The 72,089-nt window shown below is 41.8% G+C and overlaps 1 protein-coding gene across 2 annotated transcripts; it reads right to left on the bottom strand.

Annotated features, from left to right (window-relative positions):
• Positions 1-27,149: 27,149 nt before the first annotated feature.
• Positions 27,150-52,451, bottom strand: CLDN18 (claudin 18). 2 transcript variants are annotated; one of them, XM_036851240.1, is made up of 5 exons: positions 42,585-42,955; positions 32,010-32,174; positions 31,273-31,390; positions 29,145-29,255; positions 27,150-28,142 (listed from the first exon to the last, which is right to left on the bottom strand). In XM_036851240.1, the coding sequence occupies exons 1-5, from the start codon at positions 42,802-42,804 to the stop codon at positions 27,971-27,973; spliced, it is 786 nt and encodes a 261-aa protein (XP_036707135.1). In that variant the 5' UTR covers positions 42,805-42,955; the 3' UTR covers positions 27,150-27,970. The 2 variants fall into 2 exon arrangements, with proteins under 2 accessions (XP_036707135.1, XP_036707136.1); XM_036851241.1 differs by lacking the exon at positions 42,585-42,955 and adding an exon at positions 52,232-52,451 and having other exon boundaries at positions 27,971-28,142.
• Between the last annotated feature and the right edge of the window lie 19,638 nt (positions 52,452-72,089).

The raw sequence follows: 72,089 nt of genomic DNA, 5'->3' as shown, positions 1-72,089 counted from the left end.
CTCAAGTTTTCAAACCTTTAGTGTGCTTATTTTTCTTTTTTAAAATTTATTTTTATTCCATTTGAGGAGGCTCTTAGGGGACTAACAAATATGAGTTGAAGGGGACAAAAGTCTCCACTCATGACCAGGTTCTCCTGTCCTCAGGTTTGAATGCACTTTCCCAAGCATGTTTCTGCCCAGCTCTTTCCCACAAACCTTCCTCCTCTACCTCAGAAAGATGCACTCCTGCCCAGGGAACCTCTCGGGTGTACAGGGCCCTGAGCAAATATTTTTCATAAAGCTGTCTATGAAAACTATTTGATTAAGGCAAAGAAATTGCAGTTAATTTAAATTTTAAATTAATTTTAAAGAATTTAAAATCCATGGGCATGGGCTCGTGTGACATAGTGATTTATTGCTGGCAATATAGAAAAATAGGTGGAGAAGAGGTACTTATGGATTTGTTTATTGTCCAGTTGCTGCATGTGAAGACTCTCTGTAGTGTTCTGGCACCATCTCATCCTGTTCAGGTCCAGGAAACATTCTTCATGTTCTTTATTGTCAAATGCACCATTCCTGGCTAATTTCATACTCCTCATTATGAGGAAAAGGTAGCAATGCTGTTATTGCTCCCATTGCTGTGGCTGTTTGTGTTGAAACAGTATAGATCTGCTCATTCCCGCAGTTCCCTGATATCAGCTATTTAGTGATGGTGATATCACTGCTTATGATGCTGCCTCTGCATCAGGCCACCTGTGAATACTGGCTTCCAATGACTCTCTCAAATGTTGCCTGCTTCGTGGTTGAGGAGCACAAAAACAAATCTTACCCAGAGTATACAGGAAAATGAGAATGATACATCTCTGGTCTTGTTACCTTTACCATTTGGAATTTTTTAACCTGAAGGTAGACCACATCTTCTTTTTTAAAAAAAAATAATTAATTTATTTTTGGCTGCGTTGGGTCTTCGTTGCAGTGCGCGGGCTTCTCATTGCGGTGGCTTCTCTTGTTGTGGAGCACGGGCTCTAGGCACGTGGGCTTCAGTAGTTGTGGCACACAGGCTCAGTAGTTGTGGTGCATGGGCTTCATTGCTCTGTGGCATGTGGGATCTTCCCGGACCAGGGCTCGAACCCGTGTCCCCTGCATTGGCAAGCAGGTTCTTAACCACTGGGCCACCAAGGAAGTCCCTAGACCACATCTTCTGACCACGTCTTCTCTTGAAATTTTTAGGCTTTAATCACTGCCTTCATAGGATGTGATCTCTTTCAACATAGACACACCTTTGCCTGCAGGGAGGATGGACGAGGGGCCTGTGAGGGGAGTGAGAAAAGCGAGGCACATACCTTGTATGAGGCATGTCCTTCTGTCCTCTACCGTGGGGGAAGACTGAGCAGGAGAGCCCAGTGTCGCCACATGGATTAGGAGCAAGCGAGGACATCAATTAAAGCGCCCCCTGGTGTTGCAGAGCGGCAATCTCAAGAGGCCTCAGGGGATGTAGGTGATACCATCCCCAGAGGACCGCTGGGCATGTGGCATGGAGCCTGTGAGGGCTTGGGAGACCTCCCTGGGCGCCAGCAACTGGGGACACATAGGATAAGTGACACCTGCTGCTGTCCGATGTTGTAGATCTGAGGCAGCACTGAGCATAGAACATGGGGGAGGGGGGAGGGTTGACACACGGGCCCTGAACTTATTCTGTGGAATATGTGAGTGTCACCCCAACTCAGTATGTTAAGACCATTTTAGGGGCCCAATCTTGCATGATCTCACAGAGAAATACTGTACTAAGTAGGAAGGGTGAGCTGCTGGCCTGGCTGCTGTCTGGAAACTGGGGACACGTAGGCACATGTTCCAGAGCTCCTTTGGGCATCCGACCAACCCCACATCCAGGGTACAGAGTCAGCACTGAGAAGGGGAGAAACAGGGATGGAGTTCTCTGTGTCCTGGTCTGGGCTTGAGGTGTCTTCTCAGACGACACTGCTGGCCCCAGCCGGTTCCAGGCCCTGAGGGGTGCTTAGAAAATGTCCAGGAAGGCACTTGAAGGAGCAGGGCCCCATGAGGCCTGGGCCGCTTGCCTGTTCAGGCCTAAGCCATGTATCGCTCCTGCGCACCTCTTCACGACGGTGACCACATCCACATTTGCGCTTGTAGTGTCAGCCCTAGGCCCCTGCACACTGGACACAGGAAGGAAGCTAGGTTGTGCTGAGTTCTCGTTTGGTGGATGAGGATGGACCTCTAATTTAAATCTTCTATTTGGTATAATCACTTCTTTTACCATTTGATCTGTACTGTTGTGAAAACAAGCAACTATTTTGTTCTTGACTTACAGCCTGAACCCATAATGAGGAAAGGATGTTTCTTCCAGCTGCAGAGGTCTGCCCTGACCTTGGCCTCACAGGGCTCCATTACTGGATGGAGGAGCTTTTCTTTCTTGCTTCAACTGGCAATCTTCCATTAAATGTTTGTTCTTTGCTCACCTGAGGGAGGTCTCTTGCCTTGGATAAGCTCTTTCAAATCTGGAGGTACCCTCTAGTGATTATGAATGTCTGTGTAATGATGTTTTGGGGGCTGTTGTGGTCATTATTGTTTTGTCTTTTGCCAATTATTCCTGTGACAAAGCATATATATATGTTTTATATATACATAGGTTTGGGTGTGTTTCATAGTACAGTAGGTGCTGGATTCCTAATTTAACAGAAGAGGAAATGAATGTTCTGAGTGACCTGACCAGACCAGAGTCCACAGCAAGGATCTATACCCTGGGATCCACACCCTGGAATCGCATATTGGGACTGTCGACTGAAGAAAAGTGCAAACCTAAAAGCTGTGAGTTTTATGTTTTATTCGAGGACCTTACTGAGGACTAAAGCCTGGGAAGGCAGCCTCTCAGATAGCTCTGAGGAACGGTTCCAAAGAGGTAAGGGAGGAGCCAGGTTATATAGGAGTTTTTGCTGAAAAAATAAAAAAGCAGAGACAAACCAAACATGGGGTCGAACATCAAAAGATTACTGCTAATCACAAAAGACAGACGACTCAAGTTAATGATTTTAGTGCTTTTTTATGTATGGGAAGATGCAAGAATCTGGGCTCATTGAAATTATTCCTTAGATTTGCATCTTAACTATCTAGGGCCAGTACCCTGTTTTCCTTCATCCAGAATTCCCCTCATAGAGTACTGACGGGGGTGGCTACAGTGGCCGATGACTGGATGGTGGGCAGCCTTTGTTGTTTACTGGAATGACAGACAACAGTGTTTTATAGGCACTGGGATAGCATCCTGAGATCCACACCCGGGATCACACTTTGGTAAGCCTGGCTGGCTTCTCATGCTTCTTAAGCCCACAAGCAAGTGGTGTTGCCACAAGGTTCTCCAAACCCCCGGGAAACTAAGGCACATCTTCCTGGGTTATCAATTTTATTTAAATATGTGAGGGGATAAAGCTTAAGCATTTTAACTGGCAAATAATTTTAACCCTTAAAACATTACAACAAATACAGATGTATTACAGAGCAGAACGTGACGTGCACAAGAGTCCCTGTCTGGAGCTCTGATTGGGTCTGGGCCCTCCAGGCCTCCTGGACAAGTTTCCCAAAGCTGAACTTCTCTTGTTTTTTTTTTTTAATGTTTAAAAAAATATTTTTGAGATATGATTCATATAACATAAACATCACAACTTTAAAGTGTACAAGTCAGTAGTTTTTAGTATATTCACAATGTGGCGCAGCATCTCCACTATTACCCTCTTTTTGAGGGGTTCTTTCATGAAACAGTTTGGGATGCCACCTGCCTGCCTCTCTTCCTCCAGAGAAGAATTCACAGCATCAGTGACAGGAGGTAGGGAAAAATTCTTATTTGTGAGGGTGGCTTTTGGTGTCACGGGGATGCATTTTCAGTTCCTATCAAGTCCTTCCACCCAGTCAATCCTCTCTATTTGGGAGGCAGCCTGTTCCTTGAGTATTCATGCTGTGCTGTGGATGGATTATCACTAGAAGAATCAAGGATGAAATCTTCCTGCCATAGAAATGACCAAATCACAAAGGACTAAACAGCTTAGAAACTGTGAAGACTCCTGAGAGAATAGTAGGGGCTGGACTTGCTTTAATCAGGTTTCAATGCAGAGACAGGTGTCCTGTCAATTCCCTCATTCAGGGACACATTTGTGGTGACATTAACAAAGTCAGCATTCCCTGGAGACCCACAAAAGCCTGATCCAATGTGAGTTTGTGTCTTTCTGTAAAGATTTGCGGTGAGACTCCAAGCAGTTTAGATAATGGCCTTCTTCTCACTGAAGATGCCCATGGCTATTCCATGGGGCCAGATCCACAGTCATGTTGTTTTTCACTTTTCACGCAAATTCACAAGCAGGCTTGAACTATGGTGGGTTCTCTTGGCATTCCTGCCCAGTGTCTGCCCTGAATGAGGACTTGATTTTGCCTCTGATTTGGGATTTTCTCTTCTTACAGACTTTCTGGAGATTCTTGAGACAAACATATGCCTTCTCAAAGCCATATAGCAAATTCCTGTTAACTTAGGTCCTAGATTTCATACCCACTGCAAATTCTGAGAACTTGGGGTGTAGGAAAATGGCTCCTGCCTCTTTGAGAAATGGTAATTTGCATAGCTGTGAATAATAATAATTATTCTTTATAGACTAGTACCATGTGCTAGATGCTTTACACGTATTATTTTTAATCCTCACAACAACCTTGCAAGGTACGTGTTAGCCCGTGTTGACTGAGCTGCTGAGGCTGAGAGAGGTTAGTAACTGGCCTACTTTCGTACAGCTTGCTAGGAAATTCTCTGGCTCCAAATTTCCCAGGACCCCTCTTCCCCCTTTCCTTTAAGCCTTACTTCTCATTTGGTCCCTTGTCTTGGTGCATTGAAACACAATGGGCTTTGAGTCTGTTGACTGAAAAAAAGTGCACAACCTAAAAGTTGAGAATTATGTTTTATTCGTTAGCTTTACTGAGGACTTAAGCCCTGGAGACAGGCTCTCAGATAGCTCTGAGGGACAGATCTGAAGAGGTAAGGGAGGAGCCGGGATATACAGAAATTCAAACAAAAAACCCAGGTAGATGAGCATCAAAAGATTACCACTAAAGAAAACCAGACATCTTAGGTTAATAAATTTAGCACTTTTCTATGTATGGGAAGATGCAAGAATCTGGGCTCATTTAAATCATTCCTTTGATAGACACCTCAGCTATCTAGGGCCAGTAATCCTGTTTTTCTCCATCCTGAATCCCCGTAGGGTGCACATTCGGGGACTGCAGCGGCTGATGGATTGGTCGTCCCAACATCCTTTGTTTACTGATATGGCAGGTGACATTTTTTGTCCACAAGTCAGACAGACATGATTCAAATGCCAGCTCCTCTAATCACTAGAAGAATGACTGGACCAGTCATGTTACCTCTCTGAGTCTCAGTTTCCTCAGCTCTAATTGTGATAATAATGCTTTGGGAGGTTGCTGGTTGCTATGGAAATGAAATGAGCTGAAGCACTTCCAAGTCCCTGGCATGGTATTGGCACATTACATAGCACAGCAGAATCTCAACAAGTGGCACTTTCTTTTCCTTCTTTATTCATCTTTGTGTCTACCATGGCACCTGGTACAGAGTAGGTACTCAAGAAATATTTGAGGAAGTAAATTCAAAGCATTCTCCATGACCTTGTTTCACAGGGACGTTGTGAAGTTGGACCCTCTCCAAAAGCTCCCTGAAAGAACAAAAGCAGTTTTGAAGCATGTCAAAGCTACTCATGGTTAAAATCTTTAGGATGAAGCAGGAAGACAAGAAAAATCATAAAAATAACAATAATACTAAAATTCTGAAGTAAAATTCGCTAGGTTGGAGTGCTGTTGATCTTCAAGAAATAGCAAGTTGAGGCGTGTCAAGTTGTGGATTGGCAAGGGACAATAAAAGTGATGAGAATGGCTCTTGGTCTTGGAGGATTATTAACAGTGCCTGAATTGGTTGGAGACAGTGCACTTTTGTAAGTGTATCCTTGTTTAAGAGCATAAAGAATAAAATATAAGATTTTTGAATGCGTGATGTGGGGTGTTGGAGGGAGTGCACCTTCCCTGTTATGCAGGGAGCCGTTGGCTGAGGTCTCGGAAGGGATTTGGGAGGGTGAGAGTGTGACGTGGGACCTGCTTGTCCCCAGCCACTTGCATGACAGACACTGCTCACTGACCATGGCAGTCTCTCATGCCTGAGTCCTTCACAGCACAGTCAGTTGGAATCAGTCTAGACTTTTAAGATCCAATGATTGTTGTCCCTGGCTCCAAAGAGGGAGATGTTTGTGCCCATTTGGTACAAAGATTCAAAGACCCCTCTTCCCTCCAAGGAAGCATCATTCTAGTCTCCTGACACAGCTAGGTCATGGCACCAAAGCTACTAGAACCTCTCAGGATGGCATTAAGATTTTAGTGAAGTGCAGTAGTTCCCTGTTATCCATGGGGGATACATTCCAAGACCTCCAGTGGATGCCTGAACCCGCAGAGAGTACCTAACCCTATATATACTATATTTTTTCCTATACATACATACTTATGATAAAATTTAATGTATAAATTAGATGCAGTAAGAGATTGTTGTTAAATAATAACTAATAACCAAATAGAACAATTATAACAGTATACTAATAAAAGTGGATTTATCATGCACTGTGGCAGTAACTTCTGCAGTTTAAGGTATGATAGCAAAACTAGCACAAATTTCTTTTTCCTTCTTCACAATTTCACAGATAGGAAAGTCATTCTAACCATAAGTCTAACCATAAATATGCAACTTCAGCATATTTTTTTCTTTCCTTATGTCAAGAACTTTCACCTTTTCACTTAAAGGAAGAGCTTTAAGGCTTCTCCTTGGCATATCTGAGTTGCCTGCAACACTACTCTTCCCACTGGGGCCATTATTAAATAAAACAAGGGTTACTTGAACACAAACACTGTGATAACATGACAGTGGATCTGATAACCAAGATGGCTACTAAGTGACTAATAGGTGGCGTATGCTGGACAAGAGAATGATTCACTTCCTGGATGAGACAGAGTAGGATGGAGTGGGGCGGAGTGGGATGGTATGAGATTTCATCACACTACACAGAATGGTGCATAATTTAAAACTTATGACTTTATTTCTGGAATTTTCCATTTAATAATTTTGGACCATGGTTGACCGGTGGTAACTGAAACCACAGAAAGCAAAACGGCAGATAAGGAAGGACTACTGTAGCCATTAATATGTTTTGCTTCTTTTTGCAGTGCATTTGCCCTAGAACTCAGACACAAGTCTATGCACACTAGATTAGAGGACAATCAAAATTACACACTGCATCCAGAATCATCCCTACTCATGCTTGAAGTAAACCTGTTCTTTGTCATTTTTCTTCTCTTGAGATGGGATTTTCTAGGACATACTTCATTCCTTATGCTCCTCAAGTCTACCAAACCCACTTGGCACAGTGGATATTTCTGTGGGAGCTGTACCCACTCAAGGTCTCTGATGGAAGCCTGGCATGGGTGTCCATGTTTCTTTTAATTAAGATACATTGGCTTTAAGTAGTAGTAAATCCCAACTGAAATTTGGTTATGCAATAAAGAAGCTAACTATCATACATTACAAAGAGTTCAGAGATGGAATGTCTGCAAATGAGGAGCAAAATTAGAGTTCTGTTTCCACTTTCCCTAGGCTTCTCTTCTGCTCTCCTTCATCTTCAGGCTGGTAGCAACCTGGCTTCAATGTTTCCAGTCATCACATATAATCATGGTTATGCTAGATGGAGGAAGAATGTGTGTGTGTGTGTGTGAGTGTGTGTGTGTGTATTTGGGGGATGGGTCTGTAGGTTTTGCTGTCTTCTCATTAGGAAGTGAAGAAATCTTTTCTTAGAATCCTCCAACAGACTTTCCTTTACAAATCACTAGTTAAAACCGGATCATATTCTCCATTCTCTAAACCAATCCCTGGGAAGGGGAATGAGCCACTATGATTGACTTAGGCCAATCAAAATATATCCTTTGAGCTGGGGAAAGGGCCATAGGATGGAGGGTGGATATACTTCTTTAGCAAGAAAAAGTGATGGTAATAGGACGGATGTTGAGTAGCCAAGGCTACTACAGGGACAGAACTGATTGGATCAGAGGTGCACCCTTCACAGAGGATGACAAAATTTTCATTGGTTAGTGGTCAGTCAGATTTTCTCTCGTGAGAAGAATTTAAACTAAGAGAAACATAGGTTCTGCTTAGATTGTAGTAGATACTTTAACTAAAAGTTCATGCAGAGTTGGATCTGGGTGGGGCAACCATTTTTAGTTGAGGAGTAAGCAGCTGGCAGAGAGGCCCCAAATCATACAGTGGGTTTTCTGCTCCTTGCATACAAAAAGACTTGACCAGGATATCCATATATGCTTGAATCCCAGGTTGAGCACAATGTAGATTTAGCTGGTCCCTCTGCCTACCTAGAATGTGTTATCTTTGTACTTCTCAAACTAATGAAGTAATTTTGGTGGGTAAAAAGCACTAAAGCTAAGATGATGCTTGCTTTTCAAGGCCCACCTGTTCTTAAGTGTCTGGATATAATCCTCAGTAGTATTGGCTTGGCAATACCCACCTGATAGAGTCAACAAGACCTCTAGTTCCTCAGACCTGACCCTTTTCCACTGGGAGAATTCTGTGTGGCTCACACAGTCACATTGTGTTTCCTGAGCACAATGACAGCTGGAATGGCCAGTATCTTCTATGCTGGTCCCTGGAAAGACTTCATCTTGCCCTTACTTTGGAATGATAGTTTAGCTGGTTGTAAAATTCTAGCTTGACAACTGTTTTTCCTCTGAACTTTGAAGATATGATTACAAAGTCTTCTGGCATTTTTTGGTACTGATGTCAGTCTCATTGCCGTGGATTTATAATAAATAATTTTTTCTTTACTTATTTTAAGATGTTCTTCTTATTCCTAATATTCTGCATTTTCATGACTATGTCCCTAAGTATAGCTTAATTCTCCTCAGGAAGCAGTGTGCTTTTCATACCAGAGAATATGTCTTTCTCCAGCTCTAGAGACATTTCCTCTCCTCCAGGTTGACTAATCTTGTCTCTTGGATCCATGTTAAGTGAATGTTAAAGCTCCTCATCTTGTGTGTCATGTATCTAAAATCTTTTTTAGGCATTACATCTCTTTCTCTTCTTGTTCTGAGTCATTTCCTTTACTCATTCTTCTGAGATACCATGCTATATCTAGTCCATTATTTAACCTGACTATGATTCTTACATCAATGACTATATTTTAAATTTCCAGCATTTCTATTTGGTTCATTTTAAAATACCACCTGTTCGTTTTTCCCAATTCTTTTTTTTGGGGACACATTTAAAGTGTCCTTATTTTACAGCCTCATATTTTTCTATTAGCTGTAGATCTTGATTTTTGATTTCTCTTGGTTTTCAAATCTGGTGACTTTCTCATCATGATTTATTTCCTCACATGCTTTATAATTTTTGATAGTGAGCTTAATTTTAGTGAAAGATGTTTTAGTGAGGGAAGCTTGTGTATGCTGGGATGTGGATGCATCCATATGGAGTACCTGCTCTGGGACCTTATAGTTTCAGTTATTTCAGGCTATTATCTTCCTTCCTTCCTTCCTTTTTCTTTCTTTTTTTTCTTTCTTTCTTTTTTCTTTCTTTCTTTCTTTCTTTCTTTCTTTCTCTCTCTCTCTTTCTCTTTCTTTCTTTCTTCCTCTCTCTCTCCATTCCTCCCTTCCTCCTTCCCTCCCTCCCTTCCTTCCTTCCTTCCTTTCAAAATTTTAAAAATATTTTGCTACATGGTTTATAAATATTTTATTTTAATGGCAAATTTTCTACATGTTTGTGTAAAATAGATATTCAGTACATGTTTGTTCAATAAGTGAATGCAAGTGAATCTTGAAAGTATATTAAATACATGAAACCCATTTGGGGAAGAAAAAATTAAGTGCCAATTCTCCTGTTCATAGAAAGAAGAGCTAGCTTCCATTTAGGAAAGAGAATGTTAAAGTGTTGCACATCCTCTCCAAGTGTAGGTGCCCCATGTTTAGCCTATTTTTGGAGTTTCCATTCCATTGCAACATGAAATCAGGGTAGAGCAGGAGAACCAGAGGGCAGCCAGCTATTGGGTTTCACAATAGTATCTTTACACTCTTTGTCTCATCCTCCTCTGTGAACCATACTCCTCAGTGACTGCTCTGCGGTTAAACTGTCAGCAGCAGGGGCTATAATAATTCCCTTGAGGGTGTCTAACATAAGGACTGCTGCTTCAGAAAGCCTTTTCTTCCACATTCAGGAGAGAAATATGCTTAAAGGGAGAGGAGAGCTGAACTATTTGCCATCAATTATGATGAGTAATTGACACTTGTAATCCTTTTTAAAAAAAGTTTCTAGGTGATTAAAAGCAGAGTGAATTTAGTTTCATTTCTTTTAAAATCTTATTGCCCTACAACTTTCATATATACACATAATTCTCCCACCATCACCCTAGAGTGAAGAAATTATGTTAGCAGATATTTTCAATCAATCAACTCAATGTACTAGGCATAAAATTACATTTTTTTGGCTGTTATTCTTCTAGGAGTCCAGAAGCCTCCCATTCCTTAGCACATTCTGGTTGAGAACCAAGGACTATGAAATTGACTTTGTTCTTACTGATACACATTTCATCCATAAGCACAAAACAAAGAAACCCATGTGTTGCTCAAAATATTCAGTGTTAACACACAAAAAAGAGAGATCAAAACACAAGAAGAGATGTCTAACAGACCAATAGCTTGGTGATGTGTATAAAATGAAAACAGATTTTTAAAAAGCTGACACTATCTCCTAATATGAGACAAGACATGCAGAGACTAGCCATTGATTTGTTCTTTGTCTTCTATACTGCCTTTGTTTATCACCTAAAGACCTACGCAGTGATACCTTTGAGATATGGGGATTGTGAGGAAATTCTCATCCTGGAAGCTTCCACCTCTGTATCAAATGTGTAAAGTAACAATTTCGAAAATATTCTTTCAATTAAGTTTTCAAAGTTAAGAATTTCCTGGTTTAGTATCGGATTTAAAGACTGCCAAGGTTTGCCTATTACTATTACTTATTCAGTGCTCTTGTGTTTCCTCTTTGTACATCAGCAGATATATTTTTCTTTTTTTTTTTAACATCTTTATTGGAGTATAATTTCTTTACAATGGTGTGTTAGTTTCTGCTTTATAACAAAGTGAATCAGTTATACATATACATATGTTCCCATATCTCTTCCCTCTTGTGTTTCCCTCCCTCCCACCCTCCCTATCCCACCCCTCTAGGTGGTCACAAAGCACCGAGCTGATCTCCCTGTGCTATGCGGCTGCTTCCCACTAGCTATCTATTTTACGTTTGGTAGTGTATATATGTCCATGCCACTCTCTCACTTTGTCACAGCTTACCCTTCCTCCTCCCCATATCCTCAAGTCCATTCTCTAGTAGGTCTGTGTCTTTATTCCCGTCTTACCCCTAGGTCCTTCATGACCTTTTTTTTTTTTTTTTTCTCAGATTCCATATATATGAGTTATTTGTAGTGAGGTGGTTGGACCTAGAGTCTGTCATACAGAGTGAAGTAAGTCAGAAAGAGAAATATCCTTCTTAATGTGGCTCTATTGCTACTCCCAGCCATGTGGGGGAGCGTGGGAACACTGACAGCTGCCCAGAAACGCTGTGGTGGTGGAAGGATGGATGTAGTGCACTGATTGTCTCAAATTCTCAGGCTTTGAGCCTTGCATTATATCTAGTGATATACAATGTCCTATTTAATAAGATTTGTTTCTAGTGCTCTTCATTTCTTCCTGAAGATCCTAGTTTCCATCTGGTATCATTTCCCTGCAGTCTGAAGAACTTTCTCTAGCAGTTTTTGTAGTGTAGATCTGTTGGCAATGCATTCTCATGATTTCCTTTTATCAGAAAACTATATTTTGCCTTCACTCACTTTTAATTATTATTAAAAGATAATTGAGCTGAATATATCATTTTAGCTGGACAGTTTTTTCTTCCAGCACCTTAATTATATCATACCACCGTCTTCTGGCCTCCATTGTTTCTTTTTGATATTGTCCTACATGTCGCTGTTCTTTTTCTCTGTCCTTAGGTAATTTCTACAGATCTATCTTCAAGTTAACTGATGGTTTCCTGTCATCTCCATTTTGATTATAAGTTCATACATTTTTTGTTACAGAAATTATATTTTCAGTTTTAGAATTTCATTTGAAAACAGTTTCTATTTCTGCTGATATTTCTTATCTTTCCATTCATTATGAGCATATTTTCTTTTATGTATTTGAGCATAGTTACAATAGCCACTTTAAAATCCTTGTCTGTTACTTCCAGCATCTAGGTTATCTTGAAGTCAGTCTCCATTGATTGCCTTTTCTATTAAAAATGGGTCATGTCATGTGCATGTAAAATAATTTGGATTCTATTCTGGATGTTGTAAATGTTATGTTCTAGAGACATTGGATTTTACTATATTCTTCCAGAGTATTGATTTGTTTGTTTGTTTGAGTTGACAATTAACTTGCTTGTATTTGAACTGCAAACTCTGTTTCCTGGGGGGCATCTCAAATCTCCATTCAGTTTTTTACCTAAGGCAGCTGTTTTTAGTCAGCCCTGCACGTGTAGAGTTTACTCAGAGATTTGGGGAAAATATTACATACAAAATTTAGACCTTACACCTCTGGGTGTCTTTCTTCCAGTATTCTCCCCTCACGTTATAGTGGCTGTAGTTGCCCTGACTCTTTTCTCTGATTCTTCAGTCTATAAAGACTATAGATTAAAAAAAAAACAAAATTAATTTATTTTTGGCTGTGTTGGGTCTTCGTTTCTGTGCGAAGGCTTTCTCTAGTTGCGGCAAGCGGGGACCACTCTTCATCGCGGTGCGCGGGCCTCTCACTATCGCCGCCTCTCTTGTTGCGGAGCACAGGCTCCAGACGTGCAGGCTCAGTAGCCGTGGCTCACAGGCCTAGTTGCTCCGCGGCATGTGGGATCTTCCCAGACCAGGGCTCAAACCCGTGTCCCCACATTGGCAGGCAGATTCTCAACCACTGCGCCACCAGGGAAGCCCCAAGACTATAGATTTTCTAATAGAGTTTTAGCTGCTTTTTGCTTCCTAACTCTGTTCTTCCCTTGGGCTAGAAGCCACAAAAACCTGCTTTGTGTGAGTTTTCTTTCTTCCAAGTGTAAACTACCCTCCAGAATATGCCTGACTTTGTTCACTCTCTAGTGGCTTCAGGTCGTTGCTTTTTCCATTGTTTACAGCGTTTATATTTGTTATCTGCAGGAGGATCAGTCTGGAAGGAGCTCTCTAAGCCATACTGGAAGCTCCTCCAGACGACTTTTGGTAATAATTTTTGTGCCAGGCAAAAACCCCAAGCCAAGAAAAACGTGGAGAAGCACAGATTGTAGACATGAAGTTCTGTATACAACATAGAATGTGGGTTCATTTTTCTCACAGGTGATTTCTTTTCCATCTTTGGTCCACAATCAGTGGCACGTATCTCTTCTGTGTTTTTGAGCCAGTGAGGGCAGTATTCCCCTTTATGCAGTGAGCTCAGTTCAAATACGAAATGTGTGGGGGCTGAGACTTTCCAAAGGAGGTTAAAATACAAACCCCATGATGTATGTCTAGTGGAAACCCCCCTGGGAGCCATCAACTCCCACTCATCACTCTGCCTTTGAGTTCTTTTTTCATTTCCAGCACAGTTTGGCTAAAGAGTAACAAAATATTTTTGTTTAATTTTATACAGCATACCTATGTGTTTGAACTGGGTGTGGGGGTGAGCTTCCTGTGTCAGCTCAGCTTGCCTCATTGACTGAGAGGCAAGGGTTATAACTCCAGCTGACACAAGCATCAGTTTGCTTAGCTACCTCTGTCTGAGCTGGGGAGAGGCTCTCATCCAAGTGGAACTTCACCCACCCAGTTCTAGCCTCCTCTGCCCAAAACTTGGCATAAGCTCCTAGGGGCTGGTGAACAATGCCAACCTGTGTCTGACTTAAAAACGTTCTATACCAGATATGCTGAACCACTGTTCCAGGACCACATCGGGACATCTTGCCTCTCTCCTGCCTCAGAGTGACTTTCCTCTCTCCATGTATAACCCCTCCCTTTATAACTTTGGAGACAGACTTTGTCCTCTCTTGTTGCTAAAGCCTTAACCTTGTGTGCCAGGAACTAAGTGTCAGTCTCATAGACATCTGCAATCTTTCTCCCAGATCCTCCTGCAAACAGATCTCCCTCGTGGTAGATGTTCTGTTGTGTGAGAATTCCTCAATGGATATATAGGCTCCACTCAGCTCCACTTCTCCTGCCCTCTCCTCTCCCATCCTGGTCCCTTCATTTCCCCTAGGGTCCTACTTTCTTCTATATACACACAAAAAGTGGTGATTTTTTTCCTTTCAAAATTGTCTGAAATTTTACTTCCCTAAAGGACTTGCTGTGGGATTGGCACACTTGCTGCAGCAAAAAGGTTAAAAGAAGGAATTTAATATGCTCCTTTCCCATTCCCTCTGGTGGGTGGGTGGAGTATTCACCTGGGATGGACCCTAGTAGGGAGAGGGCTGAGGGTGAGGGGGCTCAAGTTCCTGCTCTTAGCCTGGGGAAGGGAAAGAGAGGGAGAGCCCACTGGTGACATAGGCAAGCATGTCCTACTCGGTTTTTTTTCACAGCAGCCTCAGTGATAGCTTTACCTCTCTCTTGTCCTTTCTTCCTTCCCCTCCTCCATTTCTTTTTAACAGCAAAAGAGGAACCAAAAGGAGAGTGTATTAGAGAGAGAACCATTACTTTAAACATAATTAATTCTAGGGCTTTCTTTCTTTCTTTTTTTTTTTTAATGCTATTCTTGTCTGCTTACATTCTTTTTTTTAATGTATGTATGTATGTATGTATGTATGGCTGTGTTGGGTCTTCGTTTCTGTGCAAGGGCTTTCTCTAGTTGTGGCAAGTGGGGGCCACTCTTCATCGCGGTGCGCGGGCCTCTCATTGCCAAGCACAGGCTCCAGACGCGCAGGCTCAGTAATTGTGGCTCACGGGCCGAGTTGCTCCGCGGCATGTGGGATCTTCCCAGACCAGGGCTCGAACCCGCATCCCCTGCATTGGCAGGCAGATTCTCAACCACTGCGCCACCAGGGAAGCCCAATTCTAGGGCTTTCTTACAGCAGGGTTTCTCAAATTTTAACAAGCATAAGAATCACCTGAGGATCTTATTAAAATGCAGATTCTGATTCAGTATGTCTGGGATTGGCATCAAGAGTCTGCATTTCTAACAAGCTCCCAGGTAATACTGTTATGGAACCAAACTTGGGTCTGCTTGCCATGTAAATGTCCCATTTACTTCCCATGTCCCATGCTCAGTAAAGTCAGTGTACTGACTCCAGCTTGTGGCGAAGGAAAGTGCAGTGTTTATTGCAGGGCGCCAAGCCAGAAGTCCAGGGCAGCTAGTGCTCAAATCACCTGAACTCCCTGATGGGTTCAGCAAAGCATTTTAAAAGGCCAGGTGAGGGAGGGGAGTCCCAGGGTATGTGATCAGTTTGTGCACAATTCTCTGATTGAGTGATTGATGGTGAGGTAACAGGGCAGGGTCACAGGAGTTAACATTATCAATCCTTAGGTACCAGTAGGTCAGGGGGCTATGTGCTCATGGCCATCAAGTAGTTAACTTTTTCCGTTCGGTGGTGGTTTTAGCATCTGTAAAACAACTCAGATACGTGCGTCAGATACTACTATCTAGGTACTTCAGAGAAGAGCTAAAGCTAAAGGATATGGGGGAGGGGTCTTTCCTGGGAAGGTCTTAGAGGGTCCTGCTCAGTTACAATAGCAAAACTGCTGGTCCATGGACCATACTTTGAGTATTAAGGTATTACAGTTCAGACGTATAGCCAGGTGCTAACATCAAGGGGAGGGAGCCTGGGGGCTGGGCCAGGATGTGATGTGGGATTTTTGCTGTAGTTCCTGGTCTCTGCCGCAGTGGGGGCAATACCAATGGAGGCATAGAAGGACTGAGAGGGCATGAAATTGTAAGTTTGGGGGCTCTCTCTTGGCAATGAAACTGTACTTTTACATACTTCATAAATCTGTCTTTACCTGGGTGTGATTTCAAAGGGGGAAAAGTCCACACTGAGAAGGAGAAATATCTATGTGACTATTATGTGCTATGAAATTTTTTTGCTCATGTTTTCACACATTTGGGCCAGCCTTGAGAAGCAGTACAGTTGCATCAGTTAGGAATACATCCAACTTCTAGTAACAGAAAATCCAGTGACAGTGGGGTTTATTGGTTTCACATGATGGGAAGTCTGAACCATTGGGTAGTGGGATGTTGTCTCAGACCTCATCTTCTATATGCCTCCAGAACTTTGTTCTCAACTCTGGCTGAATGACCTGGGGAATTAAAAAAAAATCATGTTGTCCAGAGCACAGCCCAGACCAATTAAATCAGAATGTCCAGGGTCAGGACCCAGGCATCAGTATTTACAAAAATCTCACCACATGAATCTAATGGGTGAGAACCTCCACTCCTGGCCTTGCTGCTGCACAGCTTTCTCCAACACTTTGCATCATGTTCTTAACAACTCTCAGCTGCTGGCATTGGTTCAGTACCGGACAGTGTTGCAGCCAGCATGTCTGTGAGTCTCTTGGCCTATCCAGCTTGGTTCCCAGACGCTTGATGCACCCTCAGTCACTACATTCTAGACAAGAAGGAGGAGGAAGGGGGAAAGGCAGGGCTCAGACTGCCACTCACATCTTATTGGCTAGAATTGTGTCAGGTGTCTTCTGTTAAGACAGAGGTGGCTGGAAAAGTGACTACTTCACATTTTCCAGCCTCTGTAGTAGAAGTAGACAAGAGCAATGTGGGGTTGGGAATAGCTATGAGGTAAGAGATAGGTATTGGGTTTTTTAAAGAGTTGATTGTTATTGCAAACATAAAAATTACATGCCCGTTATAGAAAACCTGGAAAAAATGGAACAGAAGAAAATATACTTACCCTGGTCTCAGCACTTCAAGACAAGAACTGTCAATAGTTTGATGCATTTCCTTCCAGATTCTTACATGTTTTCCCTATGATTAAATTATATTGCATTTACAATGATGAATTTTACCTTTTCTTGTAACATGAAAGGATGAGAATTTCTCCATATGTTACGATGATTTCTTAAACATCATTTTATCGTCTGCATTATATTTCACTGTGCTACTGCATCATAGTTTAACTTTTTCCTTGCTGTTAAGATTAAGGTTTTTGTTTTCCCTTTTCCAGTTTTACAGAATTAAAAACAATGCTGCACTGAACTTCTTCGTGCCCAAAGTCTTCCCCCCGCTTTGTTCCTACCTATCTATCTATCTATCAATCAATCATCTATCATCTATTTTGGTGGGAGAGAGGAGGAGGCAAAGAAAAAAAAATTTGGTTTCTACTTCAAAGAACTTCCCCAAAGAGTGGGATTCATTTACATTATACATCCTCATGGATAAACACTGTTCTCCTGGTCTTCATGACAGTTTGAACTCAAGGTAATGTGTGTCATGTTTTTCTGAAGTCCAGTGTATTCATTTGGACCTATGTGGGGTGTTTCTTGTGTTCTTGATCTCATATGAAAGGAGGGGGAAGGGTAAGCTGGGATGAAGTGAGACAGTGGCATGGACATATATACACTACCAAATGTAAAATAGATAGCTAGTGGGAAGCAGCCGCATAGCACAGGGAGATCAGCTCGGTGCTTTGTGATCACCTAGAGGGGTGGGATAGGGAGGGTGGGAGGGAGACACAAGAGGGAGGAGGTATGGGGATATATGTTTATGTATAGCTGATTCACTTTGTTATACAGCAGAAACTAACACACTATTGTAAAGCAGGTATACGCCAATAAAGATGTTAAACAAAACAAAACAAAACAAAACAAAACAAAAAACCAGAAAGATACATGTACCCCTATGTTGATAGCAGCACTGTTCACAATAACCAAAACATGGAAACAACCTAAGTGTCCATCGACAGATGAATGGATAAAGATGTGGTACATATATACAATGGAATACTACTCAGTCATAAAAAAGAACAAAATAAAGCCATTTGCAGCAACATGGATGCCACATGTTGGAGATGATCATACTAAGTGAAGTAAGTCAGAGAGAGACAAATATCATATGATACCACTTATATGTGGAAACTAAAATAAGGCACAAATGCACCTATCTACAAAACAGAAGCAGACTCATAGACATAGAGAACAGACTTGTGGTTGCCTAGGGGGAGAGGGGAGGGAGAAGGAGGGACTGGGAGTTTGGGGTTGGTAGATGCAAACTATTACACTTAGAATGGATAAACAATAAGATCCTAATGTATAGCACAGGGAACTATATTCAATAACCAGTGATAAACCATAATGGAAAAGAATATAAAAAAGAACGTGTATGTATGTATAACTGAGTCACTTTGCTGTACAGCAGAGATTGGCACAGCATTGTAAATCAACTATACTTCAATAAAAAACAATTAAAAAGAAAAGAAAGAAAGGTATTGACATTTTGGCTTCAAGAACAAATTAAAAAATCATAAATACAACTTGTGTTTGATTTGGGTCTGGGCTGATTACCAAGCAACCATTCAGCAACAATGGTCTCAAATATTTAAACACCCTGTGAAACTGCAACTAATTTAGCAACTGTTGATTTGAAGAACTGTGCAACCAACAAGGGAATGAGGGGAGAATTTTAAGTCTGGATGCCAAGTTCAGAGCAAAATATTAATAGTCTCTTGCTCACATCTGCCATATCTGTAAATATAATAGAGGGAGAGGATAATAAGAATCATATGAATAATGTTAAATAAAAAGTGCAAATAAAGCAGGAAATTTTTTCCATTAAATTTGCCACCTATTCAAGTTCAATAAAATGGTTGTAAGGAAAATAACAATTTAAGGCAGAAGGCTAGTTACATTGTTGCTATTCAACTTCTTAAGGGCGGAAGAATGAATACCTATCAACTCCCCTGCTTTAAACTTACTTATTTGCCTTAAAACATGTTATTTTGTAACTTGAACATCTATGTTATGCCTTGAAAAGTCCAAGAAGAAAGTAAAATCATACTGAAAGCCAGCAACTGCATCAATACATCTAGATAGATGTTTGCTGGTGGTTTTTGGTAACAAACCCTTTTTTCCTCACATTGCACAGACACTCTTTTTATAGGCACAGCCCTGGCAGTAATGAGAATGCGGGTTGGTACACGGAAATGTTACAAATTCTGCAAGTGGAGAACTTATTCTCTCCATAGGAGCTGAATTTTGCTTTTTTTAGAAGGTAAAGTTTTATTTTTGTTCAGCTTTCTCCCACCAATTTCACTAGCATTTCTTGCACATGGAAAGACATATATCTGGTGTGATAATACTATCAAAAGTACTACCAAGTACCTTCAGCTGATGGTTCTCTTAGCCACAGAACAAGCTTTTTTAAGAGTCAGGATGATTTCCTTTGGGCAGATTCCAGGAAGGGACCACTGGGTCACAGAGAATGAACCCAGTAGTGACTTGGAGTATGTTGCCAGAGAGGCCAGGAGGGTCATTCCAATGCCAGCTCTCCAGTGAACCCTTCACTGGCTTCTCTCTGCCCCGTTGGCTGTGCCCCTTTGCAGATGGATGGGGCTGGTCTGTCTGCACAAGGGCTAGTGGTGGGAGGGTTCTGCCAGCCCTCAGGAGAAGACACAGTCACATACACCCACCCATTCTGATGCCCCACCCCCATCCCTCAAAATGCTTGTTGGACATTTTTCTTTCTCTCATTCTCTCTTAATTATGACTTAACTCCTAAGACTTGGGCAAACACTCCCAGTACCATAAGGGGGGCTAGCTGGGTGGCCTATGCCCTATTATTTTATTTTATTCACCCTTCAGCCAGACTCCATCCTCCTTACCAGAGCCATTGCCATGGCAACTGTCCTCCTTTGGGCAATAAGTATGGGCGGCAAAGTCCTACATGATTAATATGTTTGATATTTTACCTTTCAAAAAATTCTTTGGGGAAATTCAAGTTGGATTGTTGAACAAAATAAATAAGCTTTTTATTGTCAACAAGGGCTAAGGGTGGCAGCTTTGATAACAGGAAAAGCCTGGACTGGTCACAAACCTGAGACCAGAGTGAGCAGGTCACATCCAGCTCCAATTCAGACAAGAAAGGAATGGAAAAACTCTCGCTTGATGGAAACTGACTCAGAACCCAGTGTGTTGGGGAGCTCTAACATAAGATTAGTGTTGAGGCGAAATGTGCCTCAGCCCAAACCCAATCTCGGTGATCTTTGGGTGGCTTTTGGCTGTCACCACTGGAGGGATCAGGGATTTCACCTGCAGAGAGTGCCCTTTGGGGGCCCTGGGCCTTCCCTGACCCTCTGGCATCACACCACAGGTCTCCTCAGCCTTAAAAATGCGCCCATGTCACACAGCACACTGAGAGTTTTGCAGAGGCTGAATGTGTCAGCTCAGAGGGAACAGCTAGCCTGATGTCCTCCTCCAACCCCACCATCTTCTGTCCACCATTTACAATAGATTTGCTCTTTTTTGACATTTTGTTTAAAATTAGAGAATTAAAGATTGAAATTTTACAGTATGTTGTTTTAAGTATTATGCTTCTTGGCTTCATAGGCAAATACTTTTTCCTTTAAAGTAGACTTAGTCCTCTCTCCCTCCCTCTCTCCCTTCCTTCCTTCCTTCCCTCCTTTGTCTGTATTTATGTATGTATTTTGCCTTAGTGGGATTCACTCTGGCATAGTGGAAAGAGAGTGAGGTGTGGAGCCAGACAAACCTTGGCTGGAGTCCATGCTTTCCTATTAGCTATGTAGCTTTGGCATAGGGTGACCAGATGTCCTAATTTGCTGAGGACTGAGGGGTTTCCTGGAAGACAAGACTTTCAGTGCTAAACTCAGGACAGTCCTGGACAAACCAGGACAGTTGATCACCTTACTTAGGCAAGACACTTAACCTCTCTGAGCCTTGGTGTCTTCATATGTGAAATGAGGATAATGATACTTGTCTCTTGAGTTATTTTGAGGATTGGAGCTGGTGTACAAAAAGGGCCTGAAGCTATGTCTGAGATCTACTAGATCTCAGTAGATGATACTGATAGTAGTATTAATATTAGTAATTTTCTATATATTTTTTAAGGCTCGAAGAGATCTTTCATCATCATTCAGTTCTGCCATCAATGCTTTTCTCTTAATTTCTAATGTCTGTTCAGGAAAGGGGAGTTTAGTTTGTTTTCTTCAGTTTTATGTAAGCCTAGGTTTCTAAAACTTCACTTTCCCAATTAAAAAAAGGCTACTAAATTTTGCATAACATCTCTGAGTGGAGTCTAAGGGTAACACACCAACTGAGATTCAGATTATCTTTTAGAAACCCTGAGAAAGTCACTGAGGCCCCTAAAGTCTTCCTCTTTAGATACAAGACATATGGCTTTTACCAAGCCCTTTCTTTCCCAGATGCAGGTCTGATGTGTGTCAGGTATTGAAGGCTTGGGAACTGATAGTCTGCTCTGGATACTTCCCTACACAGGAGAGTGGAGGTCCAGGCCACCTGCCAACATTAGATCACCTGCCCCACAGCAAGCTTGTCCTTGCTCTTTTGAGTTGGCCCTTTTGTCCAGAAAAAGGCGTTGGGAACCAGGGAGGCCAATGGGGTGGAAACGTGTGGCCTTGGGGAGAAAGAAAGAGGTTAAACCTGCGTGTGGACTCCAACACTTGTTCTAGCTCCCCCTGACTCTTTTCTGGTCCTTGCCCACTATCAGGGTGTTGGTCTCTGTCTCCCATCTTCAAGTTTGAGTAGAGGTGATGAAATGGAGAAATGAATGCCAAAGTGTCTCCAAAGGGGAAAAACTAAAACAACTCAGTAGAGGTCCAGTTTCTGGGCTCGTAAGCATTTTATTTTATTGGTTCAGAATAAACAGAGAGCTCTATTCAGCCAGGACTTATCAGCTTCCTCCCTCCAAGCTGTCTGAGATGGTCTGGTCTCCAGGTAACAGGCTGCACCTGCCCTTGTGGACTTCCTGCTTGGATGTTATTATTATTTTTAAATTGTGGTAAAAAAAACCCCACATAACATAAAATTTACCATATTAACTATTTTTAAGTGTATAGTTAAGTATATTCATATTGTTGTGCCATTTCTGGATGTTATTTTCAAGTTTTTGATCCTCCATAAGTTCTTAGTTTTGTTTTTTTCCTCTGGATAGGAAATGAAGATATTCTCATTGAAGAAAATTTGGAAAGTACTGATAAGTATAAATAAAGAAAAGAATCATTATATCACTATAAAAACAACCACTTTAAAATATTTTGGAATATATTTCTTTCCAGGGCATTTTTCAATGCACTATTTAAAAGAATTAATATTTTTAAAAATCTTAAGAATTTAATGGCTGTGTATTAATTTACATGTATAAACTATTATTTATTTAAGTCTTCCTCTAGCTGGATTTTAGGATGATGCAGTTTCACTATTCCAAACAATTGATATATATCTTTGGGCATAAATATTTATGATTATTTCCTTAGAGGATGTGAAAAAAAGAGAATTGCTGGATTAAAGAACAAATATTTTTAGCCTTTTTCATATTAGGTTTTACATTATCTTTACATTTCCTCCCAAAATCTAAGTTAAAAGATAAGACAAAATATGATATTTTCTATAGAAGGGACTTGTACATTCCTCATCTCCAGGCAGGTCCCAACTCTCCCTGGAAGGTTCTCCAAGTAAGAAATCTCTGATTTCTTTTAGCAATCCTATAGTAGGGGTGGCTAAGGGTTTTCATCTTATTTGATCATTAGGTAGTAGCTGCCTTTAGTACTGAGTATTGTGGTGGTATACATACTGAAAACCATAACTGTTAGACCCTTTTTTCTGTATCTAAATTAAATACTTTTGCTCCAGAATAGGATTTGAATACTTTTGAAGAACTTTAGTGACATTTTGTCTCCATGATATAGTGTCTTACACTAAATACTAAACCCAAAGGAAACTCTGTTTATCCCTACTCCTAATTCCTCTTTTACTCATTTCGTATTAATTTGGGCTATTCTGAAGAAAATAATCCCTTTCCTTCCTCAGGGTGGATTGGGAAGGATGATAAATCAGCCTGACTTCAGCTGGACGAATGGAATAGTTCAAAAGCAGCTCTGAGGTGTATGCAAATGCCTGAGAACTGAAAAATCAAAGAAACTGTGGATGCTGCTGAGGACCCAGAGATACAGCTGACTGAGTCTGTGTGAGTATCGGTGAGTGTATGTTTGCGAGTGTGTGGTTCCTGACAAGTATCTGGGAGCTTTGGGCCACTCAGACTGGTCACAGGATGGAGGTTGATGAGGAGAGATCAGGGTTGTTGGGGGATTAGAGATAAAGTATGTAAAGCACTAAATGCAGTACTGATGATCCCAAGGACTCAATAGGGAAACAAAATAATGAAAACATGTTGGTGAATCATTGTGATTGATCCTTGAAGGTCACATAACTGGTTGGCCATGGAGTTGGGACCAGAAGTTCAGGTTTCCCCAAAGACTGGATTCCAAGTCCAGTGCTCTCTCCAATGAAATGCTCCAACTCTGAGATGCCAGGCACTTTGGCAAAAATTGTGGTCATTGCAGTGGTTGACCCTGTATAATATCTGTGGAGGCAGGATGGGGCTGAATATTACCCGAGAAAAAAGGTAAAAGAATTGGGCATCCCATGGAAACATTGATTAACCCTCTTTCTTTTGGACCTCAACATGAATGACAGCAAAACACTAGCCCACTCCTTGGGATTCCCCAGGGATTTTTATGGAGAACAGTGATGAGTCACATTTTGAGCTTGTACATTATGACTTGCACATACTGTCTTTGCACAGAGTCTTCAAAATGTCCTTAACCTTAGTTTTCTACTATCCAGTGTGGTAATTCCACTTGTTTAAAATTGAATGTGAAGGCTGTTTTTTTTTTTGCCATTTTTAGGTTGTAATTATCAGTTTCCTGTGAGAACCAAAGAAGTCTCCCAGATCTTCCCTCTCTGTACTGTAAATACTGTGCTATTTGGTAAATGGTCAGAGAGGTTCAGAGGTTGTGCCTCTGAAGTTTTTCTTGGAGTTCAGTTTCAACCAAAGGGGTAAAAAAAATAAAATCAAGGCAAAGCAATGAGGGCATGATTGCTAAGGACTCTGGGTCCTTAGGATATAGTCTTTGTGGTATATGACAAATCTCCACTTTTTTTTTAAAAGATTTATTTATTATTTGTTTATTTTATTTATTTTTGGCCGCGTCGGGTCTTAGTTGTGGCGCACGGGCTTCTTTCTAATTGTGGCACAGGATTTTCTCTTCTCTACTTGTGGCCCGCTGGCTCCAGGGCACGTGGGCTCTGTAGTTTGCAGCACGCGGGCTGTCGTCCAGGCACGCGAGCTCAGTAGTTGTGGCGCGTGGGCTTAGTTGCCCCGCGGCATGTGGGATCTTACTTCCCTGACCAGGGATCGAACCCACGTCCCCTGCATTGTAAGGCGGATTCTTTACCACTGTGCCACCAGGGAAGTCCCCATCTCCACGTTTTGACTGTGGGACCCAGGCTTGGCCAAGCTAAATACCACTGCTCTGGCTATAGGAAGAGATGATGGATGGATACCTGGATAGGAATAGATTCATGACTCAAATAGTCCAATGAGTTTTATCAGGATTTTTTTCTCCTACAGATATCAGGAAAGAGATACCTCCTTTTCGGCAAGTTTCCCTAGCTGAAAGATGGCCTCTGCCTGGAAATATGAGCAGTCATCAGTGCTAGCCTGTGGGAACAACCTGCCTGAGAAGCACACCAACTGAGAGGAAAGCAGAACTGAGATGTGAGCAGAAAAAGGTAGAGTCTTGAGCATATTCCTTGATCCTTCTGTGCCTGAAACCAATCCTGGCCTCATATGCTAGCTACACAAGCCAAGGCCCTGTTTGTCTTAAAGGTGTGCAAGTCAGGCGTTTTCACTTAAATCGATCCTTTACTCACATAATTCCATTAGCCTTGTTATCCCTATTCTGTAGATAAGGAAACTGAGATTCTGAAAGGTTAAGTGTTTTGTTCAAGCTAACACAGCTGGGAAATGGTGCGGCCTGGCTTTGAGATTGGGATGTTCTGCTTCTATAGCTCATGCTGTTTCCGTAGCCTGATGCAGCCTCAGTGAGTATGGCTAATCGAGCTGGTCAAGCCAGACCTTGATGTCCTCAAGGGGACAGGCATTGACTCTCTTGTTTTACTAGCTCACGGGCTTACCAATGACGTTAGACACCTCAGGCTGGCACACTCAGGGTCAGACAGGCTAACCTTGGTTTCTGGATCCCACGCTGCATGCCTGGCAGCTCTGGGAATCCCTTTTTATTCAGGCTTCCCAAGTTGCAGAAACTACTAACTGGACTGGATCAGACCTGGCTGGCCTCCAGGCAGCCAGGCTGCTGCTGAGAAGACAGAGATTCTGCAAACAGAAACACCCCAGGGAGATGTACTCAGCTTTGAGGTGCTGAGACTCCCACCTCCAACATTCTGAAGCTAAGGAAAAAAGACCAGAAGCTGTTCGAATGTGAGATAACAGTATCTTTAATATTTAAGTAACAAAACATGTCGGTCAATACTCAGTGCATATACAATAAGACAGAGGAGCAACAAAACAAATTTACAAAGCACACTCTAACTACACGGAGGCTTTCAAACAATTAAGTGTTGGATAGAGAATGTGCTAATTAAAAACCCAGCTGAGCCACACCTCAGGGCCTCAGACCTGACTAGGGACTTGGTGGTGGTGCGGGGGAGAGTTCACTGTGCCCATGGCCTTCAACTCAAACCCTGAGAACCCTGAACAATCTCCATGTCCTACATTGCTCAGCTCTCTCTCTCCCAACCTCCAATTTGTGTGTGTGTGTGCATGCACTTGCTGACATTTTTTAATTTTTAATTTTTTTTTTTTTTTTACAGTAGGTCCTTGTTGGTTATCTCTTTTAAACATAGCAGTGTGTACATGTCAATCCCAAACTTCCAATCTGTCCCTCCCTCTTACCCTTGCCCACTGGTGACCATAAGTTCATTCTCTAAGTCTGTGAGTCTGTTTCTGTTTTGTAAATAAGTTCATTTGTATCATTATTTTTTTAGATTCTGCATATAAGCGATATCATATGATATTTGTCTTTCTCTGTCTGACTTATTTCACTTAGTATGATAGTCCATCCTGATTTTATCTGTTCATCCTTTACCCCATCTTAGACAATGATTTTCATGAGCGCTCTTATGTGGTTTGGCCTAAAACCATTGCTGTCTCATTGAGAAGTGTCTCTGGGTTTACTGTTTGGGTTCTTGGTGAACACAATTCCTCTCTGTTGAATGGGCCATGATCTGGTCTTCCCCCGGATGTAGTCTTTACAGCCTGAAGACCCCTATGAATATTCACCCATCTCCTTGGAGGCCACTTTCATATGCACTATTGGCCTGAGGACTCCTTTCCTCCAAAGAATAATCCAATGGTCAGATTCCCCAGTGCCAGTGCTGTTCCCTGACTAGGTAGTTTTGAGAGATTGGCTTTACCTCAGTTTCCTGGGGGGGAGCCTATTCTGGCTCTGGTGCTGGGATGGGATTCTGGTGGCCTGGAAGAAGGAGGTTAGGCTTTTGGCAGTAATGATGCAAACACAGGGAAGGCGTGTGGCTGCAGAGAGTTCTTGAACATCCAACGGTCCAACCACTCAAGATGAATTTAGTGAAGGGACCAGCTCTCAGGGTCACAAAGCTGACCACAGTGCCAAGTAAGTGCTACCCTCAACTCTTAGTGGCCTGCAGCCGTGGAAGTGTGGACACCTGTCACTTGGAAATATTACATTCAGGCTCATCACTTTTTAAAAAAAGAACCAGTTTCAACTCACTTCCTAGGACCTGCTGTGTTCCATTATTTGGTTTTTACATGGATTACACTGATTCTATCATCTATAATCAGAGCCCAGGACACCTCAAAGGGAAAGAAGTAGGATCAGTGAGCATTTCATGAAATTTGGACTTATATGTGATTTTACAAAGTACATTACAACATCAGAGCAATTATTTTTTCATTTTCTTCTATTCATGTGCAGGGGTGAGGCTAATTCACAGAGACAGTGTATAATTTCACTAATACATTGTTTATTCTAAGTATATTTAGAATACCAAATATATTTAGATTACCAAAAAAAAAAAAAAAAGAGGAAAAAGAAAAAAATTCTTTTCTCATTCCTCTAGGGACGGTTTCTGGCCTGTGACAGAAAGAGGACCTGCAGTGGGGATTCCAGCTAGAATTAGCAGATGTTAGCAGAAGTGGAAAAGGTTGGTTTCCTCAAACTGAAATCACTTTGGTCCAAGTAATGTTCAAGATCATGGTGGAAGAAAACTCAGATAATGAGCTGCAGATATGATAAATATTTTTCCCTACCAACTCTCCTTCAATCAGTGTTTATTAGTAGCCAAGTTAGGGCGGGGGTGGGGGGAAGGGGCAAAAATCAAATAGCAGAAAATGATGTCTTTTGATTGACTCTTTTTTTCCTTTCAGAATTGTTCTGGGGGATGAGTTGGGAAATAGATCATCAATGGGCCATTGGCTAGAAGGAGGAGGGAGAGTCTGCCTAAATTACCTAAGTGACTGATAGGAATTCAAACCACATTCTATCATCAGATTTAAAAGGTTATGTTAAAAAAAAAGAAATAAGAGGATTGGAAAATGTGGGCTATAGCCTCTAATGCACATCTGATAACTCAGCTGTTTTGTGATGGAACATTTAGAGACAGAGAACGGTGGCCAAGACCATCTGGCCTCACCACAGGTGAAACCAAGGCTTTCTAACTTCCAACTGTGAGTCAAAAGCAGTGGGAAATCAAGGTAAAAATTCCTTGTTTTTGGGTGAGCTCTAGTTGGGGGATTTCTTCTGCTCCTGCCGAGGTGTCTTGGAGGGCTACACGTAGTCGTACTTGGAAGGATGAGATTGTCCCTCATCTTCTGTGCGGGCACCCCCATCGTATATCTTCTTGGTTTTGGTGTTGGACTCAAAGCCAGTGCTGGCTTTGAAGCCTCCAGGCCTGTAGGCAACATTGTGGCCCGAGGTGTGATAAGAGACGGCTTTGTAGCTGAAAGCAAAAGAAACATTCTATGACCATAGATGTATTTGGTAGGAGGATAAACTACTCATTTTCCCTAGGATGTCTGACTTTTAGCACTGAAAGTCCAGTGTCCCAGGAAACCCTTAGTCCTGGGCAAACTGAGACAGTTGCTTCCCTGGGCTTTGGGACACTGGCTTTTCAGCCTCTGTGGTGGAGCAGAATTTCTTGCTTTGTATTAGAGCTGGGGGGTTAGTGACTAGAGAGTTCCCTCTGTTCATCAGTTAAGATGAAGCTGAACCAGAAATGATGTCCAGGGGAACATGGTTATGCCAAAGAATCATAGAATTTCTGAGCTGGGAGGTATTTACATGCAACCCATCTCCCCTAATCTGCTTAGTACGTGATGAGGTAACAGAGGCTCAGAGAGGGCAAATGACGGGCTAGAGGTCACGGGACTGGTGAGCAGGAGAGCCTGACTGGGATCCAGGTCTCCCAACCCCAGGCCCAGTTACAGAGGTACAACAGGTATTCTCAACAGCAGTGCTACTAACATTTTGGAACGGATACTTCTTTGTTGTAGGGGCCTGTCCTGTGCTTTGTAGGATATTTAACAGCATCCCTGGCCTATACCCACCAGATTCCAGTATCACCCAACCCTTCCACCCCAAAGCTGTAACAATCAAGAGTCTTCAGATGTCGCCCAATATCTCCTGGGGACCAGGGCAGGGGTGGGTGGGGGGTGGAAGGTGGGTAAGATTGCTCCCAGCTGAGAACCATTGAGTTACAGAATACTGGAGTTGGGGGGAAACCTAGAGGGCTGGGTTTTTCCTCGAATAGCATCATTTCTTAATCTGCTCAGGCTGAAATAGGCCTGTTCTGTTCTTTAGGTCTCCTCATAAAAGATAAGGTTCATGATCCTTCTGTCAGTAGAGGTCTTCCATGTACCTATACTGATCATTCTGCCTGCAAATGATGTGTTAAAATGGACTCGGATAAAACATCTGATTGCGTTGGGATGGGGAGACTCACTTGGTTTCCTCGGGCGCCAGGCCCCGGCAAGCGATGCACATGAGCACACCCCCAATTAGCGTGAGGCCTCCAGCGACCCAGCCAACAAACAGAGCCGCACCAAAGGTGTACCTGGGTGGGGAGACAGTGGCTGTGAATGTGGTTGACTCAACTCCCCGGGCTCTACCCAGTGAACCTGACCATGCCCATCCTCTCTGTCCCCACTTTTGGATTCCACATCTATCCCAGCCCGTCCCTGAACACAGCCCTTTGGGTCGCAGTCAATTGCATCAGGTGTCCTGGGGAACAGAATTGGGACTGAAGTTACTCAGCAAAACAGCTGTGGGATTCTTAGGCCCCTAGCATCACTCAGGCATAGAATTAATTGTAAACTTCTAATTTCAGAGAAACATCTCAGGAAATCCCCCTCCCTCCCTATTGGCAAAGGGAAGTGTCTTGAAGGTTTGGTAAGAGAAGTTTGAGACATTATGGGATCAGTCTCAAGTTATTATTTCAGAAGGAATTTTGGTCTCTTGGGTTCTTACTGTGGGCCAAGAAGCCTTTATCTTCTCTAACTCAAGTAACCCTGGTAACCGTCCATGCCGGTAAGAGCATTATCTTTAGAAAGAACTAATGTGAAGAGACCAGTCATTCTTTCATTCATTTCTTCACTCATTTGTTCAACAAGTATTTATTGAGCTCTTACTATGTGCCTGGCACTGCCTGGCACTGGGACAGAGGGGTGAACAGAACGGACACAGACCCCACCCTCAGGGTGCTTCTGTTATTGCAGTCCGCCAAGGCTGGTGCTCTTCCCCTTGGAGGGTTGCCTCCAGTGGGACTCAATTACATCAAAACAGGATTTTCTGAGAACAAAATTTCTGAAGTTGCCTGCCCAAGGGACACGGGAATGTTCTAAGGAGACGGTGTAAGAGAGTGATGGCGGGCATTAGCGCTGGGTGCCAGGTGGGTGGGTGACTCCTCGGGCAGGGGCAGTGACATTAGGCACCCAGATACTGCGGCCAAGGTGGGCTCTTCAAAATAGGGTGACCAACCATCCTGATATGCCCGTGACAGAGAAGTTTCCCAGGATCTGGGACTGTCAGTGCTAAAACTGGGAAAATCCCAGGAAAACCAGGACGAGTTGACCAGTATGCTTCTAAGTTGCCCTTGTAGTCAAGAGACCATGGGAGGACGGTAAAGGAGGATGAGGGCGGCTTATGGGGATCACATTTTTTCCTATTCTTGAAATAAAGCAGGAGCATGGATGGCGAGTGGAGTTCCAGGGAGCCAGAGAGTAATGGATTTATCACGTGCTCATGCTCATCTGTCTCCCATGATGGTGTTGCTAGAGAAATACCAAGTGTATCCGCTCCAGAGATGACGGGTCACTTAGGTATAATATTTACATTGCTCTCCCAGAACAAGATCTTCCTCCTTCAGGAATTTGCTGCTGCTTCTTGCTATGAAATACATCCCTTTGAAGTGGCTAAATGAATATAGGTATTGGAATTACTCTTCCATCTTTGAAAAGTTCTACTCTGCTTCCGACACCAAATTACAGTGAGGTTTCATCTCCCTCCACTAGACCGTGACCTCCGTGAGAACGAGGACCTTGTCGTTATCCCCAGACCTCAGAAGAGTTCCTGGCCCACAGCAGGTGTTCGATACATTTGTAGAATGAATGAATTAATGAATGTGAGAAAGAGCAGCCGTACAAGGAAGAAACATTACTTTTCTCATCTGTACCGCACCTCCCTCATTTCGATTCCAGCTTTTCCCTGTCCCTAGCTGGGTTCCCGTTATGGACTGGAGACGCGGGGGTGATGCCCATTTACATGCTTGGGTTAACAGTGCCTGTTTCGTTGCCACCACAATGGGGCCTGTGTAAGAGTGTTAGATAAATACTGTGAACTGTCGCTATATTTCAATGCAAATGTCAGATCAGCCTCAAGTCATATCACCAAGGATATTTCACTGAAATGAAGTTTATGAATTTACAGATCATTGTTGATTTATGATATGGCATGGTTGCCTCTGATAAATTTTTGCTATTTCAGGCGCTGACAGTCACATTAGGCATACGTGTTTAATCGGATTTTTACAACAATGTTCACCACGGAATACTGAGACTAGATTAGGAGGTTACCTGGTCTGGACGGTCTGCACCATCCCACCCATGCTGGTGTACATGTTAGCTGTGGACATCCAGAAGTTAGTAACGAGCATGTTGGCAAACACAGACACTCCAGCGATTGCACAGAGACCTGTGGGCAAGAACAAGAAAACTCTGGAGTCAGCTTTAAATGGATCACATTGTTTGTGAGGCAATGTATGTTTAAACGAGTTTAGAGGAGGAGGCTGCAGTATATTCCATTCCTATAACAGGATGGTCAATCCAAGCATCGATTATTAAATTCCCACTATGAGTCAGACCCTGTGCTATGTGCCTACCCTCTCTTATCTCTCTAGTTGAGGAAGGATGTGTACGTGCGCAGAAAGAGATTTTCCATCTTGGGACCAGGTATCAGTAGTACAAATATTTTGGGCCTGGTCCTTTGATGATGTCAAGGGCTTTTCCCTTAAAATCATTTTCTAAAGTCTCACCAAAATAATGCCTTTAGGGATTGAGTCACATGTCTACCTAGAGTTGAGAATCTCTCATAATGAGGTGAAGGTGGCAGCTAAGAGGGACATCAGCACTCATGATAATTCTGTAGAGTGTAAGTGAGCCTTAATCTCAGATCTTGAATCCCAGTGTGTAAAGCTCTGATCCATATTCAAACCATGCTCACTAGGGAGAAGCCCTGTCCTCTGCCAGAATGATTTTGCTTTGACATTCCTGGATGCGCATTTGAGAGAGGGAACCCCAGGCTCCTTGTTTACCTGAGATGATGAACATGATCCCCGAGGTAAGTGTCATTTTGGCTTTGGCAGAGTCATCCATGTTGCCAATGCGGATGCACTTTAGGGCGAAGATGGCCACCAGGAGGCCGATGACACTCAGGACGATGCCCACAATCATCAGGGCTCGCACTGCCTGCAGCATGGCTGCGGGTCGAGGGGCAAGACACAAGCAGACAAGTAAGACCACCTCAACGTTATTGATTAGGCTCTGGTTTAATACAACAAAACAACTACAACCAACCAGCACCAAACCGCTGAGAAACGGCAAGTCCATAAACTGTGAACCTTATCATCATCAGGGGATATGAAATTGTGAAAAATACAAAACCATCGCTTACACTCCCCTGACTGATGAAAGACATGCATGCAGAAGTCTATAGAATGAGAAAATTATGAACTGTTGGAGCTGGGAGGGCCAAGGGAATTTAGCTATTTCATGTCCTCATTTTAAAGCTTGATAACCTGGGGTCCAAGAAGGGGAAGTGGCTTGACTAAGGTGCCATTAAAAATTATTGATAGAGCTTATAGTAAAACTGTGTTGCTCTGACTTCTAACCCAAACATCTTTCTTCTCTAGTCTTTCCATAGGAACGCAATGCTTCATAGGGTTGTGTCCACTTCCAGAAAGCTCAATACTCATTTACAGCCTATAATGAAGCAAGGTCACTAGGTAGTATACCAGGGGCACTGTATTGTTGCCTCCTCCCAAAGGGACTACTAAGGTCATGGTGAGCTGTAGGTTTGGGGTCTACATAAAAAGATGATTATATCAATTATATCAATCTCAGGCCTTTCAGCACAACCACAGTTTATCAGCAGTTCCCTTTCCAGGAATCAATGGAAGCTGTACGTCCTGCTGGGACTCTCCTGCAGTGACCTCCCCTCCAGATATTTCCAAAGAGGTTTCTAGTGCAACCTTACTGTGCAGTGACTCATCCCAACAGTTTTTTACTGAGCCTGCATGACTAGGCATGGGGATGACAGTGAGTAACAGGTCAGATATGGTCTCTGCCCTCACGGAGCTTATGCCAAAGTGGGGAAAGAAAGTCATTAAACATGTCCACCACAAGCGTAATTAATTTTACAAAAGGAAGATAAATTAGTTCTTGTGTCTTCCAGAGGGAAAGGCCACTAGCGTGGGTAGTTCTGGTAAAGCAGAACTGAAGAACCATGTGAAGCAAAGCAGAGAGCTCTGTCCTATCCTAGTTGTCATAGCCAACTGCTACTTTTAATTGAAAGCTATTAGGGACTTTTCAACATTAAGAGATTGAAGCCATATAAAAACTCCCTTGCAATGTAGGTAATATTATTATCTCTATTTTATAATTGAAGAAATTGAGACTCAGAGGTTAAATAAGCTGCCCAAAGACACATATCAAAGGAAAGGCAGAGCTGGGGGTCAAACCTGGAACTGTTTCAAAATGGTTATTTTCCCATCACAATACATTGCTCTGAGGTACTTTATCCTTGAAAAACAGGTAGAGTTCTGGCTGCCAGCAAGGTATAGGGATCTGTAAGCTCCTAACAGAATGTATCCTTCAAACTTGGAGACTAGACCATAAAATGTCATCCTCTGAAATGGATGCTAAGAATGTATAAAGGAATATTCTCCAAAAGTCATCTCAGGGAATTGCCTGTCCCAGGAGATTATTTATAAATGTGACTCTCAAGACAAGGGAGCCCTGGGAGGAATTCTCTCCAATCTCTTCGGGAAGATTTCATCTCAAATATGGCCAATATCAGGGGAGCTGCCTGCTTATTCACTCTAACGTGTATATCATAAAGCAATTTGTCATGATGGAAGAATTGGAAATCAATGAAAGATATTGAAAACAGGAGAGGTAGATCATGCACAATTCATTAAAGAGCCTTCTGCAGTGTCTGAGGAATGGAGGCCCCGGCAACTTTCTCATCAGGTAGCGAGACAATGGTAACCAGCTACTCTAGTTCTGTGCCATTGACTTCCATTCACTTAATTCTGATTCTCTTCTCCCTAAAGAAACTTCTGCTTTTAACTTTGCTTCCCTGCTGGGAAGAGATTTCTATAAGCATCCATCGTCAGTCTTGGTCCTATTAACCACTATATTCTGGGGGTAAATGTGTTGGTGTATGGTGTGGATCAATCTTCCAGGATCTGACCATTCATTCCTGGAAGAATTGATGAACATTAGTGTCTTGGGCCTGCAGTTTCCTGATGCTAGAGCCACGGTGGCCCCAGTAAGGTGAAAAGAACTCATGAGGGCTTAAGAGTGGCCTCTGGATCCACTCCTTAATATAAGAGGGCTCTAGTGTGTCGCCTCTGTTTTCCAAAGCCTTGTCCAATGGCTATGTTGACCCCACTCATACTGGGAACAAACACCCCATCCATTCTCTCATTAACAAATGCAAGCATGTGACATCTACTTGTGTATTTATTTATACCTTTGTGTATTCATCCAGCACATGTTGGTATACTCTCATAGTCAAACGTTAACAGATTCATGCGCTCATCCATGAATTCATTCATTCATTCATTCATTCATCCATCATGTATTCTTAAGCTCAAATTCTCTGCAAAGCCCTTTGCCAGATGCTGTAGGAAGAATAAAATTTCATGAGAAATAATCTCTGTCTTCAAGCAGCTTACAACCTGGAAAGATTATATTTTCACTGGAAATCCTGAACCTCAAATTTCTTTTCACCTTGGGAGTACTTTGGCTAAGAAATCATAATAGAACCCCTTTCTGACAGTCACTCATGGTGTGGTTCTAGCTCTCTTTCACACACACAATTAAATTCTAAGGCTGTGGTTCAGGACAGCTATGGAGAGGAAATTTGTGGGGCAGCCCCAGACTTCAGGAAATACCCTGAGGGCACTTCTATTTTTGCATGTTGCTACCAGAAAACTGGACTTATGAGAGGCGGAAGGGACTTTGACTTTCCTTCTGTCTTGTCCTCATGGGCCTCTTATGAACTTCAAATCTACTCAGGAACCTGTTAAAGGTTTTAAAAACTGCTCTTGTTCTGATATTTTAAGCCTTAAGCCATTCAGAGAACAAAATCTTTTATCCCTTTTGAGAAGCACCTGGCAAGGCATCTGGTTAAAACAACCAAAACCCAATCAACCAACCAACCAACCAGCCAACCAACCAACCAATCAACCAATCAACCAGCCAAATAAACAATATTAACCAAGTAGGATAAAAAATATCCCTTCCTCATTCTATGAAAAATTTTACTTATCCTGGACTGTTGGCAAGGATGGGGTCATTGAATCTCTTTAATTGAGTGGTTCTACTATTTGTCCCTGGAAACATACCACATATGTGCTGTGGTTGTGGCTGAAGTATGTGGTCTTCCCTGACATTGTTGGATTAGAAGGGATGATGATGCCAGCTGGTGGGAGGTAAAAGCACCGGGCTTGCCTGATGTGCAGAGCAGCTGCTGCTGTGTGTGCCACAGGATTCCTTGGGTACTGAAGCCCTAGCCAGCCTGTCTTTGCCTTTGCAAAGACAGCCTTTGCCTCAGGCTCTCAGATGCCCTCTTGCCTTTGCTGGGTCAGGTTTGCATGACAAGACCTCATTCTTTACTGCTCTCTCTTGATCTCTGGATTTCTGATGAACACTGGTACCTGCTTTGAACCAGGGGTCCACCCTGACCCTGAGCTCCTTTTTATTTTTTAGAATCTCCTTCTAGGGTTAGGGTTAGCTTACCACTTTCTTTTAGCCTGTGGTTGGGCAAAGACACAACACTGTCTTATATCTTGTGGGGCCACTGTCAGAGCCACAACTCTTGACCTGGATGGATGAACCAAGATCTTCCTTGCTTTGGAGACCCCTTGTGGGTGTTCTTCTGAGGGTGGGAGCTGTGATGGGGACAGCTGCCAGGAAGCAAGGGGAAATGTTCTTCACTACTCATTGCTAGAACTCCCCTATGTCTAGTAATGACCATGGAGATGCATGGTGGTGACCCAAACTTCCTTTCCATTTGGAAAATTCTACCACCTGGAATACTAATCCGTCTCCAAGGATAAGTCACCAGAGGAATTACTTCCAAAGGAGGTAGATTTCTCTTTTAGCCTCTCTGTCTCTCTCTTTTTTTTTTTAAACATCTTTATTGGAGTATAATTGTCTCTTATTTGATATTCTGAGCAAGAGGCATAGGCTTATCAGCTGATAACAGGTGAGTCAACGGGTTCTATAGACTGATTCCCTGCACCAAAGGTGTGACTACAGCATTCTTTCCAACGAACAAAGACGTATTATCAGATATGAAGGGTGGGCAGGATTCAGGGCTGACAGAAGCAAACAGAAAAATGGGAACTCAGTGTCCCCCACCCCCACCCCACACCATTGCAATATATCTTATTCCCCCAAAGTAGCTATGAACTGACAGGCAAGGCGTGGTTCCCAATCCTGGCTGTACCTTAGCCTCTCCTGGGGAAACTTTTAAAGAAATGTTAATGTTTTGCCCTGATCCCTAGGGATTTTCACTTAATTGTTCAGTGACATAAAATTGCAAGGAATGATCTGAGAAAACAGCCCTCAAGAGGGCTTAGGAGGAGGTGCTCAGAATGGGGAGTTGAGAGGAAAGAGTTCCCAGTGGCTGACATCACTAAGCTGGCTAGGGGGTGTGGGTGGGGCTGATGAGACCGCAAGTCACAAAGTGCCAAAGACTGGACACGGGGCCTTTGTTGGGGTGGGGACGGGGAGGACCCACACCTTCAGGCACAGCTTGGCTTCAGATTGAAGGCTGGAATGGCTGGTGGCGGAGCCCAAAGGAGGGGATCCCAGAGGAGGGAAGTCTGAGGCCAGACCTCAGACCTTCAGAACAGAGTAGGAAGGCCTCGATTCTCCAGAGATTCCAGGGAACCGATATGGAGGTCCTGTGTATCTCATGAAATCCTGCAGACTTCATGATACCAGGTGAGTGTCATTAGGCAAGTCTTTTAACCTCACGGAAACCAAGTCTCCTCAACTCTGGAGTGGGATAGAGATATTTCTTGAAAAGAAATGTTGTGAGGATCAGATGCTGCTTGGCCCCAACATGGAACTAAGCCAGCCTCAGTAAGTTTTAGTTTCTTCCCCTTCCCTAAAAAGAAGTTATCTCTCCATAGAGAACAAACTAGTGGTTACCAGTGGGGAGTGGGGGAGGGGCAATATAGGGGTGTGGGAGTGGGAGATACAAACTATTGGGTGTAATCTAGGCTACAAGGATGTATTGAACAACACGGGGAATGTAACCAACATTTGGTAATAGCCGTAACTGGAAAGTAAGCTTTAAAAATTGTATAAAAATTAATTAAAAAAAATAAAACAATTTGAAAAAAAGCAGTTATCTCTCTCCAACCGGACATGGCTTTGGTTTGTGCTAACCGTGTACAAACCTGAATCCTCTCACATGGCGATAAAATATGGTGAGGATTTGAAAGCCATGGGTGAGAGAGTGTGAAGGGAAGGAGTGGAAGAAGACTTGAGAAGTGGGGGAAGAGAAAGGCCTGGACCAAGGTAGGGGGGAAGATCAGGAAAAATGGGCTCAGGGTCTGGCGGGCGATGAGTGGGCTGATGGTGGAAGCAGCGTAGGCAGCTCCTATCCTATTGCCCTTCCTTTCCAACTCTAAGGTGGGCTCCAACTACATAACTCTGACCGTGTGTGTCCCCACCAGGAAATGATGCCCCACCACTGACTGGTCCATGCTAGGGTGTGATGCTTTGTGGATGGCTGCCTCCGCTATCAAAGCCACAGGCTGAGGAGGCGTCCTGATTCCTGGGTCTACATAGCTTTGATCATAGAGAAATCAGAGCAACGACTTCCTTTTATATGTAAGGTACAGGTTCTCTTGGGCTTTGTACTTGTGTTCTCAGTTCTCTGTGGGATCACCTTCAGAGGTACAATAGTGTGTACACATTTAGATGTTTGTCCACATGTTGAAAAAGGAATGTTTGTGCTAAAACATGTCTCTTTTTTGAAGAAAAGGAAAGCAGCTTGACCAAGAGGTTCCCCCAGATCTCACTTCAACTTTACAACTAACTTATAATCATTCTACCTTTTAGGGCCAGTTTCTTCCACCTGACATTGGGGAAAGACAAGCTGGTTTCACAGAATCATGACTTTATGTGAAACATTCAGCCAATAGTAAGAAGAAGTAAACAAGGCAGCTCCTTTAGAAAGGATACATAAGAACAGTTTCATATTTTTTTCCCTTATGGATTTTAGATTTTGTGGAATTGTTCTCTCTGTTAAATGTGGTTTCCTTAACTGCTCTCCCCGCAGCCATTGCCGTGTGTGTAAATATGATTGACAAGTTGATGGGAAACTCCCTAGCTCTCCAGTGGCTGTTGTTTTTTCACATTGAGGTGGTAAAGAGGAAATGCAGCCAGTTGTGTGAAAAAAATCAAGACCCTCAGTGCCTGCAAAGGGGCTGAGAACCAGTGAAGTGTTCAGAACACAGGTGGAATGGGGGATGGAAAGGAGAAAAAAGGACCCTAAATAATTTTTTCTTTGGATATTTAGATTCATAAAAGGTGTTTGATTTTGGAGAAGAAAAAAACCTGGAAGATAGGATGTCCTGTTCGAGAGCTTTGGGTGGTATAGACATGACAGTAATGATTTAATGATGCCAAGAGCCAGATCTTGTAAATGCGTCGCGGAGCACTTTCACACAAATGCCTTCCTGTGAGGCACTGCGCACCTGGAGAACACGAGGTCAAGAGATGTAAGTGGCCAAGCTATACCCTTGATACCAACTCACTCGCCTCTAACCATAGGGCCCTGCCACTGCACCAAATTCAGTCCAAATATTTGCAAACACGTTAGAAAAAACAGTGCTTGACTATGATACCATCATGGAGGCCAGAGACCTGAGTCTGCCAGGCCTCCTCTCCACCGTGCTCATTGACTGCCCTTTTCTTTTTCTTCCCACTGTCTCCAGGGCGGGGAAGTGGGAATGACACACAAGTCATCCACTCTTTAAACTTAGTATTCTTAATTTTGCATTGTTAATGATATTGCTATAAATGGGTCAGGGTGCCGAGGTACCCTCTACTCTTATTGTGCTCAATCTCTTCAACCATAAGGAAGCCCCTTCTAGCTGGAATGAGCATGGACAGGGGAAAAGACACGATTTGGAAGTCTTTTCAGCCGTGTGTTCATACCCTGCTTCTGCCATCTTCTACCCATGGGAGCTTGGGCATGTTATCTTGCCTCCCTCTCTGAGCCTCAGTTTCCACTTTTGTAAAAAATAAAGCTAATACTTCTTTCCTTGTATTGTTGTGAAGATTAAACTGGAGAGTTTATGTGCAGTCCAATAAACCAGAGCTGTTTTTATTTCTGGGCATTGTCTCTGTAGAATTACGTGCTACATTGGCTGTTTGGAATCCAGTGGAGAGAATCTTGAGCTATAAATTATATAACGCTTGTAATATACAGGTATACAGTCCTGCTACCACCACCATTTACCTCATTCATCTCTCTGTAGATTACGTAGTACAGCTAGATGAATGGAAACAGGTTATTCTATGGCTGTCAGTTCCAACTAAAAGTGATACATTTTTATCAGATGAATGAAAAGTTAAGTGAGATTTTTGCAAGAAAAGAGCTTCTACTTAGGAAGAATTGAATAATTGGTAGTGATGATTACGATGATTAAAGCATTATATTGGTATGTGCCTCATGCCTTTACAGCACTTGAAAGCTTATTTCCCTGAGTTCCAGGTCAAAATTAAACTCTCTGCAACCTTCCATTTCTACCTCTGGGCATTTCTCCCAGCTCCTCTGCTTCAGGTGTCTCTTCCCAAGGCCCCTTGTCATGCTCAAGAGCATGCTTTCAGCAGCCGTTTCCGCTGGCCGAGTCCCCCCTAGGTGCTGGGTCCTGGCTGGTTCATGTTACTCCTTTCAGTCCCCCTGAGGGCCCCGCAAGTGTCCACAAGCCATCCTCTGGCCTCCTCTCTGGCTGCTTCATTGCCTTATGTTCCTGCCTTTAGCTTTTGAATTTCTAGCCTTTTCCTCCTGGTAATCCTGCCGCCCTTCCCTCATCTCAGTCAGTCAGCTACGTCTTAAGTCATCAAAAAAAGATTTGCATTTCAGGATGCCAATTGACACTGTAGTCACTCCTGCTGCCTTGAGGACTGGCTATTCTTAAATCCACACTGTTCTCCAAGGCCATACATGATCAACTATTTAAAGTATCTCCTTTTCCACAAACTCAGTCCCAAGAAATGTCTTTCCTGGCTTTTGGTGGGATCCTGTTCCCCCGACGCAGACTGGCAGGGCTGGGGTCCCCCTTTGTGAAGGCTGCCTGGAGCTTTTCAGAGTTTCAGATTTGTGAGCAGTTGTCAGGAGGGGTACAGGATGTGGTACAGAGATCTGTGGGATCCTTTTTAATTTGGGGATGTGAGGAGGCTTCTTCAGGGAGGAGATGGTATTTGAGCTGGACCTCACATATGGGAAGATTTGTGCAGATGGCAGTTGGGATGTAAGAGGGGGGACATTTGGGCAGCAGGGGCAATGGGTATCCAGGACGAAGCTCATGGTATAGTAAATGGACAGGGAAAACCTTAGGCTGTGGGCAAAGGGCTGGTAAGAGATGGGTCAGGGAAGGGAGGTGAGCAATGCAGGAGGGCGTGGGTGTCAGGCTGTCATGTCTGCACCTAATTAAGCTGGGAGTGGGGAACCATGGAAGCTGTTTAGGTCTAGAAATATCCAGGGAGATGAGAGGTGAGAACTGGAAGTTGGTGACTGGAAGATTCTGCCCGACCTTCTGCCACCGTCAAAGCAGAAAACACTCTAAAGAGATGAAGGATAGAAACCAGATTGTGAGAGGTTAAGAGTGAGGGGTGGTAGAAAAATTTAGTCTTCCAATTTGATTGTCAGTGAGCCGAGGAGAGACAAAAATTGACAATGATCCGAATCAAGAGAAGGTTTTCCAGGAAAAGAGGATATACGCATAAGAGAGGAGGAAAGATGAAAGAGGCAAAAAGGAGAGGGGCTGATCAGCGGTGATGGCCAGACAGGAGGGCATGGGGCATTCACAGCCGGGGTGGAGAGGTCAGCCTTGGGCGGGAGGGAAGGAGGGGATCTTGTTCTTCAGAGAGGTGGGGAGATGAGGAGAGATTCTGGGAGGGCTCAGGGAGGATGGGATCCCTCGGTAGAACAGGAAACACAATGAGAGTGGCAGTGATGGGGTCTGGCCATTTAGGAGAGTGGGGATATTTGGGAGCCCCATGTGTAGAAAGATACAGAATGAGCAAGAGATTGATAACATGTGATGGGGCCCTGGGAAGAGGTTAACGAGCTGAAGTCATGGAATGTCATGCGTTAATTTTCAACATAAGGTCAATCTTATTTTTTCATTTAATAGTTAAAATTAGCTAACAACTCAACAATCCACGGTCTCGCATCTCCTCCCTTCTGACCTTTGCCCTCACACTATAGCATCATCCCTCCTCCAGGGTTTCCTTCCCTCCGGCCAGGTTCTACCTCCCTTGATTCTCTAAGCAGGTCTCAGTCAGTGATCGGTCTGTCCCGCAACACAAGTGGCTTCTAAAAATGGAGTCAATACCCCAGTTCTTCCACTCTGCCACCCACCTTCTATTTCTTTCTGCACATGGAGATGAATTAGTTGAATTACTCTTTACAATTCAATTTCAAGGGCTTCACAGGCTCTTAACAGTTTTGTGCAAATTTATTCCCATCTACCTGTCCACAAAGTGTTTGTTTCAGAGAGGCAAAACCCAGCCCTGTTTTCCTTTCCTCACCGAACTCACATCTGGGCCACTCCTTGGAGCCACTGATTAGCCTGACCTTTTATTTCTTTTTGCTTTAAAAAAAAATACAAGTAGAGCTCCCATAATATCTAGAATGCAAAGTTCCTATGATTCCTATTTGAAATAACTCTCTGTATGAGAAACAAGGATTTAGCTGATTTTATCTTCAGGGGTGAAACGATGTCACATTTATAATTATATTTATATTCTGAAATTATTATAATATCATTACAGTTCTATAATTATATTTTGACATGCATTGTTTTTTAGGAGTGCATACCAGAACCTCTCAACCCAAATGCAGAGAAAGGATATTTATAGTTTAATGGCAATGTATACTTTCTGGCACCTACAGAGACTCCAGTTTTTCAAAGGAAAAATTAATTGAATTGATAATGAAATGATATTAGCTCCCAATAAACTTTTTTGACTGTAAGAAAATATTCACCATCCTACCTACTCCCATGTGTGTGCAGGCAAGAGCAAGTCACATGCACATATACGCACACGATTAGTTTTCTCCTTGAGAAACATGGTCTATTCTAGTATCATGAGCCTGTCCTCACAATAGATCCATTCTTTTCATGACCTGCTTCCTTACTAGCAATTCCTTTGACCTGAGTATGAAATCTCCAATATTCACCGCTACGACTATAGCCCTTTTTGACACAGGGTCAACTTCTCCTCTTATTCACACCTCTGATCCGGAGCCCGTGCTGCGAGGGTCATGCCCTGCGCCCATCTCACCCAGTCCCTCCTGGCTGCGGTGAGAGAAGCAGGCCCTTCCCTGCCTCACCTGTGCCCTCGCCTACCTGGCAGGCCCAGGATGGTGAAGTAGGGCCGGCACTGGGTGAAGCCGGAGCTCTGCTGCACGCAGCTGCGCCAGAGCCCTTCGTACTGGAACACGGCGGTGACAGGGTTGTCGTACAGGTCCTGGGTGCTCCACATGTCCATCACCGTGGCGGCGATGCAGCCGGCCAGGCCCAGGATGGACAGCAGGAAGCCCACCACTTGGCATGTGGCGGTGGACATGGCCTGGGTCCCCGTCCTCCCGCCCAGCTGCCGCCTTCGTCCTGCTGTGCGCCCGGGGAGCTGCTCTGATTAGATGGTTTCCCTCAGCCCTTGGTGTTTGCTCACAGTGTTTTCCTTAGATAGTTCAGTTTCACTCTTGGTTCAAGGGCATTGTTTTTTCATTTGTTAGGGAAGCAGCCCCAAGAGGCACTTGTCCCGCTGAGCCGCGCAGACCCAGCTGGTTTGAGGGCGAGGCGGTCTGGGTGGACCTCCGCCCCACCCTGGCTCGGGCTCTGCCCCGAGGGTGCCACCATCTGGGGAAGAAGCACAGCTGAGATCCCCCCCTCCCCCACCACAAAAGCCCTTCCTTTAGGCTCTGCTCATCACAGGAAACCACTTCGCCTGACCTCACTTAAAAAAAAAAGGCTCGGTGCTTCCCTGGTGGCACAGTGGTTAAGAATCCGCCTGCCAATTCAGGGCACACGAGTTCGAGCCCTGGTCCGGGAAGATCCCACATGCCGCGGAGCAACTAAGCCCACGAACCACAACTACTGAGCCTGCGCTCTAGAGCCCGTGAGCCACAACTACTGAGCCCGCGAGCCATAACTACTGAAGCCAGCGCGCCTAGAGCCTATGCTCCGCAATAAGAGGAGCCACCTCAATGAGAAGCCCGCGCACCGCAACGAAGAGTAGCCCTTGCTCACTGCAACTAGAGAAAAGCCCGCACGCAGCAACGAAGACCCAACACAGACAAAAATAAAAAAATTAAAAGATGATGTTAATATTCATTGAGGCAAGTTACCTTAAAAAAAAAAAAACAAAACGGCTCCAGGAATCTCCTCTTACACCAGATGTTAACATTTTCTCCTCATGACTAAAACCACGTTTCACTGACATAGTTCCATTTTGTTCTTACAGAAATAGGTAGGGCAGGTATTATTATTTCCCACTCATATTTTTGGTGGGGGGGGCTGTGAGTCAAGCGACCTACAAACAGGTTAAGAAACTTGCCCAAGTGCCTTGAACCACAGCTACTTTAAAGATGACAAAGGTGGAGCTCCCATCTCAACTTCCAACCCGGGGCTCTTTCTCTGTTTCCATATGGAGTGACAGAGGCAGGCAGAATTGACCCCTCTTTTGAGAACAGGAAGCCAAATCCTAGAGGTAGGCTCTCGGTCCACCGGTATTGGAACTGGGATGAGAAGAAGCAGGGCATTGTGTTGACGGCCATCTCACCCTTTCACTCCTGTTGCAAGAACCACGTGAAGACCACGTGGCAGGCAGACATGGAAGTTCCACAAAGGCCAGGGGGAGGGAACAGGGCAGGCTGGGCCAGAGACCCTGACCTGGTTACTGAGAGGCCTAGCATCTGCTCCTGACACTGTCCCTAACACGCCGTGTGCTGCATGAATTGGGACAAATGGCTCAACCTCTGTGGGTCACAGTTTTTTCATCTGTAACATGGACAGATTAAACTAGAACACTTCAGAGCCCTTTCAGGTCTCACACACTGTCATCTTCTACATTTTGCAAAAACAGTTTTCACTACAGTTGGTCAAAATATCAGGATTATATAGTCACACAAAAGAGAGACTTGGCTGGAGATCAACCATGGCGTTTTGTCTACATAATTTGATTTTAGAATTATGTTAGAGAATTGATGGACCTGCTGCTTCCTGTAGGTGGTGTGTGTCTGGCTTCTGAATTCATTTTAATGAGACTTTCCCCAAATCTGGATGTCAAGGCCCTGATACACAGCGCCACACACCCATACCCCAATCTCTAGCCTGCGGACAGGTTCTCCCGGAAACAGACCTGTGCATCTGGACATTTCAATGTTATCTTGGGTGCACCCAGCCACCACTCCCACGGCTTTATTCCCAGCAAACACAGAAAGCAAATATGCAAGGTCTCCCCTCTGATTTGAATGGAGGCAATGCTCCCCTCAACCGTACACCTTGCTTTAAGTTCTGTGATCAGTGTTTGTAGAGAAAGAAGAATGAGCCAGGAAACCCAGAAGAAGAGCAAGCAAGAGTTATATGACTAAGGTCAAGTCGTGGCTCTGTATCCCCTGAACTGAGCTACAAGGCCAAGTCTGAAATGTGGGTAGAAGGCAGCTAGAAGAAGTGACTCTGGTCTCTGCTGGTGGACAGGGATTGACCGATTCAATTGGAAAATGTTGGAGTAATTCAGGAATGATTCTGCCACTGTCTCTGTGGACAGAGCTCATTTTACTCTTTTTTTCAACTAAGAGGCAGGCTTTTTATCCACAAAGAGATCTGTAAGAGTTTGGTTTCCAGTTGTTCATTTTATGACACCTGTCTACCCCCTCCCCACACATTGACTACAATACCACCAGAACAGTAGATTGAAAATGGAAACATTAAAACGAAAAAGTTATTATAGTTATCTATTCTGATTCGTGGCAGTTTCCCCACTCACTCTCCTATGCAAATGTTTTTATGCAAAATTTCAGGACAGAAAAAACAAAGTTATTCAGGTAATAATGAATTAAGCTTTCTTTCTTGTTTGAAATGGCGACAGTGACTTTATGTTTTTGGAGGAAGGAAAAACTAAGTTTAAAGGATGAACTAAAGCTCCCTCTACCTAGGCAGAATACTGAACGAATAAGAGAGAAATTCTAAATCTATACACTTTTTAAAATATGAAATAAGTACTAACATGTTTTAAAACGTGTGGAAGATGGGATTTTTCACTTCCTGGTGAGTTTTCTGTGCTCCAAAATGAGTGGACCACTGCTTTAGCTGTCACTGCCAAAGAGTGAATGGGGGTCCGCAGAGGAACATCTGGCTTTCTTGTTCATGGCAATAGGCTTTGTTAAAATATATTAACTGTATCTCTAATGATAGTGATAGCTTGTGGTCTGATTATAATAGTATATAATAATAATGGTAATAATTCATGGTCTGATTGTGTTTAACAATAATGGGGTTGTTACAACTTTGTTTAATCACCTTTAAAATGGAGCAAAAATTTTTGCTGACTTCTTAGGGGGAATCCTCCCTATATTCAACTTTAAATTTGCTTCTGGTGGTGGCATTTCAGGTTGTAAATTTCCAGGAGCTTATATTACTTTACTGACATTAGAGAAAACATTTCCCTTACCTTTTCTTTACCTCATTTTAGGAATATAAATATAACACCATCTATGGTTATTAGGCAAAATGGTGATCAAATAGCAATATAAAATATCACAGCTAGGAATATAGGAGGAGTAAAATTAGTATTATTAGCAAGACAAATGATTGATACATCTATTGATTTTTTCCTTTTAAACTGTTAACACACTTTATATTCTTAATTTCTGACTCCACCTTTTGGTGCTCAAAATAGAAAATTTAGAAGCAGGGAAAATTAAAAAAAATCTTACAGTTTTAAATCCTAGACAAAATATCTGGCATACTTTCTTTTTAATCCATTCTCTGTATATATTTTTACATGATTAAGAGATTATACAATTTAATGTTCTGTGCTTTTCACTTGATTGCATACATGTGCAATTAAAGTATTTTGTAAACATTGTTTAATATATTTAATTTAGTATATTAATATCCCATTATATAGAAGTGCTACTATTCACTAAAACAGAATCTATTCTTATATAGTTAGATTATATCCCTTCCCCAGTTTTTTTTTTTGTATGAAAAACAATGTTATGATGAACATTTTTCACATAACTCTTTGCTAGCATTTCTGATTACTCTTTTAGGACAGATTCCTAAGAGAGGAATTAACATGTCAAAGGGTGTGAGGTTTTAAAAAATCTTTCTTATGTAGAAGCAGATTTTTTTTCTATGAATTTTATTCCTAGCAGCAGTATTTGAAAGATCTTGCCTCATTGTACCCTTACCTACACTGTGAATTTGGTAAGTTATACACGATCACTTGTTTTGATTTGCATTACTTTGATTACTAATGAGTTTGAAACTATATTTTTTAAACAAATATTTATGGAGCATTTGTTTTTCCCTTTTCTTGAGTTGTCAATTTGTACTTCTTCCTCATTTATTTGCTGGAATTTTAGCATTTTTTTCTATCAATTTATATGAATTATTTATTTGTTAAGGATCTTAATATATTGCTATGATTACTGAAAAGACATTTTCACATCGATTATTTCCTTTTTAGTGTTTTTCATGGTTCTAGAAAAAATACAGCGTATTCCATTTATATGTTCACACTACATGGTGCATAATAATACGTGCTTAATAAAAATCTGTTGAATGATGTGGTAAAATGACTGTTCTTTTCTATGCTTAAGAATTTAATTTCCATTTAGAAATGATATTAGAATTATTTTAGAATTTTAGAAAGTTTAGAAGTATTTTATGTATCTTTACATTTAATTAATCTGGAATCTATTTTGGTTTATAGTCTATGATTCTTTTTTTCCCTCAAAAAAGTTAATCAATAATTTTTACAGCACTTACTGAATAACCTTCCCTCTCCCCATGCTTTGTAAAACCTCCTCTATCTATATTAAATTCATGTATATGTCTTTCTAATTTTAGACTTTGTTCCATTGACCTTCTGTTCATCTTTGGGCCGAAACACCCTTTTAATTATCACAACTTTAGAATTTGGTTGAATATCTGGCCGAGTTAGCTCTTTACTTTGTATTATTCTTAAAAAAAATTTAAAAGTTAATTTCATCTACTTTCTTCTTATAGATAGCCACTTTGTCAAGGTCCCAAAGGAAAACTCTTACTAGCATTTTGATTAGAATTCTTGTAATGTTATCCACACAAGCTTACACTCTGCAGAAATTCTTCCTGGGTTTGAATTCTCACCTGCCACTTACTAACTACTACAGTGTCATTGGGCAAATTCTACAGCCTTTTTGTGCTTCAGTTTCCTTATCTATAAAATGGAGGTAATACCACTACTTACCTCATAGTGTTGTTGTGAAAATTAAAGTGTAAGGTAATTTATGTAAATTTATACAACCATGTAAATTATATTTAAAAATATAAATTAACATATGCTAATTTCTTGAGCCAATGCCTAGCACAGAGTAAGGTCTTAATACATTTTATTATTATGTAATTAGTTAATTATAGTATTTATTATTATACATTAATTAGGAACAAATTCACATCTTTATAATATTCCTATCTAGGAACCTGTAGTATATATTTCCATTTAATTGACATTTAAAATTTTCTTAGTAAACCTCTTTTTTCATCTTTATCCTTGCCTGATATTTACACTTGATCTTAGCCAAAAGGCCGAGAAGTGATCCTTGCCTAATATTTAAAGATATTATTCCTAAGTGTTTAACACATATTGTATTGTGTTGCCTCACAAAGAGGTCTAAGTTATTTTAATTCTCTTAATACACTACACTCTCTCATGCCACTGTGTCTTTTCCAATGATGTTCCTCTCTTTCTGGAAAATTCTTTACCTCCTTATCTTCCTGGGTAACTCATACTTGTTGTTAGTAACTCATCTCAGCTGTCATTTCCTTTAGGAAGTCCCTTCCCTCATGTCTGCACCCTGTACCATACAAGGCACTGACTATGCTTTATTGCAGTGATTCTTAACTGGGGCTGCTTTTGCCCCAGGAGGTATATGGCAATGTCTGGAGACATCTTTGTTGTCACAACTGGGGAGGGAGAGGTGCTGCTACTGCCATCTAGTGGATGGAGGCCAGGGATGCTGCTAAATATCCTATAATGCACAGAACCGTACCCAACAAAAAAGAATTACATGGCCTAAACTGTCAGCAGTGCCGAGGTTGAGAAACCTTGCATTGCAATGGTTTGTTGAGCCTCTGTCTCTCTTTCTAGATTTGTGAGCCTTTTGATATCTATGTTCCCCATGTGCAGACAGCTTGGGACATAGTAGGTGCTCAACAAATGTTTGTTGAACAAATAAACGTTCTTTCTAGTGCCACGATTTCTGTGTTACTGGGTTTTAAAAATTTTTTTTAATTTTTTAAAAATTTAAATTAATTAACATATTTATTTTGTGTTATTGTTTATTTCCTGTTATTTCTGCCTGTGTAGGAGGACCAAAGGCTTTGCCTTTCTTTCCTTATCCCTGCCAAGAGGAGAACTTGTTCAAACCCGGTCAGCCCAGGAGAGGGTGGCTGCCAGTGATGGTTCTAGTGAAAAGACTTTGTCTAGGAAGGTTGGCTGCCAGTCCTATGGCTCAGATTTCTCTGGAGGGTTCGGTTGTGCCTGATTTCTTCCCTCTGAGCCTGAGTATCTGTGTTTGCATTCTTGGGAGTATGTAGCTTCTCCATGTTAATTTAAATATTCTGTGCTTTCATTTCAATGGCAATGGAAAGGAAGTTAAAACAAGTATGTTCCAGATCCTCAGGCTAGCCACTTACGGTTTGGGTTCATTTTGGTGTTTATGATCATGTTTATATCAGGGGTCAGTGAAGTGATATCCTCAGCTGCTACTTGAACAAAGGGTTCATTCCAGCTCAAATAGAAATGGAGTCAGGGGAATTTCTCCCTACCTTGTGGCACTGGCACCATGAGCTCAGACACCTGTGCCCTGGTGGTCAATACACAGCATCACCAGCAGCACTGCTCTGTCCTGTCTTTGCATAAACCCGATTGCAACAGTTAGTGGTGGTAAATACACAGCAGAGAACTATTCCTCCCCAATTCCAGAAATAATTGGGTTGATAGCCTTAGAGCCACATTCAGTAGTTCCACATCCCAACCTCACCTCAAATGAACAAGACCATTGCAAAAAGCAGTAAGTCACAGATGCCTCATCACCACAGACTCAAGAGGATGATTCTCTGATGCGGTGGTGGCTAAGCGTAAGATGTGAGTACCTCGAATTTATTAATACCATTTTGTAAAACAAACCCACGTGAATAGAGAATCTGCATGAACAATACTAAAGTCAAAACATTGAGAGAGGTGAAATACAAAATCGGACTTGAGGCTGTCTCTTTGTCCTGTTAAGCTCCAAATGAAAACCAACAATATCCCTAACACCAGATGAATTTTGACATTTGTGTTTATTAGATTTTTAGTGGTATTTACATTACATTTGCAGGTGTGGCTTTGGTCCTTGTATAAGATTTATATGCATTAGGAATTTAAATCTATTGTTATACGTGTTTATATTAAAGTGACACTAAAATGAATATAATTGAAATCAACATTGAGGGGCTGCAAGAATTTTTTCTTTTAAAAACGATTCCTACAAAATTCTCTTTGAAAAATCCTTCTCTGAACTATCTAGTCGCAGGATCTTCACATACGAACACACACAAAATTTCTAAGAGAAGGCCCTAGAGCAGTTTCAGTCTGGCTCAGTTTTAGCTCTGTGGACGTGGGCAAGTCACTTTGCCCTTCTAAGTCTCCCTCTCTTGACCTGCAAAATAACTACTGGGGTTGTTGACAGCTGTTGCTAGTCCAGGACACTCCCCAAGACTGCAGCCCCAATCTTAGGCAAGAGGGGAGGATAGGAAAGGTGCCTTTGCACTGGGGATTTCTGCTTTGTGTCTGAGAGCCTTGGGGGTCCCAGTTAGGGCTGCGAACTGGGGCTTAGGTACAGGCAGGTCTGAGCCCTGGCTCCATTTGCATGTGACTTTGGGCAAGTTACCCCAGCTCAGCTTCCTTGTTTCTAAAAAGGTGGTAGTGATAGCAGCAAGTTCACAGGGTGGCTTGTAGAGATTGCACAAAATATTGCAAGGCAGTTGTTGGCTCAAGTGCTAGTGCCAGGTCTGCCATTGTTATTTGCCCTTTGTGAAGCCTTATGACTCCTCAGATGTCACGTGGGTGCTCTGTGCGTGAGAGGTCAGCCTCAGGCTGACTCTCTCCTTCGTGGCCTCTAGCTCTGCATGGACACAGGTCCATGGACCAGACCTCTGAGAGATTTGGGGCATTTTGCATTTGAGGTGAGGGAGAATCCCAAGGGCAGATGGTTAGCCCCGAAGCTCAGGAGGGGTCAGCAGAACATAGGGATGTGGGAGTGGCTCGCCTTCCTCCAGTCCCTGGTGGAGGGAGACCTCACTGAATCGGCAGCTGGTCACCCACGGATCTGGCTCACATTCTCCTGTTTGCACCCAGGACCTTCATCTCTTAGCTTGGCATTCGATGCTCTTCATCATCATCTCCGTAAAAACCCTCTTCTCCAGCCAAGGTCATTCCTTCATTTTCTCCCAAGTAAGACTTGGGTGGAAGCACCCTCATGCCTTTGCCCATGCTGTTTTTCCTCCTGGGATGCTACCCCTCTAACTCCTAACTACCTTTCAAGGGTCACTTGTGGGATTTCCTTCTCGGTGGGTCTCTTCCTGAGCAGGTCATCCTCATCTCATCTCCTGCAGCACCGGCCTTCCGTCCTCCTTACTTGTCACCTTGTCATACCCAGCCCGCAGTGCACTTTCACATTTCGGGGGGCGGGCAGCGCCAGGTCCACAGAATCCTGAGGTTGTAGTGAGCTCTCCATCCATAAGTGTGGAATGTATGAAAGACTGAGTCACTGCGTCACTGAGTCTTTACCTCTTACCTTCTGTGCGGGTCTAAGTCTTGACCCTGCAGCCAAATGGGAAATTCCTGCAGGAGAAGCCCTAGTTTCTATTTCTGATCCTCCTTACTGTGTCCACCTTAGGAAATGCCTCTCTCCAGACTTTGATGTATATTTATGGAAGGAAAAAAGAACTAAGAAATAAAAATGACAAGTGTATTCATTGTCTTACTCTGTTACTTGAGTGGAAGACACTTTTAACATTCTCTGCTCTCGAGACTTGAAGTTTTCTTCAAGTTAACATGACCCATCTACAAATCCTTGAAAACAAATCCTTGTGTGGCTAATATGCCAGTCTGGACATCACAGCCCACACCCCTTTGCCCCGCACAGTCCTCTGTGCAGAGAGTGCCCTGAAGCTGGTTCCATGTGGCCAATACATTCCGGAGGTCAGGAGATGCAGAGAAGGGGCCCATCTGGCGCCCCCGTCCCTGAGAAATGCAGCACCCAGTTCTTTTTCTCTGTCCCTTTCCTCTGCTCCCTTTCTGTTGCTGCTACGTGCTGAGGTGCCCCCTGGAAGCTGGGACCAGGCACAAGGGGGGCTGGAGATGGAACTCTGTTCAGGAGATTCACAGTTCCCAACTCAGGGAGGGGAGATCTCAGGGCTAAAGGAAGGAAGTGGCTATGATCTGGGCCTCCTGAGTCCTGTTCCTGTTGGTGATTGAGACAATGCTATTGCTTGCATAGGAGTTATTTTAAAAATGTGCCCACTGGGGAGAACTGGGTACCATCCGGTTAGGGATACAGGAGCCCTACCAGCTCTAGGAAGCTCCTCTCCCTAAGTTTCCTGCACTCCCGTTCCTACCTTGGTGGTGGAGGCTTTTGCTTCTCCCTCCCCCGTGGTCCTTCTGTGATGCGCCAGACAGAGACTGCTCTCTCCTGTCCACCTCCATCTTCCCCCACATCCTGCCAGGTACCAGCCCTTACCTGGCAGCCCCAGCAGGGTGAAGTAGCCCCGGCACTCGGTGAACCCAGAGCTCTCTCGGACACAGGAGCGCCACAGCCCTTGGTAGTTGAATACAGCTGTCACCGGGTTGTTGTACAGATCCTGGGTGCTCCACTGGTCCATGCAGGTGGCGGCAATGGTGCCCGCAACCCCAAGCAGTGAAACCACAAACCCCAAGCCCTGGCAGGCGGTCACAGACATGGTGGGGTGCAGAGTTGACACAGAGCGCCACTCAGCAGGGGGCCAGTCCAGTTCTGAGAGCACTGAGTGTAGGGATGGAGTTTTCTCAGAGAGGCTGGCACACACGTCACGAATGGGCCATGTAAGGAGGGGATTCAACAGTGCCACCTGGGCTCGCCCTGCTCCTTTATCTACCTGAGTGAGATAATTTCCATAACATGGTACCAAGAGCCATTTGTTTTCCACCATATGTACACTCTACTCACTGTTTACCTTTTGAAGGAGTTTCCTGATTAGCCAGGCTCCCCTCTGTGGAGGGTAAAGCAGGAACAGAGGGCACTGCCTGCAAGACCCACAGGCTGGCCAGGAAGGGCTCCCAGTGGCTAAGCCACAAAATACTTGGAGATGTCAAAGGAATGTATCTATCTATATATATATACATATATGTATACATATATATACATATGTGATAGATACATATAACTGAATCACTTTGCAGTACAGCAGTAATTAACACAACATTGTAAATCAACTATACTTCAATTAAAAAAAATACTTGGAGATGAAAGGGCTTCATCCGTGTGCCTCTCCCAAGGTACTGCTGCCACTTTAGTTAAAAACCTAGGTAAGGCAGGTTATGAGGCAGGATGAAACACAGCCGATTCTGCTTAAACACGTTGCTTATGTTCTATAAAGTTTCCAGGAACACTGAATTAGCGAATACCGAATCATTGCGCCTGAGAGGATACAGGGTTCGTTTCCTGTGAGCCTCGGGTCACATTTCCGTCAACCGATCAATACATAACCTTGTTATGTGTGGGTTTCTGCCTAAAGACACCTTATTTACATTGTTGATTCATTATCATTGAACTCGTGGCCATCCGCACTAGAACTCAGGCCTGAAGCTCAACTAACGCGTCCTTTTCTCTGTAAGGCGCATCCCAGCCTTCTGGCCTTAGGAGCACTAACCAGCACTTCAGCACTATGCTTGGGGCCATTTTAAATAGAGAAATCACCAAATAAAAGCACAAAGACGTGAAAAACATGGCACTAAAATACTGCGAGAGAGGCATTTGTTTACAGGATGAGCTGAAACAAGAAGGCAAAGAAAACCTTGCTTGTTTCGCCTCACCTGGGAACATGTACCTCCCACCGCCCATGTATCTTGCCGTCTGCATACGCACATGTCCGGTGACCACTGAAGAAGCACCTTGAGCACTGACTAAAGTACATTCTAGCGAATAGGTGAACTGGCAAATATGAATCTGCAAATAATCGACTAGTTATTTGATGGAACTGAGTAGTGACTGTGGTCAAGCTGTTTGCAGCTTCTGTGGCACTGACTCCGCCTTCAGCCCCGAGATCATGGGGGAGGGAAGATGGCAGAGGGAAGGAGCAGGACGGTCCTGGGCTCTGGAGTCAGCAGCCTGGGTTCACCCTCATGGAACTAGCTGTGTGAGACAACAGCTAACTCGCTTAACCTCTCTGAGTCTCATTGTCTTCATCTGTAAAATGAGATAATAAGAGTGATTACCTCCCTGGATTGTTTTGTAGCTTCAATGTGATAATGCATGTGAAATGCTAGGTATTACATGTGGAGCTCTGAACTCAGAAATAATAGCTAATATTACTAGGGCAGACTGATAGTAGTAGAATTAAAAGCTTTAGTGATTGACTGATCACTTTCACATTGTGTTTCTTCACATTGATCAGAAAGTAAACCCCAGCCTCTCACACAAAGTATCTCTAGTTGTAGAGAGGTTTTAAAATTTTTTGGTCCAAATATCATTTCTACCTACTTTGACCCTGGATTCAAGTCTCAACTCTTTTACCAACTCACAGGACTATATTATACATTGTTGGCTAATACCTCTGTGCCTCAGTTACCCCAAATTATTAAAGTATTTGTAATGTATAGAAATATTGGATCACTATGTTGTGTACCAGGAAAAAATAAAGTAAAAGGTATGGAATATCTCAGAAATCTCATAATTTAAAAAAAGAGGAACCCCTTTCGTTGTCTGTGATATTGTCAGGAAGACTAATATGTCATGTAGGTAAAATGTGTGTGTGTGTGTGTGTACGCTTATGTGGCAGTGCAAGGAGAGGAGAGGGGTGTGTTACCCTGGTTTTGAAGCAGCAGGGAAGAATCTGCCCACTTTTCTCTTGCTCCCTGAAGTAGCTGCTTGGATCATTTATTAGAATCCCTCAGGGCATCTGGGGACATAGTTTGAAAACCACTGGACAAGATTCATTCAATAATCTATTCAACAATTTATACAGTGGAGGGATGGACTAGAAAATTCAGCTCCCTGGCACAGGGAGAAAACAAAGAAGCTTGTTAGGCTTAGTCTGACTTGGTCTCCATATGGAAAAAAAAAAGAAAAAGTCGTCTGAGAATATATGACCATGAGACTTTGTTTCATATGTGACTGGGTTTGAATTGACACATCCCACATCATGGTCCTGGAACTCCCATACTAAGAAAATAGCATTAAAAGGTGATTCCAGGCTGATAAAACCTCAGGAACGACTTGCAGAGGCAACTGCACAACCCTCAGTGAAGACTGAATAGACTTCTACATTTAAAGCTGTCACACTTGAGCTCAAAACTCAAAAATTCTAAGTCTATTATGAATAGTGGTAAACCAACTCTTTAAAAAAAATCGCTGACTTTATAGCATTTGCCAATTTGCATGGCGTAAATACTCCCATTATGGCTGACTTCAAGCCACCATTGTGAGGTCACTGAATGAAAAGTTGGGAAGAGATGCATGAATCAGCTCCCACAAGCTGACACCAGCACATCACTTGATTACAACTAAGATCACGAGACTTAACAAACAGTTACAATGGACCCCCTAAGAAAATCAGATAATATTGGTTAAAGACGTAAAAGAAGGAACAGAAATCACAAGTAACTAAAAGATGCTATGAAAAAAAGAACAGGAATATTTGACCACTACCCACCCACCTAGAATTCCTAGAAATTAAAAATTTAGTCAATGAAACAAAAAACTCAGAGGATAGTGTAACAGGTGCAGTTTTTGGCCCGATGATTTCTGCCTTTTAGGTTACACCATGGTTATATTATGTCATATGGCAAAAAGAGTTTTACAGATGTCAATTTACTTATCAGGGGACCTTAAAATAGATTATCCTAGATTATAGGATAGGAAGCGCAATGTATTCCAATGATCCCTAAGAAGCAAAAGAGGAATGCAGGACAGATAGTGAGAGAAATGCAGCAGAAAGGAAGTCAGAGATTAGGAGAACGAGAAGGATCAATGCACCAGTGTTGATTTGAAGATGAAAGGAGTCATAAGTCAAGGAAACAGGGACCTCAGTTCTACAGCTGCAAAGAACTGAATTCCTCCAACCAACAGTGATCTTGGAAGAGGACCTCAAGCCCCATATAAGAACCACAGCCATGGCTGGTACCTTGATTTAAGCCTGGTGAGACCATAAGCAGAGTATCAAACCACACCATGCTAGACTTGTGACCTACAGAAATTGTGAGATAATAAATGGATGTTGTTTGAAGCTGCAAAGTTTCTGAAAATTTGTTATGGAAGCAATAGAAAACTAACAACAGGTAATTAGAAGATTAAATACACCTAAAATTAGCATTCATAAACTAAAAGATAGAACTGAGAAAAGTATGCAAAATGAGACACAAATAAAGAGATAGAAAACATGAAATAGCAGTAAGAGGCATGGAGGATAGAAAGAGAAGTTCCAACATACATCCAATGTATGAATACTGAAAGAAGAGTATAAAGAGAATGAGAGAAAGACAATATTTGCTAAGCTATTGGCTAAGAATTTTCTATAGCTGGTGAAAAGCATTACTTCCATATTAAGGTGTTACAGTAGTTCCATGAAAGGTAAATAAAAATAAAACAAGAGCTGCATGTATTGTAGTATTGCAAAAATACCAAAGATAAAGAGAAAAACCTTTTAAAAATCTGAAAGAAAAGAATTATAGCCATTATATCAATTGCACCAATAGAAACCAGGAGGTGAAAGAATTATATCTTTAAAAATTGAGAATAAAAATAACTATCAACCTCAAGACAATGAGAAGATAGGCCACAAATGGAGAGAAAATATTTGCAAAAGGAACATATTTACAAAAGAAAAATATCTGCAAAAGTATTTTTTTAAATTAATTTAATTTTTTTTTTGTTTTAATTTTTGGCTGTGTTGGGTCTTCGTTTCTGTGCGAGGGCTTTCTCTAGTTGCGACAAGTGGGGGCCACTCTTCATCGCGGTGTGCGGGCCTCTCACTATCGCGGCCTCTCTTGTTGCGGAGCACAGGCTCCAGACACGCAGGCTCAGTAATTGTGGCACACGGGCCCAGTTCCTCCGTGGCATGTGGGATCTTCCCGGACCAGGGCTCGAACCCGTGTCCCCTGCATTGGCAGGCAGAATCTCAACCACTGCACCACCAGGGAAGCCCCTGCAAAAGTATTTTTTATCCAGAAAATTTTTGGATCGAAGACTCACCCCAAATATACAAAGAACTTTTGAAAGTCAACAAGAAGAAAATGAACAACCTGATTAAAAAATGGGCAAGAGATCTGAAGAGTTCCTCATCAAAGAAAATATACAGATGGCAAATAAGCATCTGAAAAGATGCTCAACATCATATGTCATTAGGGAATTACAAATTAAAACGACAACAAGATACTACTACCTACCTGTTAGAACGGCTAAAATCCAAAACACTAACACCAAATTCTAACAAGGATGTGGAGCAACAGGAACTCTCATTTATTGCTGGTGATAATGCAAAATGGTACAGCCATTTTGGAAGACAGTTTGGCAGTTTCTTACAAAACTAGACATACTCTTACCATATGATCCAGCCAATCACACTCTTTGGTATTTACCCACGTGAATTGAAAACTTATGTCCACACAAAAACCTGCACACAGATGTTTATAGAAACTTTATTCATAATTGACAAAACTTGTAGGTAACTAAGATGTCCTTCAATAGGTGAATGGATAAATAAACTGTGGCACACCCAGACAATGGAATATTAGCTAGTGCTAAAAAGAAATGAGCTATAAAGTCATGAAAAGACATGAGGAAACCTTATATGCACATTACTAAGTGAAGGAAGCCAACCTGAGAAGGCTACATACTGTATGATTCCAACTATACGACATTCTGGAAATGGCAAAACTATGGAGGCAGTAAGAAAGATTAGTGGTTACCAAGGTCTTGGGGCTCAGGAGGGATGAATAGGAGGAGCACAGAAGATTTTTAGGGCAGTGAAGCTATTCTGTATGATACTGTAATGGGGGGTGGGTATCTGTCTTTATACATTTATCAAAACCCATAGAATGTACAACATCAAGAGTGTACCCTAATGTAAACTATGGACTTAGGGTGATAATGATGTGTCAGTGTAGGTTCATTGATTGTAATAGAGGTACCATTCTGGGGTTGAATGTAGGTAGTTGGGAAGGCTGTGCATGTGTGGGGGAGGGCTTATATGGGAACTCTCTCCATATTGCTGTGAGCCTAAAACTGCTCTTAAACATAAAGTCTCTTTTTAATAAAAGGGCTGAGTTCCATATTTGGGTTGATATCTGAGTGGAGAGAGAAGAACAGCTCTGGAAGTGCAGAGCAGAGAACAAGACTTCCACAGGAGCAGGGACCTGGAATGAGAAGTGCTCGTGAAAAGGTAAAATTGCTGGGAATTCTGAGAAATCTTGGAGTGGGCAGTAGACTTTCTCAAGGTGTAGCATGAGAGCTCAAAACCATCTCATTTAGGTCTTCAGGGACAGGGGAGCCCCTAGGGAAAATCTCAGTTACATGGCAAGCAGAAGGAGCAAGGACACTATCTCGGATGTGCTCAGTCATGGAGAGGACATAAGTCAGAACACTTTCAAACTCTCGGTAACGGGGCAATTGTGAGGCTTGAATTGGGAAGAGAGAATTCTGACTCAAAACATTCTCAGTGACTGCAAGGCTGGCTCCGTGTAGCTCTGACCCTCTGGCTGCCAGATGTACACCTTAAGCTCTGTGGCCAAGAGAACACTCCTTATATCTTACCTTCTGTCCAGGTGGTCAGTGGTCAAGGATTCTTTAAAAAACTTGTAGGAATTTTTTTATCATCAAATCTTGGAATCAGAGGCAAAGCAATCTCACTATATACGCTAACATATGAAGAAGTTCATGTCCTAACTCTAACATTGTGTGGTTTTACTTACACCATTTTACCAAAACTGGACCTCTCTCCCCCAGAGAAATAAGGAATATTTTGAAGAATAACAGGCTGAATACCACTACATGCAGAGATCTCTGGCACTGAGTGTGGGCTCTGAAAAAACAAACTCAAATTTCCCGAGAGAGCCGGTCTGCTCTTTCCAGGTAAAATGTCTACCCCAGATTCTGCAGGAGAAACTCAGCATGTCCTTGTCATAAGCTTATGCTCCTGAGTTAGCTATGACTCAGAAAAATGACCACTGAACCCTGAGTTTCAGCCTAATGTGGGTGTTCCAAGGACAGGACTCAGCCACACGGTGACTCATTTCCATTTGGTTTGGCTTGTGGGAGTAAAAAGATTATACACCCTTGACTGTGGTGGGTATAAACGACTCAAGTACCCCACCCCATTTGAGTTTCAAGATTCAATTCTAAAGCCAGTAAGCAAGGCTAATCAATGTACTGCTCAGCATTCATCAGCTTTCTAGACCTGGCTATATTTTTGAGTCCCAATTGGAATGACTAATTGCATATGGATTTTTAATAAAAAATTTGCCTAACATATCTGGAAAAGAATTTAGACAGTATGCATCATTTCAGGCTAGACAAGAATTAGGTCCCTGTTTGTCTGCCAAGCAGGGTTTTAGTTGGGAAACCCAAACCTTGCTTCTTTGGTGATAAAGCAAAATGCAGCAGGAATATGGACACATCCACAGTGTCCATGTTTTTCTTGTTGCCAGCACAAGCCAATATCAAGGTGTCCCCTGAAATATAGGAAACACTTTTAGGGCAAAAGTTCTAGGACAGAATCAGCCCTTGATGCAGGTGTGATGATGTCACAGATGATCCTCTTACTCCCCTGCCCTCACCTATCTTGCTTCCTCATTGATGCTCATTGATGCTCCGTGCCCCAGGCTCCTCAAGCTCACTCCCAGCTCTAAAAGCTGCTCTCAGGAAAGAGATGTGCTAAGGCACGATGATTGAATGGCAAAGCTTAGTTTGTAACTTCTTCTGGACTCTCTGTTTTACCCCATGAATCAACTTCTCCTCTCTCCCCCTAAAAAAACAAATAAAACAAAACATTGTGTTTTTATTAATGGTTTGGTGATCTCCAGTCTTCTGGATTGTATGAATGAGTAAATTTTCATATAAAAGATTCCAGGACATAAATAAGACCAGCAAATTTTAATTTTTCCCAGTAAAGACAATAACTAATTATTATGATCACCATCATTTGTAAGAGAAAAATATTTTGATATAAAAAATATAAAAAACCTTAATCTCAGAATAAAGGATAGTCATGCACAGCTAGAAAACCACAATCTCAGAAATATATATATATATTTGGATTTATGATCCACATTGTCCTCATTTCTCCCCTCATTTCTTTTTAGATGGGAAAACCATCATCATGGATCAGCATGGTCCATGGAGCAACATGGCTGCAGAAGTCTGGAGCTGGAGGACTGGGTGTTTTCCTGTAGCCAATGAGATGCTCACTGCTAAGGTTTGTTGAAGGGAAGCAATGCCAGGATATAGGGGCTAGAAACATGGTTATTGAATGGAAGGTGAGGGTGGGAGTTTTGGTGATCCTGAAGGGAGTTGTTAGCTTTGGGAGGAGATATAGATGGGCAAAGGTGGGAGATCTTGAGGATTCAGGATGATCTGGTTGGGGGTGTACAGACTGAGGTGGGTGGAAGGGCTGTGCGTCTGCTAAAAAATCATTCTCATCAGGCATGGGAAAAAAGCAATGAAAAGTTCCTAAGGACAGTGATTATAACCTTACAAGGACTTATTTAGAATATTCTGTAGACAGAGACTAAGGAACATCATTGACTGATTGATTTTGTGTGACCTATTTGATTCATTTACGGATGCATTTGCCTAAAAAGGAATTGCAGAGCCAGGTGTACACTAAGCACTGGAAATCTGGAAATAAATAAGAGTCAGTCCTTGTTCCCAGATATGTAAAATTATTTATAAATGATATATATGTGCTACTATATTTATGTATTACATTGCAAAACATAGCCTAACAAGAAATTAAAGGAGGATAATACAAACTGATTGTAAATAGAAGTTCATAAATAATCTTCCTGTATCCCGGTGTATTGTTTTGTCTGTCGTTGCACTGGGTGTTTCCTTATTTGGAAATTACTGGCCAAATCAGCTGTGAGCAAGTTGAGAGAGAGACTGGTAAGTCAGAGCAATGATGGCTTTGCAGAGAGAAGTATTACTACAAGGCTGAGGAATAGACATGGGGCTCAAAGAGAGTAGCCCAAGTTCTTTAGGCTTAAAGAGAAAAGAGGGGGGAAAGAGTGAATAAAAGTGAAATGAAGCAAAAAGAAAAGAGAAGAATATGTAGCTTGGGCCTGGGAGGAAAGTAGAGAGGTCAAGAAACCTGTTGAATGACCCTTGAGGCAGAGCCTATCAACAGAAAGGGAGCTTGAAACTCTAGGTGGGGTGGATCAGGCTCATTTGGACCCAGCTAAGTGAGCAGTATGAGGCTGGGTCTGCGATTTAGCCACTCAGCCCCACACTGTAATACAGTGATGACGGATGGCTGTGCTCAACCACAGAGGTCTGGGTGGGAAGGGCTTCCATGAGACCTGAAATAGAGAAAAACCAGAAACCTTCAGGGAGAACCTTGCACTGCTGCTGATATATAGGTCACGAGGCACTGTGGCTCAACGATAGCTTTTCGAATCATCTGATATCAGCACTGGGGTTATCAATCATCCTGGTTTGCTTGGGAGTGTCCCAGTTATATCACTGAAAGTCCTAGGTCCTGGGAAACCTCTCAGTTTTGGGAAGATTTGGACAGCTGATCACCCTAAGTTAGAGCATCTTGCTTGCTCTTTTGAGGAAGATCTCTTATCCTTTTCAGTCCATTAGGTTGCAGTGGAGTGGTTTCCTCTCTAGAGGTAGACATGTGACTGAACCTGGTCAATCAGTATCTTTCACCTCCTTGGTCACAGTGATTGGATTATGAATGAGCACAAAATACAAACCAGGTCAGCGAGACAATTCTAGGCATTTTATTGGGCTGTTGGGAAAGAAAAGGGGCTGTTTTCACTGGGACTGCAGGCATTGAGTCTGATGAACACTTGAAGATGCTGGAACCACTTAGTGGAATCTTGAATGAATCAACTTAGAAAAAGGTAGAAAGGAGAGATGGTGAGAGATACTGATGATCTTGATGATGTCTGATTCCCTCTACCAGACTCTGCCTAAAGAGATTTTACACTTAAACTTTTCAGTTATGTGAGCCAACAAATCTCTCCATCCCCACATCCCACCCTCTGCTCAAGCCAATTTGAATTAGGTTTTTCTAACTTTTAACTGGTAGAGTCCTGACAAATACAGCTTGTGGTGATCAGATAGAGACAAGGAAATACATATTGTTCTATCCAGAAGACATCTTTCATTCTGCATCTTGATGCTTGGGGTAAGGGGTACAAATAGCTGTTAGCCCTCCTCTAAGGTAAAAGAAATAATCAGTAGTTGTGTGGAGTTTAATAGTCAGGAATAAAAGTGGAGAACTGATGTCTAATGGAACTCGGTTAGTATTTCAGAAAATAGTCAGGAATAGTAAGGTAGGACCAGTGTTATAATAAATTTGGAAAATTCTAGATTTTTGTCACTCCATTTTATTTACTTTATTTTTACTTATTCCTCTGTGCAGAGTGATTAACAGTAAAATCTTCAAAAAACATATTAAAAATTAGCTTGTAAGCATCTTTTGGGGAGCAGCTAAGCTAGGGAAAGAAGAAATCAAGAAACATCATGTGAGACTAATAATTTAGAGCCCTCTGTCTAACCAAAAGTCTTTAAGTATTTGTTCAACACTTATTTAGAAGTGATGAGAAAAACTTATATTTATTAAAAATTTACTTCCGTTAATTAAAGTTGTCCTAAAAACATTCCATAAAATGTTTTTGTAGTTCTCATTCTTCCCTATAGTTTTATGATTTACTGAAGCAGACATCTCCTTGGTAGGCTTATTACAAAGTTTAAAATTTTAAAAATAAATTTCAGTAAATGGCACTATGCTATGCATGATTCAGTTTTATAATTTCAGTTCTCTGTGACAGAGACCTTTGGTGGCCATTAGCAGGCTGGCTTTGGGTTGGAACAGTCAAGAGAAAAAGAGGTGCTGGAGAGATGTGCTTGAAAAACTTTTACTGGAGGGCATAGTCTACTTTGGAGGCAGTGGGACTATTTAACTTTTCACCAACAAGGTATAGAGTTGTGTGAGGAAACATGAGTTAAATGACATAATATTTCCAATTTATTCAATGAGGGTGTAATATCCCATATGGATTGTCACCGCTATCAGTTGCCTGGTTAGCCTAATCCAGCTCTGGAGAGAAAACATGGTAGCAGATACTGAGGGGGGAGAAGAATTTGGATCTCTGAGTCTTCAGGAAAGGATGCTTTAAAAAAGAGTAAGAAAACTGGTCTGTTGTCCTCAGGATGGGCAGTAGAAATGGTAGAAATGCCAGGTGGAGAGGTTCCTTGTTTCTAGAAATGGTGAGCTATGTAATCTGATCAACCCTCCCACTGGAAACTATTTAAAAAGCTGAATAAAATATTAGGAAAAAGGGTTCTTAAAAATTAAAGGGATCACCAGCCAAAAGTGAAGGAAAACCAGAACCCTGGGAAATAACTGAGCACGGAAGTGACTTTTAATTGAGAGCATTTGCTGACCTTTCAAAATTAGAACCTTTGTTTTGACAACCTAGTGAGGTATGTGTGGAGAACAAAAATCAAAGTTCCATGAGAGCTAAAGATGAGGACTCAAGGGACTATCCCACAATTAACTGGAATCCAAAAATCTAAACCCTCAAGATAAGGGTGCACCAGAAGTTTAGAATTTAAGCTATAAAAAAATTCCCTGGTATTCCAGATAGTTTGATTTAAGGTTGTTTGGGACTGGCAATAACCTCAGGCACCTGGCATAAAGCAAACTCAAATTCTTCCTTGCAGAACGTCTCTTTAGTGTGGGCCTCAAATCATTTCTTCAAATAATTAAAAAGTATATAATATATAACCTATAGCCAAACATAACCAGGCACACATAGAAATAAGACTCCATGAGAAAGAGCCAGCAAAAAACCAAAGCAAAACAAAACACAACAGCAGATTAGACATAGTCAAAGAAGGAATTAGTGAACTGATAGACCCATTAAAGAAATTATTCAGAATACTGTATGAGGTAAAATAAGGGAGAGATTGAGATAACAGAGATAGAGTTAGAGATAGAGATGAGAGAGAAAGAAAAGGGGGTAAGAATCCTGCAAGATACAGTGACAAGACATAAACATATGTATAATTGCAGTCCAAAGAGGAGAAGAGAGAGAGAATGCAGCAGATGCTGTATGTGAAGAGATAATTGCTGAGAGTTTTTCAGAACTGATTAAAGACACCATTGCACAGATTCAAGAAACCCACCAATCCCTAGCAAAATAAATAAAAAGAAATGTATTCCTAGACACATCATGACATTACTGAAAATCAAAGATAAGGAGAGTTTTTTAATAGCAGCTGGTGAACAAGAGATTAATTTAAAAGGAGCAGCAGTAGACTGTCAGCAACAATGGAAGACAGAAGACAGTGGAATGATGTCTCCAAGGTGCTGAAAGAAGATAGCTGCCAACCTACCATTTTATATTTGGCAAACACATCTTTCAAGACTTGCGATAAAGAAAAAACATTCGAACAAACAAAAAATGAGTGAGTTCTCCATTAGCAGACCTATAACTAAGGAAATTCTAAAGGAATTTTGTAGACAGTAAAAAAAGTGATTTCAAATATCCTAAATCTGATAAAGAGTATCTATTAAACCTGAAATCTGATAATGGATATCTATTAAACCCTCAACTAACATCATATCTAAAAAGACAATGTTTTCCCCCTAAGATCAGGAACAAGACAAGGATGTCTACTCTCATCACTCTATTCAACATTTTACTGGAGATTCTAATCTGGGCAATTAGTCAAGAAAATGAAATAAAACGTGTCCAGATTGAAAAAGAAGAAGTGAAACTATCTCTATTTTCAGATGACATGATCTCATATACAGAAAATCCTTAAGAATCCACTAAAAAGCTAATAGAGCTTATAATGAGTTGAGCAGGTTACAGGGTACAAGGTCAATATATAATTGCATTTCTATATTCTTGCAATGAAAAATCTGAAAAGGACATTACGAAAACAATTTCATCTAAAATAGCATAAAAAAGAACAAAAGGGTTAGGAATAAATTTAATGAAAGAAGTATAAAACTTATATTCTGAAAACTACAAAACATTATTGAAATAAATTTTAAAAGATTGAAATAAATGGAAAAACATCTCCTGTTCATGACTTGAAAAACTTAATATTGTTAAGGTGACAATAATCCTCAAACTGATCTTCAAATTCAACGCAATCTCTATAAAAATTCCAGCTGACTTCTTTATAAAACAATAAACTTATACTAAAGTTCATATGGAAATTCAAAAGATCTGGTATAGCCAAAAGAACCTTGAAAGAGAACAAAATTGAAGAGTTCACACTCTCCAATTTCAAAACTTATTACAAATCTACAGTAATCAAGACAGTGTGGTACAGGAATAATGGAATGGAATTGAGAGTCCAGAAATAAACCATCACCATAATGTCATAAGTCAAAAAACTTATTTTTGACAAGAGTGCCAAGACAATTCAATAGAGGAAAGAATAATCTCTTCAACAAATGGTGCTGATCAAATGGATATCCACATGCAAAAGAATGAAGTTGGACCCCTACCTACACTATATACAAAAATTAACTCAACATTGGCCTAAATGTTAAGTGCTAAAGCTATAAAACTCTTAGAAGAAAACATACACATAAATCTTTGTGATCTTGGAGTAAGCAATGGTTTCTTAGATATGACACCAAAAGCACATGCAACAAAAGAAAACAGAGAAACTCGACCTTATTAGAATAAAATTTTTGTGTGTCAAAGGACAGGATCAAGAAAGTGAGATGAATCAGTGAAATGTGGTACTGTGGAAATCATCTTTTTTTAAGAATTTGAAATCCAATTTTCACTTTGAAGAATGGAGATATGCTAAAGGAAAGTGTACTGTTAGTCCTCCCAGGAGAGAAGGCTAGTAAAAGGGAGTGCAGTGATGCTTCAGAACACTCCTGATAAAGGTCCTGTACGGTGACTGTTTTCCAAACTAAAGAGATTGTGTACGTGAACTGAGGCAGGTTCCCCACCCTTGCTTTTGATTTAAAAGAAAATTTTTAATGAAAAAAATTTAATATAAATGAGTCACCTTTAGTTAATGTATGCAATAAGATGAGAAGAAACCCCCTACATGGCAAGTGGTTGGAGTGATATGGTCGTAGGAGTTTTCATTCACCACTGGCACACACCTTATCTGAGCTGACACTCAGAATCAGGAAGCAGTGGTACTCTGTGGTTCCTGCTCCCAGAAAGAGAATGAGGCAAGAGAGCAAACAAGGTGGGAGGGCTGGCTGGTTTCTGTTTGATTAGCCTGTGCCCAGAGGCACCCTGACTTCTCCTGGTACTCCACACGGAAACTGCATGTTCACCTTTCGGTGCTTTTATTCAGTGGAGCTGAAAATATTCTCAAAGTGTTTCTGAGTCACAGGGAAAATGAAAGCTCCAACGTGCATTTTCCTTCACAAAAGAGTTTCTTTAAATGACAGTATTTTATTATTATTATTATAAAAGTAACATAAAATGTAGAAAATGTTACAGAATAAAAAAAATGTGTAAATCCAAAGAGGGAAGAATAGGTGGAGCATAGGATATTTAAGGCAGTGAAACTACTCTGTAGGATCCTATATTGTCAGTTTATATTTGTCTAAACCCATGGGACATACACCAAGAGTGAACCTTAATGATGTGTCAATGTAGGTTCATCAATTGTAACAAATGTACCACTCTGGTGGGGGATGTTGATAATGGGGGAGACTATCCATGTGTGGGGGGGAGGTTTTATGAGGAATCTCTGTACCTTCCCCTCAATTTTTCTGTGAACCTAAGACTGCTCTAAAAAAATAAAATGTAATAAAAAATTTTCAAAAAATTTTAAAAATCCAAAAAAATAAAACCAAGAAAAGCATAGAGAATAAAACAATAAACTGTGACTCTATCTCTAAAAGGCACGATTGTTAACATTTTGGCTTTATTTCCTTCTAGTCTTCTTTCCTTGAATACATGGTTTTTAAATAGTTAGGATCATACTACACGTATAGTTTTTACTCAAGCTTTTTTATTTAACTTTATATCTGTCAAAAATATTTTCATACTTTATCAAAAATTTATTGTAAGTGTAAATTTTAATACTTTATCACGTGGATGTACCATGTTTGTTTAACATTTCCCCCACTGTTGAGTATTTAGGTTATTTGTAGTGTTTACTTTTTATGTGTAATATGATTTTTGAAAAACCAGAATCTCTGATTTTTGAAATCTTGATGGTTAGAAGTTTAAAAAAACTAACATTTAAACTGTAAGCAGTTTTCTGTTTCACTAGCGATAGAGGCTTTAATACTCCTTCAAGACAGGCTGTATTTTGTTCTGGGCATCACTGGAATTAACAATATAATCACACAAATGTAAATTACTCACTTACTATTCTTGGAGAAAATGTGGTATCATCATCAACCATAATATAGATGTTTGTAGACTGAGAATCCAAGTATCCTGATGGGTAAAGTACATTTTTTTGGTGTATGCCTGAGTCAGAATCGTGTCTCTGTAGAATTTTAATTTTTTTTGTAAGGAGAAGTTAATGGAGTAAAAAAAAAAAAAAAGTTTTTTTTCCCCTCATTTTAGAATGAAACTGCTTTTTGCCTGAAGGCTGGTTGTTCCCCTGGATATGGATATGCATGTGTGTGTGTGTATGCTGTGGTTACCTGGAGCATTCAGCCTCTTGTGATCTACATAAGCCTGGTTCTATCACTCATTCTGCATCTCCTGGGTCTCCAAAGCCCTGCCCGCAATTTCTGCAATTTCCTGACAGTCTTATGTTCTTGTATCAATTTTGCCTCTGGGATCCTGCTCCCCTGCAGCTGTTCCTGTTCCATACCATGTATACTCAGATCTCAAATTCAGCTTCTTCCTCAATTTCCATGATACTAACTCACATAGAGCATCCTTATGTAGAGAAATAATAATAGTGACCACTGACATTTACTGAGCACTTACACTGTACCAGGCATTATTATAAGAACTTCAGAGGTATTGCCTAATTTAATCTTCATAACAACTCTATGATATAGGAATATCCTAACTTTACAAATGGAGAACCTGAGACACTGAGAGATTAGGTACAATTTATGTTCAAGTATGTTTACTAAAGCATAAATTTATTTTAAAAATTAGTAAGCATCCTAATAATTCTGCAAGGTGCTAGGGAGTCAATGGTGAATAATACAGATGTGGTCTTGACCATCAGAGAGCTCATAGTCTAGAGGCAGGATTAAGACAATTATCAAATTACCAAAAACATGAAATAGATGAAGTACAGAGTGATACTCCAGAAAATTTCATTTAATCTTTGTATTTATGGAAACTTCCTGACTGAAATGGTGACTAATAGAGACCTGGAGGATGATTGGAAGTGAGTCATAAAAGTGGGAAGTGGGAAGAACGAGGTAAAGAGTGTTTTGGGTACAGAGTAGTTTGTGCAAAGGCTGAGAATGAAGAGTAAGTATGGGAGGACCAGGTGCTATAGGAGGTTGGGAATGGCTGCAGCACAGAGGGCTGTGGGTGAATGTGAGAGAGGGGCTAGGGAGTTGGGGAGTTGGACAGAAGCCAGGACATGGAGGGCTTGTAGGCCATGGAGTAAACATGAAGGGTCTAATAGGTCTCTTAAGGATTTTGGACTCCATCCCAAGTGTGGTGGCAAGCCAATGAAGGGCTTGAGAGGGGAGGGATAAGCTCATCTTTACATCTTGCTTACTTACTTTGGTTGCATGTGGAGAATGTGATTGACTAGTGGGCAACTACTAACAACAGGCAATCCAGAAGGCTTCTGAGGGAGCTTTTTATGGTGGCCTGGACTTATGGTGGCCTGGACTGAAGGAGTGGCAATGCCAATGGAGAGAAGTAGATGGATTTGAGGTTTACTTAAAAGGTTGTATTAGTCTGGGTTCTTAATTGCAGAAAACAGAATCATTCCAGGTGATTTGAGCAGGAAGGGATTTATTGTAAGATATTAAGTAGCTCACAAAATGTATAGGAAGGCTCAGGGAATAGACTCTAGGCTGAGCTTCCAGAAAAACCGCTAGAGGAGGTGGTAGAGAAATCCCTCTGCTACAGCCAGACAGCTGCTTCTGTCACTATCAAACTCAGAACTACACCGTCTCTGCTGCTACCCACATCGGCAACATGGACGTCCCACGCCCTGCCTCTTTTACACAACTCAGTTTTGATCAAAGCATCATGCAACTTTATCTAACGAGAAGAACCTTAATCACATAGGTCTCCCCTAGTGGCAAGGAAGCAAGAGAAATGTACAATCTCCGTACAGGAAGTCATGCTAGAAAGTAATTGGAATGGCATTGAGTGAGTCAACATGCAGTACCTGTTTCAAAGGTGGCAGGGCTGATAGGCTTTGGTGAATGATTTTGAGGAGAGTAAGAGAGAACAAGGTATTAAGAAAAGCCCCTAATTCTAGCTTAGATCCTGAGAGTATCATGGTAGATTTTTATTAAAGTAAAAACATGGCAGAAGGAGAACCTCTTTGGAGGTTGGAGAAAGGAGAGAGATAAGTTCATTTGGGTAGGGATTGACTTCGAGATATCTGTGGGTTGTACATACAAAGGTGACCCCTGGATAGTTAGATGTAGGCCTCTGGAGGTATAGATTTCTGAGTTATCAGTATATGGATGGCACCTGATGAGAGAGACGAGACAGTCATTAGAGGAATGAGATCATATGGGAATAGAGTATAGCATCTGTAGCATGGAGGGACAAAGATAAGAACCTTGGGAATACTACCAACACTAGAGGACAGGCAGAGCAAGAGGCATCAGCAAAGAGACTGGGAAGGGTTGACCAGAGAGGTGGAAGGAAGTTAGAATGTGGGTCATGGAAGGCAAGAGAAAAGAGTGTTTGGAGGAGAAGGGAGAGTGTGACAGTGTCGAATGCTGCTAGAGGTCAAGCAAATGGAGGACTGAGTGGTGTCCAGTGGATTGAATGATAAAGAGGTCATTCGTTTCTCTTCTGTCCTTTTTTGAGGGCAATTTCAGTCTAGTGAGAGGGAAGAAAGTCAGATGTAGGGAGCGGAGGAGAGCATAGCATGTGGGGAAGAGGAGAGGATGGCAGTAGATGTCTCTTTCCATAAGTTTGGCCATGAAAGGAAAGATGAGAAAGGGATATGGGATTGAAGGAATATGGCGGGTGGGTGAGAAGGCATGGCTAGAGTGTATAAATGCTGATAAACAGGAGAGAGGAAGAGGAATAAGGTTCAGAAGAGAGAGGGGATAATTGAGAGATTGAAGTCCCTAAGAAGATAGAAGGGGTAAAGCCAGAGTTTAGGCAGGTAGAGAGAGAGAGAGACATTCATTCATTCAATTATTTTTATTCATTCATTCATTTAATTAATTTTTTTCTGAGCCACTGTCTCCTTCAGCTGGGTATTGTGTAGTTCAGAGGCCATTAAGCATTTCTCCATTGAATCATCCTTCTATTTGCTCTTGAATTTATTCATTCTCTACTCACTCACTTAATCCTCCCTCCCTCCCTCTTTTCCTCCCTTCCTTCCTTCCTTCCTTCCTTCCTTCCTTCCTTCCTTCCTCCCTTCCTTTCTTCCTTCCTTCCTTCCTTCTTTCCTTCCTTCCTTCCTTCCTCCTTTCATGGTCTCATCCTGGGCCAAGGAAGGGACAGTCCTTTGGGTCACTTTTCTTTCTGAGCCATCTGCCTCCTTCTCCTGGGCCTTGTGTAGTCCAGAGTTCACTATGAAATTCTCCATTCAATCATCCTTCTAGTTGCTCTTGAATTTATTTACTATCTCAAACATGCCCATACTTTATTCACCCATTCAGCTACTTACTCATTTATTTATTCATTCATTTATTAATTAATTCGTTCATCCATTCATACTCTATTTACTCATTCATTCATTCATTCACTCACACATTCCCACTTAACTCATTTACTCAACTGACATTTATGTGTTGGTCATTGTGGGAATAGAGGAGAGCGGTGGATCAGTTCAGAGTCTGGAATTCAGAACTGTCTGCTTTGGCCAAGGGCACTGGGCAGACCCATCTTCCTTCTCCTATACACCTCTGCTTGGCTGGTGGCTCTCAAGCTAAGTGCTTCTCAACTGCTGATGTTCGCACAAATAACCTGGGGATCTTGTTAAATGAAAGATTTTGGTTCAGTAGCTGTGGGTGAGGCTTAAGATGCAGCACCTCTGACAAGATCCCAGGTTAGATCTATGTTTCTGGTCTTCAGACCACATTCTGTGTAGCAAGAGTCTTGATCAGTGCTGTCCAATAGACATGTTAGTGTGGCCAGATAATATTTAGGATGCCCAGTTTAATTAATGAATTTCAGATAAACAATGAATTTTATTTTTAGAATAAATATGTCCCAAATAGCGCATGGGACATATTTATACTAAAAATTTACTAAATATACTAAAAAAATTTGTATTTATTTGAAATTCAAACTAACCTGGGCATCCAGTATTTTTATTTCCTAAATCTGGAAAGCTTATGTATGATCTGAGCCACAAATGTGAATCACATATGAAATTTAAAATTTTCTAATAGCTACATTTTAAAAAGTAAAAAGAGGTAGGTGAATAAATTTAAAGAATATACTTTATTTAACCCAATATATCCAAAATACCATTTCAACATATTATTAATATAAATATTATTAATGAGATATTTCTCATTCTCTTTTTTGGCATAGAGTTGCTTGTAGTAATCTCTCATGATCTTTTGTATTTCTGCAGTGTCAGTGGTTACTTCTCCTTTTTCATTTCTAATTCTATTGATCTGAGTCTTCTCCCTTTTTCTCTTGATGAGTCTGGCTAATGGTTTATCAATTTTGTTTATCTTCTCAAAGAACCAGCTTTTAGTTTCATTGATTTTGCTATTGTTTCCTTCATTTCTTTTTCATTTATTTCTGATCTGATCTTTATGATTTCTTTCCTTCTGCTGGCTTTGGGGTTTTTTTTGTTCTTCTTTCTCTAATTGCTTTAGGTGCAAGGTTAGGTTGTTTATTCGAGATGTTTCCTGTTTCTTGAGGTAGGCTTGTATTGCTATAAACTTCCCTCTTAGCACTGCTTTTGCTGCGTCCCATAGGTTTTGGGTCGTCGTATCTCCATTGTCATTTGTTTCTAGGTATTTTTTGATTTCCCCTTTGATTTCTTCAGTGATCACTTCGTTATTAAGTAGTGTATTGTGTAG

This window comes from Balaenoptera musculus, chromosome 4 (genome assembly GCF_009873245.2).
Source record: "Balaenoptera musculus isolate JJ_BM4_2016_0621 chromosome 4, mBalMus1.pri.v3, whole genome shotgun sequence".
Taxonomy (NCBI): Eukaryota; Metazoa; Chordata; class Mammalia; order Artiodactyla; family Balaenopteridae; genus Balaenoptera; species Balaenoptera musculus.
Note: the sequence above shows the minus strand (reverse complement) of the source record. Positions and strands in the feature narration are given on the sequence as shown.

Coding starts and splice junctions, on each gene's coding strand:
- CLDN18 (XM_036851241.1), bottom strand. CDS start 52,451: ATGTCTGTGACCGCCTGCCAGGGCTTGGGGTTTGTGGTTTCACTGCTT. Junction 29,256..31,272: donor GTGCAGACCGTCCAGACCAG/GTAACCTCCTAA, acceptor CTCCCCACCCAG/GTACACCTTTGGTGCGGCTC. Junction 28,143..29,144: donor CTGGCGCCCGAGGAAACCAA/GTGAGTCTCCCC, acceptor TTTTGCTTTCAG/CTACAAAGCCGTCTCTTATC.